General features: G+C 37.0%; 2 protein-coding genes, 1 long non-coding RNA gene and 2 pseudogenes across 3 annotated transcripts; 4 read left to right on the top strand and 1 right to left on the bottom strand.

The window, feature by feature from the left end:
* Nucleotides 1-4,386: 4,386 nt before the first annotated feature.
* LOC115228739 (E3 ubiquitin-protein ligase ZNF598-like) lies at nt 4,387-5,553 on the bottom strand. Its single transcript, XM_029799252.2, has 2 exons — nt 5,107-5,553; nt 4,387-5,038 (listed from the first exon to the last, which is right to left on the bottom strand). Exons 1-2 carry the CDS (start codon nt 5,451-5,453, stop codon nt 4,387-4,389), a joined length of 999 nt encoding a protein of 332 aa, XP_029655112.2. The 5' UTR covers nt 5,454-5,553.
* Nucleotides 5,554-23,378: 17,825 nt separating this feature from the next.
* On the top strand, nt 23,379-28,574 carry LOC115228738 (annotated as a pseudogene).
* Nucleotides 28,575-46,664: 18,090 nt separating this feature from the next.
* LOC115228736 lies at nt 46,665-49,564 on the top strand (annotated as a pseudogene).
* A 1,280-nt stretch (nt 49,565-50,844) lies between these two features.
* Nucleotides 50,845-51,225, top strand: LOC115228735 (protein dj-1beta-like). Its single transcript, XM_029799251.1, has one exon. It carries the CDS (start codon nt 50,845-50,847, stop codon nt 51,223-51,225), a length of 381 nt encoding a protein of 126 aa, XP_029655111.1.
* A 2,302-nt stretch (nt 51,226-53,527) lies between these two features.
* Nucleotides 53,528-53,877, top strand: LOC115228698. The gene is made up of 3 exons (XR_003883244.1): nt 53,528-53,640; nt 53,672-53,784; nt 53,834-53,877. It is a non-coding gene; the product is annotated as an uncharacterized LOC115228698 (long non-coding RNA).
* The last annotated feature ends 18,212 nt before the right edge of the window (nt 53,878-72,089 follow it).

The raw sequence follows: 72,089 nt of genomic DNA, 5'->3' as shown, positions 1-72,089 counted from the left end.
TGGGCATTGCTTTCGCCCATTCAAATTATTTCTTTGTAGGCATCTTTTAATTGTATTTGTGCTTACAATAGAATTTAATTTCATATCAAATTTAATTTGATTTGCCGTTTTTGTGGGGTCTGCTTTCGAAATTCTCACTAATTTGCGTTCAGATCTTGGGGATAACAATCTCGGTCGACCAGATTTGGGTCTGTCGGAATATAGTCCAACGGATGAATATCTGGAAATTGTTCTTTGAACAGCAGTTTTGGATATTTTTAATTTTTCGGCAATTTCTCTTTGTGAAGCTCCATCTTTAAAAAAAGTGATGATAGCGACCCGATCAACCAGTGAAACACGCGGCATTTGTTATTTATTAGTCTTTTGTTTTTATTGAATCAAAAATTATTTAAATTAAAGAGATTTAACTGGTTCGAAACATATGATTGCAACTGGTCCGGAACATATGATCGAGTCAAAAATCAATTATATTCAATTGGCGCCAAACAAAAATATTTAAAGAAATTTTAGAATAGAATAAATGTATTTAAGCTTATCTAATAAGTTTCTCTAAAGAACCGTATAAAAATAATTTAGGATTGACTTGGAAATTGAGAAAAATAGGGTGGTCCGAAACATTTGAGCGGTACTGTACGAGATCTATCCGAAAACATAAAAGAACAAGTTATTTTCTGGTTATTATTATTAGTTCTTAACTGAAATAAAAAGTGCTGCTTTGAAAATTTTCATTCATTGGATGAATCAACAGATGTAGCAAATTGCTCTCAGTTACTCGTTTATGTTGCGATATATTTATATGGAAAATATTAAGGAAGAATTTTTTGTTCAACTATTCCTTACCTTAAACACAAAAGGTTCTGATATTTTCGATGCAGTTAATTGTTTTTTTGAAACAGAAGGTACCTTTTTGATTTTTTACTTATGATAGGCCTATTGTGGCAAAATCTTAGTGCATGCACCACAGATGGAGCACCAGCTATGCTTGATGTAACTCTGGTTTCCGAGGTAGAGTACAATCTGTCAATCCAAATGTAAAACTCTTCACTGTATGTTGCATCGTTATGTTCTTGCTGTGAAGACAATGCCTCTTGAACTTAAAAATGTTCTTGACGATGTTATTAAAATTGTCAATCATATCAAAAAAATCCTTTAAATTCGCGAATTTTTTATTCAATTTGTGAAGAATTTGGTTCAGATGAGAAGGTTTTACTATATCACACAGAAGTTCGATGGTTATCCAAAGGAAATGTTCTTTCCAGAGTGCACAGTTTGAAGAATGAATTTATGAATATTTTCTTCGCGAAAATAAAAATTTATATTTATCAAAGTTATCAATATGTATTGGGGTGTATGCTATCTTATTTAACGGACATTTTTTCGCGAATTAATGCTTTGAATTTATCGGTACAAACTAAGGGAGTTACCATTGTTTACTTTTTAGAAAAAACAAGGTTTTTACGAAATAATGCAATATTGTAGGTCTTTTCGTATGAAGCTCCAACTGTGATAGATAATACAACAAATTCTAATTTTACTATGTTTGATAAGTTGAATGAAAACATTTTCCATCTAAAATTAAATGAAATAGAAAATTTAAAACATCAAATAACTTCCCATTTACTTGGATTGAAGAATGAAATTGAAAAATATATACCTGAAATTAATGAAGTAGATCTTAAGTTTTTTTGTCAATCCTTTTTCCGTAAAAGTTAATGTTTTGCCTTCAAATATTCAAGAAGAAGTTATTGAATTAATAAATTCTTACGAGTCAAAAATCTTATTTGAATCTGCACCATTAATTGAATTTGGTGTAAAATGACATCAAAATATCACAATATTGGATTTTATATAATCGATTTTTTGCTTTTGTTTCCGACTACATATCTCTGCGAACAAGGATTTTCATCGTTGTTTAATTTAAAATCAGTTCATCGTGCGAGGCTGAATGTTGTTCATGATATTCGGGTGTGTCTTTCGTCAAAGGATCCAGAAATCGATAGATTAGTGATTGATAAACAACACCATCCATCTCATTAATTAAATATTTTTTTTTCCTTAATTTTTAAAAATCGATAAGGGGTACGCGAAAAATTATTTAGATGGCAAGGGGTACGCAAGGAAAAAAGTTTGAGAACCACTGCAATAAGGGATGGATGAACCGTGAAATTTTTAACAAGTGACTCAGTGATTTTGATAGTGAACTTGCGAAGAAAAAAAGACAAATTCTACTTGCAATAGATCAATGTCCATCTCATCAAATTATTGTCACGTTAAATTATATTAAAATTTGTTTTTTGCCTCCTAGAACTTCCTCGGTCTTGCAACCAATGGATCAAGGAATTATAAACCAATTTAAAAATAAATGATATAATCGATATAATCGAAAATGTTAAGGCAAGGGAAAATTGTCAGAATGCAATTAATACAATCACCCTTAAAACTGCTGCGACATTAACATTCTTCGCTTAGAATAAAGTTAATCCTACGACCATCAAAAATTATTTCCGTCATGCACAATGGATAAAATGTGAAACAATCACAATCAACAGTGAATCTAAGAACTACGAAAATAATTATGAAGAAATAATTAAGAAATTTCAAATTGACGATCCAATATCTTATAGTGAATTTGTTGATTATGGATATACTGAAAATGAAGAGCTAATGGAATTTTTAGAAAAATCCGAACAAACTGATACATTAGAGTCAGAAAAAGTTCAATCAGTTAGTGATTTTATCTAATAATTATACTTAGGAAACAATTATTGAGGAGGAATCAAATGAGAAGAGTTAATCTTTCAGAGCTCTAGAGATTATTAAAACTTATGCTTCTCAGGTAAATGCAGATATAGATGATAAAGAAAATATTATGAGAATTGGGGAAATGTTAAGAAAATTAATTAAAAAACATAAAATTTCTGATTTTTTTGAATATAAATAATTTTATGTATTTAGTCATTTGTATATAAAAAGAAATATTTAATCTATTTTGTAAGTTCATGTTTCAACTATAAAATATTATTTAAATTGCCGACCATAAAATCGGCGGATTCGAGAGGTTTTACTGTACTACTATTAAACTAATGAAAAAATATATCAATAATTTTCGACGTTAACAAATTGAAATCATTTTTCACGATAAAGTATGATTTTTAGTTTGTACGTGCGAGAAAAAAGGAAGAGAAAAGTCTGGGAATTTGTCTTATTTGACGGTGTCTCAAATAAAAAACAGAAACATACCTGTTTTCCGGGAATGAACAAATATGAAATCATTTTTATGAAATTTTCGATTTTTCCTTACATGAGGAAACTTTTAATCATTGTTTGATCAAACTTAAAAAAAACTTCAATTAAAATTATAATATTCCAAATTCATTATTTATAATAGATAATGCTCGCACACACAATTATAAATTATTAACTGAAATCATGCAAGTTTTAATCTGAATGTTTACTAATCGAATGAAGAAGCTAAAGAAGAAGGAACTGTCCGTGCTGATCAGCAGTAGCCTCCAATTGAGCTAATAAAAACCATCCATTAAATAGTAGTAAGTTTAATTGAATAAATTGAATGAATTATTATTTATTTAAAAGGAGAAGCCGAAAAAAGAGAGAAACAATTAATGAGAAAATATGCCTCTTTTCTTTGTTTCCCTCTTTTTTGGTTTAATTCCGGGTCTTTTATCTCCTGAGGGACGGGTTGGTCCAGCCTGAGCCCATTTGCCAATTTTATGGCATATCGTCTTTTCGAGTTTAGCGATAAAGCCATTCCTTTCAGCAGTAGGGTACCATATCTCGAACCCGTAGGTAAGAACTGGTTCTACACATGTTTTATAAACAAATAAAAATGTTTCTGGGCTAAGGTGGAAGTGAATTATGCTCCCAAGAATTTGAGCGCATTTCCTCCTCCTCGAATCGATGTATCTGAGGTAAGAACCCTTGACTAAAACTTCAACTTCAAGGTATTTTAGGTTCTCGGTTACTGTAAATCCATGGAGGTTTCTCGGTGGTTTTCGTTTTTCTTCCTATTTCACAATCCAAGTGGCGATGCACTTTTCTTTTGTGGGTGTCAATACGTTTGATATGCACCACTCTCCCACTCTTGACACGTACTCTTTCAATTTCGTCCACGAGATGTCTTTTCTCTACGAAGTATCCGTTATTGGTATGTTGTCCGCGTAGGTCATAAAATGACTACTGGAATCGACTGGTCTTGGGATGTTGGCAATGTAGATATTGAATAGAAGTAAGTTTAATTTCCTCCGATAATGTGTCTGAAAGAGGCATTTTAGGCGTCCAAATGCTTTAAAGACAAGTGATTCTAATAATACAAGCCAAATATTCTGAGACAAAGAAAGCTTGAAGTGAGATTAAATTAAGATCAAATCAATTTTTAGGTTTTCGGGTCCACGGTGTAACAGATTTTGGATATATTTTGGGTCCAGTGTATCCCTCACGGTTCCACACCGTCCTGGGCCTACTCTCAGCAGGTGCGTCATCAAGACCAAGAACAGACCGAACATTACTGTCAGTCTCCTTTTCCTCCTTCTTTTCCCCATTAGTCCGCTGCTTTCCCCATACACCTTTGGCAGGTTTTGGTTTAATCACTTCTGGCCACTGAGCCTTCTCGTCTTCTTCCGTTGACGGTGTATTTGCGGAGACACGTGGACGGGGAGGAGGGGGAGTTGGGCCGAAAACATTCGAATAAATATTCTTCTTGGGGATTCTGCCAAGTCGGGAAGCCCAAAACCCACGCGGCATATTCCTTCGAGACACAGTCAGGGGATCGACCCTCAGCTCTGAGAAAAACGCAAATTCGCTAAGATCTTCTGTGTTTTCCCCAGAATTAGGATTTGGTGGGGTTGTGATGAAGTCGACGTAGTTTCGTGTGCAGTCCCCTGAGCAGTGCTGTGATGCAATGTGAAGATTCAGCTCCACTTCAGTGCTAAAGGCATTCAAAGGTCTCTGGTAGTAGCACATATCAATCCGGCACACGAAATGAGTGGAATCCAAATGGTTATCCAAATCAGGCAAATCTCTATATTTAATTAATATACATATATTATAATTGAATTATTTAAATTGTAAATTATTTAAATTAATAACCTGAAAAAAACAAATGTTTCTGGACATAGTGGGCAGTAGTGGTGATCCAATTTTTGATGCGAATAAAGAGCATTTGAGTCAAAAAAGCGCTTGTGGCATATTTTGCACGACGGATGCAGAGGAATATTCTGTTCAGCACAGTCGTAGCCCTCACTCCGGTGTCTGGCCAAATCCTGCCGAGTATAGTTCCTCCTCTCGTGCGTAAAGAGCTTAAATACACACAAAAACCAAACTTTGCAGTTATCAGTGCACAGGTCACAGTAATAGAGACCATGGCACTTCTCCATGTGCACAACGTAGTTGGAAAAGAACCGAAATCGAGCCCTGTGTTGACAGAACTCGCACATGTGGTCGATCAGGTCGCACAAGTCGTAGTACGCGTCCTCGTCCTCTGCATATATAGAAGATTCTTTGATATTTATATATTTTGAGGTATCCACTGTACTGAATTCTGTCCATTCGTTTTTGATTATTAGCTTATGTGAGTTGGATTAATGTAAACCTTGTCATTCTGGTTACGACAGACTGGACAGGCGTTGTCGTTGCATAGGACTCGTAGTCTGGCAGCACAGGTGTAGCAGAGGCAGTGGTTGCATTCGCCGTATGCAAAAAGTTCGATGTTGTCCATGCAAATGGGACATTGTATATCATCAGTGGACATGACACTACAACAGCGTAGTTTGAATTATCTATTTATTTAAAGTAGATATTATAAATTTGCAATTTAAATTGATATTAAATTAAATATTTTATTCTGAATGATTCATTATTCATTCATTAGATCAGAATAATTCATAAAATGTCAATATAATCTAATTTACATATTTTGGGGTTTTAATTACTTATTTGTGGTTTATTGACTCGTCCAACCCAGGAGAGTAGATGTCGTCTCTTTTGTAGTGTTTAAAATATCTTCTCAAGTGAGAACCTAGGAGAAGCTGGTGGAGAATTTTATTCTAAATCTGGAAGCCAAATCGATATTCTTATTTAATCTTTGAAAAACTATTAATTCAGATTAATCAAAAAAATCAATAAAAACAGAATTTAAAAAGAAAACAAGAATTAAAATTTCATTTCAATATGTAATTGATAACATTGAATAAAATTCATGCCAATATTGAAGATCTCCAGAGATTACATTTCCAAGACATCAGAAATTAATGTTGGCAGTCAACCACGAGAATGGTCTTTACACATTTTTAATCCAAAAGAGAGCAACACTCTTGACTTTACTTTTAAACCTGCATGCCGTGCTTATATAAATTGGTCATAAAATGTGTGAATAAAAAATATATGCTGATTATGATTTGAAGAGCAACATCGCAGGTCTATTTAGATTTAAAAATTCTTACTTTGATATGTCGGTGAATTTGTTAATAAATGGAAATTTAATTTATACAAACAAGACAAAAATACAGATAGCTAAGTTAGTTAAAGGCCTCACGACACCCGACCAGCCGCCGCGCGAATGGCGAAGACGTTCCCTCGGATCACAGCAATCGACAGACGTTCCAGGAGCCAAGAAAACTCTCTTGGATCGTGACTAGTCCTTGAAATCCGTCGACCGAGCGAGCGAAGGAAGCGGAGTGTCTTGGGACCGAAGATCCCGGAGGACTCCAAGGCAATTGGAGTAAAGAGCAGCGAGTTGGGCAGGTGGCCGTACTTGAGAATCTTTCGCTCCTCGGCCTGCCTGGAGCGTGCCCAGGATTGGCGGCGGACAGCGCGAGATTTCCCAGCGAGAACGTGTCCGAGCAGGTAGAATCCCAAATAAGGGATTTCCCCTGCTCGTAGGGAAGGTGGACATGCCGTCAGGGCGTTTGCCATCCCCTCTATCCAATCCAACAGGTTCAAGGATAGACGGGATGCCTGCTGAGGCGAGGGCTCTCTGTACGACTGAGTTGAGTTCACTGTGACGGGGGGCACGACCGGCACTCCGCCGGCAAGCGAGGGGATGCAAACCGTACTCGTCAACAGTTCCCCCACAACGGCATTTGTGCGACTGGCAGATTTTCAGCCCGACACGGAGGGAGATTGCAATTCTTAGGCATTCCTTGTCCAACAGGTTCCCGATGGAAGGGAGAGGGAGAGCCTTTAACCAGACACCGCTGCTTTCACAGCGACCTGCACGGAGGCAAGCGACACGGTGTTGATTGGGGACAGGAAGCAGGCCTTCGAAGATTGCCTGACAAGAGATTTCGTCCCATTGGCGCTGTACAGATTGAGAGTTGGGCAGCTTCGAACCAAACCGAGCCTCCCACCGACCACGGGCTGCAGAGTAAACTTCAGACAATTTCCGTTCGGGGAGGTTTCTAAGAACGATGTCTGAGAGAGTACGAGAAGCGTGATGAGCGGATAGGAATGCCGGGAGGGCAAGATCGGAATAGGATCTCAAGCCAAGGCCACCCCAGCGCACAGGCAGGGATGCCTGAATCCAGCCTGGATCGTCGAAAGCCAGATTGCAAAGAGAGCTCGTACCGAGCCTGAGGATATTGTCAAGGTCGGAAAGAAGGTCGCCTCTTTGAAAGCAGGGTGCACATCTTAGGGTGTAAAGGATTTTACGGACGGAGAAGTGTTTCGGAGGAGGAAAAAAGCCACATGAGGTTCGATGACTTTAAGCTTGTCGATCATTTTGGATAAGTGGGAAATTTTTCCAGAGAGTGAGCATTCGAGGGCAGAAGGCCCCATGGGGAATCGTAAGATTTGATTTGTCCGTAATCCGGACGTCTGAGAGAATGCCTCGGTACGTGGAAATTGAAGCAGTGAAGTCACTCGGATTTAAGGCAATGTTCACGATTTCGGATTTATTGGCGTTTATAGATAGGCCGATGTCCGAGAGGGAAGGGAGGATAGAACGAAGGTCGTCGAAAACAGCGTCGGGGGGACCGCAAATGGTTGCGTCATCCAGATACCATATGTTAACTGGGGATCGAACAGAGTGAGCGATACTGTTAACGCCCAAGGCAAAAAGGACAGGACCCAGGGGATCTCCCTGCTGGACCCCGGTGGCCGAAGAGATGGGAACATCGTCGAACATGAGGATACTCGGAAAGCGTATGAGAGATGTACAAGGGGATAAGCGAACGGAACCAGTTCGCGACAGCACTCCAGCAGGTGGTCACGTCTGATGGAGTTGAAAGCGTTTGAGACGTCTAGTTTGACCATGATAGCCGACTGGGAAGATTCGATGAGTTCACGGAGAGAATGAACGGCCGCTTCGCAGCCGTTTGGGACACCGACCCCGAGTTGGGCGGGGAGAAACACTTGAGACAAAAAGGGGACAATTGCGTGGCACAGAAGTTTGGCAGAGAGCCTCCGAAAGATATTCCCAACGGCAATGGGTCTCACGCCGTTGTCCTTTTTCCCAAGGGCAGTAAGGTTGGCGGAAAAGAAAATATCACGAGCAAAATCGGGAGGGAACCGGAGATGAAGCGGTTGCACAGGTTGGTAATTGAGCGTAGGAGTTTTCGACCAGCTCGTCGGCGGTAGTGGGAGACGTCAGGTCTTTCAGATGACCTGGTCTCAGACCATCTACACCACCACTGCTTCCAGGTGAAAAGTCCCTCAGGGCTTTCAGTACAAGAGTTTCCGAGACAGCAAAAGGATTGAGAGCGAGGGTGTCAGGGCGGCTGAGGCCTGAAGTCGTTTGGCTGAGGGGGATGTTTTTCCCTGAGGGAATTCAAAACAGCAGGGTCGTGGGCAAAAGGGGACTTGTCGAGGCAACCAGCCTAACTGCACCACGAACGTCGCCGTCCAAGAGTTTACTATTAATCTTTCTGTTGAGGTAGTCGACGTCATTCGCGTGAGAGGACACATTATGGGATGGTGAACCAGAGGGAAATTCGGAGCTAGCGAGGTGGTCCCGCAGCCAGCGGATGGAAAAAGAGTTCTTATCGTACAAGGCCAATTCTTGTTTGACGGTTGTAGCCAGCGAAATGGAGGAGGTTTTCACACGGGCTCTTAATGGGGCAAAACCGAGACCAAAAGAGGCGAAGCAAAACAGCTTAAGCCAATCGGAATGGCCATCAGATGCAAAGCCTTATCGATTGCGGCGGACAGGGAGGAGGCTGCAAAGATACGCGCAGTTTTTGGGATTCTGGATGGGATTTTCCGGAGACGACGGAAGAGCTTGATAGATTTGAGAACTTCCTCGGCAGACGGGGATGTTGCGAATGGCGGTTTTTCGGGGAGTTCTTGCGGGCTGGAACACTGAACCGCTGGCAAGAGCGGCAGGAAGGACAGTCCCAAATTAAGAGAGAGGCAGAAACGCGCCTGGAAAGACGCACGCAAGAAAGGTGGAAGAATCTGTCGCAACTAGAACAGACTCTCCCTTTCTTGCGGTTGTTACTAACTTCGCAAGTAGAGCATAGAACAGAAGTGGGTTGGAAACAGAAAGACATAGAAAGAGAGCAAGATAGAAACAATGAAAAAATGGATGACAAAGAGAAATGGAAAGAGAGAGATTATTAGATAGATGACAATTACAAAAATGGATTATAGAATAAGAAATGAACAAATGAAAAGAAAGAAATGAACAACAACAACAACGTGCAACAACGTGCAAACAAATGGATTATTCTCAAATTAAATTATTTGTGATTATTATTTGTGATTATTCTCAAATTTATTAATAAAACCTTTGCAATTAACTTTTTTGGAGTTAGCGTTAAAATAAATATATTAAAATAAAGTTTCTTTTAAATAACCCAAAAATCTAATTTCCAGCCAACTGCCAAGAAAATTAAAAATATTTAAAAGATAAAGAATATTTATGTGGAAGACAACTTTGCTCGGCGGAGACATAGAGAGCGAGGAAAGCGAGGGACTAGCAGCAAATTCTCTTAAAAAGAATAGAACGATTTCCAACAATATGGAGTGAAAACCTTAATTAAATAGTGTAGCCTTAGTTAAATTTTGTTATTTTTGTGATTAATATAAATAATTCACACAATTAAGCAAAAACTAGAAAAATCATTAATGTCTCACATTTAAAATTAATTAAAATAACTAACTTATTCATTTTTCTGTTGTTCTCTCTCTTGCTCTTGAAAAAAATTGTGTGATTGTCACAAGTGAAACCTTAAGTACTTACGTGCTTCTGGCTTCGCTGACGTGCTGTTGTTAAAAAATATTTAATCGGAAGAACAAAATTCCAATGAATCAATAATTAATTATGTGATTTTCAAAATTTGACAGTTTGATTTGAATTAATTAAATAATCTCTTTGAAGAAAGAAGCAATTTTATGGACCAAACAAAAAAAACATATATGGCCACAATAATGCTTTTTTGTATTTTAAATATGAAACAAGCATACTTGGAAATAGAGTTATTTTTGATGAATAGGAAAAAGAAAAGGTTTCACTCAAAGCTTGAACCTTTTCGCATTTTAAATTTTTGACTAAAACGATGCAAAGCGACGTAAAATATGCATTCAGTTACACTAGATGGCATTATGAGGTGTATTATGCATTTATATCGGAGATTTAAATTTTAAAAGCCTAAAAGATTGACAAATCACTCCACTTATTATGTCAGATAACTTTGCGGAAATGTAAAAGGTTGCCCATGTCACATAACATGCCTCCTTGACGTCAAAAAGTGAATTTAATATGGATCATTAAAGTGGTGTTTTTATATTGTTCATTAATCTCTTTGAAATCACATAAAAGTTAGACATTTTTTTTAATCTGGGTAAGTATGTTTCTTTTTAGTTTAAAATGGAGTTTATTATTACTAGCATTTTGGAAGAGCAAAAAAGTGATTTATTTAATTGAGGTCCAGTTTGTGTCGTACTTTACTTGAGGTTATTCTTTCTTCCCCAAATCTTTTAACTAACATCCTCTAAGATCCACGGTTTTTTGAAATTTCTCTGAGCATATCCAAATTATCACCCGTTTTCAGCTTTTGTCTTACATTGGTCAGGTAGCACCTCTGGCACACGTAAGTGAGGTCCTCACGATTGAGTTGTTCAGTTTTCGCCAGAAATAGTTCTCCATTGCTATGTTGCCAGGTGTCATCTGATCCATCAAAGGGTTTGACCAAATTGACGCATCTTGATTCGGTGATATCCACCAGGCTCAGTAGTCTTGTATCAAATATTTTGTATATATGCTCGTTTGCTATTTTCTTTGACCAGTTGATGCCAAACAACAGACGGAGTGGTTTACAATAGAAGGACTCTAGTTTATCCATTAAGCCTTAATGATTAAGGCTTGCGAGACTTCCCAAGTTACAGCATTGTACGTTTTACAAAGGCATCGTATAGTCTTACATGTAATTGTGTGCTGATTTGTTTACGATGAACCCAGACTGCTCCCATTTTTTTGAAGGCCGCGACGGCCAATTTGTTGTTAATGATATCTACAGGATCTCCAAGCAGCGACCCCATTTTTTTACAATATCTCCAATTTTCATCAATTTGAGTTAATTCTCGGCGTATTTTGTCGGCACTGTCTTCGCGACATTAATTTGGATGAACCATTTTTCCAACACATCTGGCATCTTTGTCCATATATGGTTTAATGTTTTCTCGTTGCTGGATATATAAGTCTGAAGTTTCTGAGCGCTTCCAGATTTGTCACAAAAAGTACTGGTGACAAGGAATTTAAATAGCCTAGCTACTGAAATAAGCAGATTACTTTTAAAATGTGAATCGACGGATTTTAGAATGAGTTAATTATTTGTGGTTATTCAAAAAGATTTATGAGTCTTATTCAGTATTTAGCATGCTATTTTAGTGTTGATTATTTACGAACTTTCACAAAGTTCAACCATTTTTTAAAGAATTAATTATGTAAATTCTATCTTAAATTATTTAAGAATCCAGATCGTCAGTGATTTCTCTTCTTCGTTTGGAAGAAGAGTTTGCAACAAAATTCTCATCATTTTTCATTTCTGCGTCAAAGTAATTGTTCAACTGAGTGTCCTCGCGACATGCCAGCTCTGCAAGTTGATTGGCGGCAGAGGCGTACTCCTCGTTGTCTACCTTAATCCCATGTCTGTGCTCGATAAAGATACTCTCTAGCGTCCTTTTCAGCACAACAGACTGGATGTATGTCCTCGTTCCTTCTTCAGTGGATAACTTGTCCATATGAGTTTTAAAGAACTTTGAGACAACTCCATCCCATGTCAAGACAATTGGAATAATCTTCACTTTTGCTTCATAGAGAACTGACAGTTCGTTTGCAAAGAGGTCGTATTTGTTAAATTTCTCCACTTCAACTTGCTTTAAACGGTCTTGCGAGGTAACTCCCACTTCGATTAAATGAATTTCTCTTTTCCTCTTGTCATAAACGAAAATATCAGGTTTATTGAATTGGACTTTCGTTTCAGTCATAATTGGCGTGTCAACTCTGATTTCGACATTTTGGGTCGACATTATTGACACAACCGAATGTCCTTTCAATTTCCTGCTTCGTTTAATTCCATACATTCGACACAAGTGGAGATGAATATACTTTACCATTCGTTTTGTCTTCGGAGATAATCACTGTTTAGCATCCTACCACACCGCGTGGCTAGATGGTCAACAGTCTGCCTGCTTTTTTTGGAAAATAAACTTGTTAATTTATAAAAGTAAAAAGATATCTAAGCTAATAAATGGCCTCACGAAACAGCCGGCCTTCGCAGCAGTTTGGGACACCGACCCCGAGTTGGACGGGGAAAAACTCCTGAGACAAAAAGGGGACAATTGCGTGGCACAGAAGTTTGGCAGAGAGCCTCCGAAAGATATTCCCAACGGCAATGAGTCTCACGCCGTTGTCCTTTTTCCCAAGGGCAGTAAGGTTGGCGGAAAAGAAAATTCCACATGCAAAGTCAGGGAGAGAGCCGGAAATAAAACGGTTGCACAAGTTGGTAATTGAGCGTAACAACTTCCGTCCAGTTTCGGCGGTGGTGGGAGAAGTCAGATCTTTTAGGTGACCAGGCCTCAGGCCGTCTACTCCACCGCTGCTTCCTGGGGAAAAATTCCTTTCAGTACGAGGTCTTCCGAGACCATGAAGGGATTGAAAGCGAGAGTGGCAGGAGGCGGCTGAGGTCTGAAGTCGTGGGGCTGAGAGGGATGTTTTTCTCTGAGAGATTTCAGAACTGCGGGTGTCGATGACAAAAGGGAACTCGACGAGGCGACAAGCCTGACAGTACCGCGGACATCGCCGTCCATAAGTTTGCAATTAACTTTTCTGTAGAGGTAGTCGTCATCGTACGGAGGTGCATTCCGATTTGGGGATTAAGGGAGACTCTGAATTGGCGAGATAGGCCTGGAGCCAGCCAGAAGAAAAACAGTTCCCGTCGTACGAGGACAGTTCATGTTTGACGGTCGTAGCAAGCGAGGGGGAGGTTTTGTTACTGGATGGGAGAAAGCCGAGGCCGAAAGAGGCAAAGCAGAACAACCTAAGCCAATAAGATTGCCCGTCGGAGGCCAGCGTCATTAATTGAGGTGGACAAAGAGGAAGCAGCTAGGATACGAGCAGCTTTTGGGATTCTGTACGGGATTTGCCGGAGGCGGCGGAGGAGTTTGATGGATTTGAGAACAAAAGGGCTAGAATGGGTCCCGAATACAGGGTCAGAGAAAGGAAAGGAATCTGCGGAGCAGCGAGTGCCGAGAGTGGCAATGGCGGATGGGGGTGAAAGTAATGGAGTGCCGGAAAGACAAGCGGGACAGACCCAAGCTGGAATACGTTCCGAAGTGCGGCGGGAAAGAAAGACACAAGAAAGATGAAAGAACAGAGAACACGATGAGCAGGGACGGCCCTTCTTTCTTTTGTTAACCATGTTGCAGATTGAGCAGGGGGAAACGGGATTAAAATTGGGATGAGATGAAGGAAATAAAAGAATGAGAACAGAACGAATAATGGATAGAAAGAAATAGACAGAGAAAGATTAGATGGATAGGAAAGGATTAGATAGATCAGAAATATTACATAGAAACAACAGATAATTGAATAACAAATAAACAGAAAAGGTCACCACAACAACAGCGTGCGCAAATTGGAGTGATAATTATCGCATTTTCAAACTGACTAGAGTTGCTGTAACGCCGCTGTATTCAATATAAATAGGACATTATGAGTACAATATTTATTACATAAATATATGTTAAATTGTTTATATAATTGGGAGTGGAGGATATAGAACACACTCTTCCTTAGGGTCTTCCTTGGGCTCATCTTTCTCGGTCAACTCTCCCACCAACTCAGGTGCAAGTTGCCTCAGTCGTTCCACAGTCTCGACCAACAATTCGGAACCCGATTCCTGACGACAGAGCAACCTCATCGACTTGACAACCATCAAAACAGTCTTAAACTGATCTAAAATGCCATTTCTCTGAGAAATAGATAAGCCAAATTAACCAATGACTCGTTCTTGTCTGACGAGGCTGCCATTGCACAAACCAATTCGACAATTTTCTTCCAAAAAACACCAAAGCTGTCACAACTCGCAAAAAAGTTGACATTTCTTATAAAAATCTGAGGATATAAAAAATAAAAATACTTTGCAAAGCATGGAAACAGCCCTTATCCTCACCACGTCCTCCCCTTCCTGACTGCGAGCCAACATTCGACTGAATATAGGGAAAATGATCTGAAATAGCCACACAACAGCACACCATGCTAAAACACTGATTCCACGTCTGACTGCCAATGACGAACAACCGGTCATGCACAAGAGACTTTTGAATGCAGTCGAATGAGTACAATCTGATAACAGGACGATCGTCCTGAGTGTATAGTGCCATTTCTATGTAGTTCATCAGAATATACGGCTTAGGAGAACACGCCACCAGTCAGAACTCTTCACTCTCTCTGAACTAGCCAACTGCACACAAACAGAACTGGTCGCGTCCATAACCTGCAGAATACACATTCAAATCAACTTTCAGTGATAGTTTTGACAAATATTCCGTGGCTACTGAAGGTTCTACGTCCTGTAACGTTTTCTCCTTCTCCGTGTGACCTATTTAGTTCAAATTGTCAAAATAACATTGATAGACGGCCGAACACAGAGCTGCTATGAAATGGACGAATGATTCCAGGTGGGTCACCTCTGCACAAAACCCCCCGTTCACAAGCTGCTCGAGGATATCCACTCCGATAGACAGTTTGGTCATCTGTATTGCCCCGATGGGGATTCGGTCAGTGCTCACATAGTCAAACCACCGACTCAAATCATCGCCGGCGGAACATTGAGTCTCTAAATGGAATTTAAACATTATTGGACAAACTTTGCTGACAGTGACTTATCAAATTATCAGGCAGGACCACACAGGCAGTGAATACTTCAATGACCAGAAAACATATTGGGAGACCGTCGGAACACTCCAGCAGTAAGTAATGATTCTGCAGGAAAGTGGCCACGAAACCCACAAGCAGCAAAGATGTCCGGGAATACTCTATTTTGTCCAAATTCAAAGACAAGAAACAAGTCATTAAGCTCATCACCTCCAGAATTAAATAATCCTTTTACCTCATATGGAATCACCTCCTGGTTTATGAAGGAAGTAAGTATTCGGAGATACCCGTGGATGACTTCCTCCACCAGTAAGGCCGGATAAGCAGAACTGGTAACCAAATGAAGCACACATGTTTTGACTGACTGGAAAAACAGTGACAGTCGATCTCTGTTAATGAATCCAACCACCCAAACCGATTATTGATTGCAACTCGGACAAGAATGTCATAAAAAAGAAGAGAGGGTTCTGACATACTGCAACCGTGCACTCCCACTAGGCAATTTGGATCGAGAATACAATCAGTCAGTATCTAAACAGGTCTGGGAGTTCTTGACTAACCTTAATAAATTCAACAAGGGATTGGCTGTGTAGGGACTTCATATTACTCACAATCATTTCAATCTTCCATTCGGACACAATGCTCTGTGCCTTGCTCAATGATGGACATTCACCCCTCAATGTGTTCTCGTTGTTGTTTGACGAAAAAAAGTTAAACAAAGACGAGAGTGCGCCTGTAGAGTTTTTTGAGGTTTTTTTGAGATCGAGAACTTTATTAAGAGAACGCTTCTTCCCACTTTCAAACAGACTGTCCACCTGGAGTATATAAACAACGACCAACTTCAATCAAAGTTGATGGGAGGAGTCTGGCTGTGTATAAACTGAGGAGAGCCTCCAAAACATTCTTCCATCCATCACGCATGAGATCCCCGTGCTGTGCCACCAAATCAAAAGCAGTTTTCCCAGCCAATTGCGCCTTCTCATTATTTGCAAAAATTTCGACAAAAGACGTTTTCCCGCCATTCTATTAAAAAATTGGTCAACCATTAAAAACGTGAGAATCATTAAGGAGATGCGACATTCTAAACAAGGCGATTGTGATCGAGTCAAAAATGGCAATCAAGTTAAAGTGGACTGCAATCGAAGCACATTTCCTAATCAATTAATGATATTTAATTAACTTGTAGGACTCGAGGATATCCTGTACTGACATTGCAGTTATTTCCTTATCAAAAACGTAAGATAGAGCAGCCACAGAAGAACTCCAGAAGAGAAGAAATATTTCAGAGTCACACAAACTCCCTTCAGCCTGGATATAACTGTCGTTGGTACAAGTTTCGTGTTTTTTCTACAAATAACAGCGACCAATACATTCCAGAGATATTTGTCTCTACTACTTCCACTCTTGGTGGCAGTTATTACAATCTCAGACATCCTAGACTACAAGCAGGTGACTAACTTGACAGAATTATATATCTGTTTGAGCATTTCTGTGCATTCGTTCAGGTTTTTAGTCCCTCCGACACTCTCAATAAATTCCTGAGGAAATGAGCAATCAGGGAATACGTGACATGTCATTGGTTTGTTAGTGGCTTGTAGTAATTTGTTGTGCTGGTCCACGTTGAGGACCATTATTCCATTGGCCAGGAGAAATGCCTCGTCGTAACTCCCAAACACTCCCTCATTACACTTCTACCAATATCCACTCACCATCACCATAAAACGCCTCACGAAAACCTCCAAAATATTCGCAATGACCGGGGCCTCGCCTGGCAAATGAAAGTCGTCGAGGAACTTCCGAATCGCAGAGTCCATTCTCAGACCAGCAAAGTCATACGACCTACCATCACTGACAAACAACACAACTCCAAGAAAGCTGTCAATACATCTCTGTTGCTCTGCTTGCCAAAGAATATTCCGAGGGCAGTAATGTCGATATATTCGTAGTATTCTGATATAAAAGAGACCAAATCCGCGGGATCACAGCTCGGAACTGCCCCCAACTCCACAAGTCGTTGAAAACACCGGCTTGGACTGTCCCCAAACATTTTTATACACTCATGCACTCTCTGCAAATATTTTTGTGAAATAACCTTCTTGTGCTCCATTTTGTGACTTATATCAACGGGGCTGAGTTTTTGTGGGGTTTGTAGAACACTGCAGTGGTTCCCGTGTCGATGTATCGTTCGGAATGTGTCTAAAACGTGGTTAGACATTCCTACCTGACATGGGAGAGGACATTTGGTTCCGTTTGTAAATATGTTCGAGAGGAGACAACAGACTGCGGAGTGAAGACATGCAGCTGGCAGAAAAGACACCATTCGAGGAAGATGTCCCAATAAATGACACTTGCTGCAATAAGTTACTCCCTCACCTTAAAAAGGGCCGAGATTATAAGTTCGAGGACATTGGCGGACGAGGGGTGGCAATCATAGTTAACGTACAACTGGAGGGGCACATCTTCTTGACTCAGGAAGCCACACAACAGTTCACAGGCGAGGTCATTGGCCGCAGACACACACGTCCCACTCCCCAGCCGGCCGACCAGTTTGACAATATATAACTGACCATTAATTTGAACACTACTTCGAATGGAATTCTCAAAAATGGCAGTAACTTTGAAAACATGTTGAAGGACAGAATCAAAGACCGACTGAACAGATTGAATGAATTAGTCCCCGCCAACTAAATTAATTCATTGGTTAACCAATATACAATAAATAGCTTTTTCGACATTTCTGTTCGAATGAGAGGAGTGAGGTGTGTCTGGGATGACAAATTAGGAGTTGAGAGGACAATCGAAAGCAATTCCAGACCAAAAACAACTCGAATCTCGTCATTGTGTTTGTCTTCCACGTCAATCAGAGATACGAGAAATCTCAGAATCTCCCTCGTGCATTTGTTGGAGACTCGACTATCCACTGAGGCATTAAGTAGCCCGTCAATACTCTCGGTGGTGTGGGAGTCCAAGGAAGAGGTGTCCTCGGCAGATGGTTTGTCTGGTTGAATCGAAACTGAGGGCATATTTGTGAATATCAAATAAATTGAATCGGTTATTATTCCTTCTAATCTTTTACGAATCCACTCTTAAATAGTTAAGTATTAAATAAATATTGTAATTAAATAAAATTAATACTAACTGTTGAGGTGGAGGTCGAAATAAAACGAGAAGCACCACCGCAGAGAGTCGCAAATGAGACCACAAGACAGACAAGTAACCAAACTAGAAGTCAAAATTGCTCCAAAAATCTTTAAAAAAAACTTTCAGTGACCAACCTCCACAATATTGGCAACTAAAAATTCCCCATTTTCCCCATCAGTGACACTTTTGATGCCAACAATCGAATTAACTGTGATGAAAGCGACATTCGACTTTACAGATCGGTCAATTTGGGCTAAAAATAGTCATTTCGAATGTACAGTTGGACAGAAAATACAAAATCTTTTTTAGCGTTTTCAGGTTTAGGAGGGAGAATTCGATCGAGCATTCTGCAGAGCGGGATAGGGCGTCAACAAATGTCTTGATGACGGGAATAATGTCAAATTCTGTTTAAATTTAAATAAATTACTTTCGGTGCTGATATTTGTCTGTAAGGAATCGAATTCCTCGATTATTTTGAGCATTGACTCTGTAATCTGGAATATGTATAAAATAGGTATTAAAGTACCATTTTTTGAAAAAAATTACATTTTAATAAATAAATGTGTGATTTGGTTAAGTCGAGAATATGGTTTGCCATATCAAATTTATATTCGTATTGTTTTAGGGTTCTATAACGTTGGTAAAAATTGCCACACAAGATAGTTCTATATTTAAATAAATTCTATATTTAAATATAGTTCTATATTAAAATAAATTTTTAAAAATTAATTTAATACAAACAATTTTTTTTATTATTAATAAAATAAAGTGAACATTAATTAATTTTATATGTGTAAAAATGGAACTGATTGTATTTCCTTCCTCGTTATGTCCGATTTTTTTAATTAGACATTTATTTATTAACTCCAAGATCACCGAGAAAGATAGGTCAAAACTAACTAATTAGGTGATCCCTTCCTCCAACAACAGCTGGACTCTCCTTAAATGATCTTCTGATGACCCAACCGTAACCCCGAGACGGCCGCCTTCTGAGTAAGTTCAAACGTTCCGCTTTCGAACAAGCAATTGCAAACGTCCAGGCTGAGCAGGCATACCCAACCGTCGGGGCAATCAATTGTTGGTAGACCTTGCTGACACAATCTTTCAAGGGGAAGGGACTCTTTTTTAACAGCGCTTTCAAGACGTTCCACTTCCGAAGACCTTTAGCTAGAGCCTCCTCCACGTGACATGAGAACGTCATTAAGGAGTCGAAAACCACGCCAAGGATCTTCTGGGTACGCGAAGAGGGAATAGGATTGTCTCCAATGAATGATTCCGGTCCATTCTTGAATTTTCTATCAGTAGTGAAAAGGGTGAATTTGGATTTAGATGCAGACACACACAACATGTTAGCAGATAGCCAATCACATACACGGTTAAGGTGTGACTGGACCATTGCAACAGACACAGAAGGAGATTTATCTCTTGCAGCGATAATCAGGTCGTCCGCATAGGATAAGAACATAATGTCTGGGTCATTAGTTTTCATGCTGAAACCGTCAGTAATAAACTGGGAGACAGAACACAAATGGGTCGTTGTAGAACGATCTGGTCTAAAACCGTGCTGAAATTCTGGCAATTGTAGGACAGGAGAGATTCGCGTTAATACAAGTTTTTTCAATACTTTCGATAAAATACAAGTTATTGAGATCGGGCGGTATGAAGAAGGAACATCCTTTGGTTTCCCAGGCTTTAGAATTGGCGTAATTAGGGAGTTTTTCCATATATTAGGTATCGTACGTAAGTTGATGGAGTCGTTATATAGTACGGTCCGTGCCGGGGTCCCAGGTGTTTGAGGTGAACAGCACAAATCCCGTCGGGGCCACAAGCACGGGTGGGACGTAGAGATTTAATAGCCTTGTCAACATCATCCGGTGTTAAGAAGGTGGAATACGGTTCTGGTCGCGGTCCGAGTCGTTCAATATGTGGAGTGCGAGAAAAGTCTTTATGGCTGATCGATACGTAGTACTTCATAATCTTGTTTGCAAGTTTGCGAGCAGGTTCCGAGGAATTGTGGGCAACGACCTCAGTTCCTCCGTCCTGCTCACCGATAAGACAATTGATCCTTCTTAGCGTTTTTTAGAAGGTGGCACAGGAATTTCTGTGACATAATCGTCCAACGAGACGACTCCACTTGAATCCATTATTAGTCCGAATCAGTTGGCCGTCCTTTCCACCGAGCAATTTTCCATAGAGAGATCGAGCAGGCAGTTGTCCACATACAGCCCGAAACCATGCCAGTTAGCCTTCGAGTAATTTTTGAACTTCGTAGGACGGCGCGTTGGACAGAAAGGCCTTCTAAGTGTCAGTACAATGGGGTTATGGTCGCTCGAGAAACCATAACGAACATTCCACAAGATGTATCCAGCCAAGGATGGAGTGCAGAGGGACAGGTCCGGAGATGATGGGCTGTCTCTTCTGCGGGTTGGTGTCCTTGTATGAGCGTATGGGTCGTTTAGGATAGTCAACTTATTGAATACGGAAAGGATGTACTCGCCGCGAAGACTTAATGCCTACCGAAAAAAAGACTTCTAGAACTCTGACCCTGGGACATCGTCGTCTCAGGCCGATCATGTGGGCAGGATCGAACCTTTCAGAAAGATCTCCCTCGCTTGAATCGGGGATCACGGGGATTATAATAATTAACTGGCTTACCCGTCATTGGTCTATAAATAAATAAAAAAATCATATTGGAGTGTTTTCGGGTGATGGTTTGATTAAAACGTTCTATAATCCCCTGTGTAAGGGGATTGTTTGGTTTTCCATGTATCTGAACTACATTGAACTCTTTGCATAGATTTCTTAGAGACACATTCTTGAATTCTGAACCATTATCTGATTGCAAAATTTTGCAAGGTAGAAAAAGTGATCTTAAGTTGTTGCATACTTCTTTTGAAGATTTATGAAAAAGTGGTCTGACAAATGCAAATCTGAATAAATTGTTGAAAGACCTACTATAAACATCGATGACTGTTAAAATCCATCTGTAATTATTATTTGAGACTGAAAACTTTTTTAGATCTACAAGATCTAGCCGAAACCTTTCATTCGGAGAAGAAGCAAAAATATGATGATTCATATCACCAACCTACATTAAAAATTAAAAAGAATTAAAACTCTTAATGGACAGGCAAATTTACATACTTCACAATTTCGAATGACTTTTCTGATTATGTCATTTTGAACAATGAAGTATCTTTGTCGACACTCATATTCAATCTTGTTTTGCCCATGTCACATATTTTCGATTTTTTTAAAACATTTGTTATGTTTTCAAAGTTCAGCTTTTGCTTTTATACAAAATATAAAATCGTAAAATTTTTTGTATTTAAGATATGTAGCAAACACATTTCAAACAAATAAAGGACATTTAGATTTGAATTATGGTTTATATACGTAAATAATCAAGCCGACTGACCAATTATGAATATGTCTTCCATGTCAAATGCTTATAGTGATATCTCATCTGATGTATCTAAATAGTTGGGAAATTCGCTCAAGATTTATGAATACTGTTTTTGAATAGATATTTTTTTATTTCTATTATTTTTTTAAAAATCTGGCAAAATAATAATTTTTATTCCTTATTAAAATTTTCAATCTTTTCATTCATTTTTCCAGGTTTAACCAAAAGTATAAACAATTTTGTTGTTTTTAATTTTTTGTATTAAATTAATTTTTTGCGAAAGAATTGCTTGACTGTTTACGCAAAGGATGGAAATCAAGATTTTTCCCCAAAACCATGAAGACTCGGGTGACTCAAAAAATGATTTTCTGTTATAATTCTTATTATGCAGAACAGCTAACGAAACAGCTCACAATATCATAGCACGTTTAATTCGGGAACCACTAACATATAAGTACAACGCTCCTCTTTGCTTTCAATTCAGTTTCTTGAATAAAGTGCGAAATAGTATAAAGTGCGAAAAACAAATTAATTAATTACAGGTAGAAACGATAAATCACTTAATCGAGAAATAAGTAGAATATATAAAATTGACCGAATTAACAAACTGTAGCTAACCTCTCAAAAAGTAATTAATTAAATTCTGAATTCTTTTTCATTGTCAGTCTTCCCCTGAGATGTATTATTGGTCATATTTGTCATTTTAAATCAAAATGGAGTGAATCTTTTGTATTAAATCTAACTCATAAAAACTTCAAAAATCCCTTATTTGTCAGGCAACTTTAAATCAAAACAAAAAATTAAATTTAGAGAAACATTTTAGCACAACGCTGCAAAAAATTCAATTGGTGACTCACGAAAGAAACCTGTGTGAAAAACTTGATCAAAATATTGAGATTAAAAATTCAGTTTTTAAATATTGGCAACAGTCCAGGAATACAAATATTGCTAGTTTTTTGATAAGTCATGAGATCGAAAAAAGGGAAAAAGGGAATCCTGGGAAGATCAAGTCATATTTTATTGAAACCTGTGGAAAAGTATTTCACTATTTTTTTAAATAAAACAGAAATCATGAAAAGATAATAAATATATTTTTATCTGCAAAAATAGTTTCCGAAGGACATTTAAGATGTCTTCGAATGTATCTATTCAACAAGTTATTGACATAAAATTAAATAATTCGATTTTTATATCAATAGATGAATCAAATACTCGGAGTTCTCTTCTGGACTCTTTTTATGAATTAAAAAAATTGCACATGAAGTTTGCTAACAAATTGAGATTAAGAAAAAAAATTACAGTCTTAAAATCAAACCTCAGATTAAAATTAACTAGTTTCGACTCAGACATTAAACAACTCTCCAAAGAAATGAGGAATCAAATTTCTCATTTTTGAGACTAAATAATTTTATTCTTTAAAATGAATTCTTAATTATTATTAAATTTTTGCTTTGGACAAGCGGTTAAAGATGGCTCTTAAATTTTTCAATATTTCCGAGAATGTCAAGAATTTGCTTTCGAAATATTTTCCGACCCCTGGAGAGTATGATGGACAAAGACAGCCACGGGATCAAAATCTTTGAAAAAATAAATTTAGTCAGTAACCTCATAATTGGAGCAATTCATTTGAATGAAGAATATTTAGAAATTGAAGAAAAGAGTCGTAACAAATTTGATGACAGACAATTAAAAAGTGATGTTGCCTATTTCCTTATTAAAAAAGGAAATTAATTTCCAGCTGTTACGAGTGGATTAATAAGTCTTTATCACATAAATTTGTTGTAAATTTTTAATCTTTATTGAGGAAAAAATACACGGTTAAAAGGCACTTGAAATTGCATGTATGATAGACTGCAAAATTATAATCAAATTAGGTCAAGAGAAAAATCGTCATTAGCAGATAGCCAGAGTATTGCCTCTGACTATGGCTACTGCAAAATTAAAAATACAAATCCTGAAATAATAAATGACACAATATTTTCAAATAACACAATCTTAATAAATAAAATTCAAAAATAAGTCAAAATAAATCGTGATCCGAAGCAATAACATCGACCGTATTCCACGTAAGTTTACCTTCTGCGTCCTCAAAACATATCGGCATCTTCCCAGACTGAGTTTCACGAAATTTCGACTTTTCATTCAAGAACTATCAACTCTCAGACATCAGCAAATGCCTTTAACAGAAATTGGAGTATGTCCTTCTTATCTTTCCCAGCCGCAATATCAAATACTGATCTCCTGAACTACCAATACAGCCAATTGGAGTAGACTTTGTCCGCCATAAGCAAATCCTCCGTCTTTTTGGCCAACGACATGACTATTTCAATGTTTCCAGACTCAACAGCCCAATGTAGAGGAGTCATTTCCAACTTTCGAGTCAGGGACTACCCTATACCATATCTACTATATTGACATCCACTTCAGCGGACAGGAGTAATTGAACTGCGTCCAAGTGACCCATTTGACAGGCAATATGAAGAGCAGTTCGGTTTATTTTATTTTAATGTTCTTTTCGATACCCGCCACTAGAAGGGATTTGAGCATTCGCAGTTCCCAGCATAAGCAGCGTGATGGAATGTTGTATTTCCCAACTGTAGAATAATAATAGATTTATTGGTTACATTGTCGGTGTAAAAAACATATTGTTGGTTCTAATATTGATTTGGGAGAGGAGATCTTGGAATTTTTTACAGAATCAATAATGAACCACAAGATTTATTCATTTCAATTGACATCTTTATTTATTATTGAAAAAAAATAATTATAAATAAGAATATTAATGTTTAATTAACTAAAAGTTTTAGCCTATTAATTTCATAGCTAATAAATAAATAGCTAATTTAGGTCATTCACTAGAATCTGAACTCATTATCATTAGAACCAAGCTCCCCGTCCAAAACATAGAACTAATTAATCAGGTGATCCCCGCTTCTCTGAGGAGGGTCCTCATCTTTGCCCGGTGCTGCTTACTAATCCGGCACAATTTCTATGAGGGCGCGTGTGGTGGAGTTGTAGGGCCTGTAGGCTTATGGTTCCTTCCCAAGATTTCTTAAAATGAGGCGATGGATAGATGGATAGATCTCATTCGTTCCTTGTAGTGCTTTCCGAAATCTTTCTTGAGTTTTTTCGATTTTTTCGTGGTTTGTTTGACTGACAAACCTCCCCACAAGCATAACTAATGGAGGGTTCCATGTATTGCCGGTAGATTGATTGTCGTGTGAAGAAGCTGATCCATTTTTTGCATTTTCAGAGGAACACTTTAGGATGTTCAGTTTCTTCATGCAGTCCCCGCCACGCCTCGTTAAAATGGACGTCGTGGGTAGAGCCCTCAAGGCTGCAGGCTTTCCGTCACAACTTGAGCCTGTCGGATTGGACCGTGGTGACGGCAAACGCCCAGACGGAATGACAATCTTTCCTTTTCGGGGGCAAGTGCTCTGTCTGGGATGCTACGTGCATCGACTCTTTCTCTCCATCGGCAATCATGTCATCTGTCACTTCCCCCCAGGTCCGCTACGGAAAAGGCTGAGACGGCCAAAATCAAAAAATACCAAGAACTTGGACGCCGTTTTATATTCGTACCAATCGCTTTGGAGACATCGGGCGTCGCAGGGCCCTAACCTCGGCTTTCATCAGCGACATCGGGAGGAAATTGGCCCACAGGACGAAAGAGCCACGCGAGGTTTCGTGGCTATTGCAGCGGATATCCATCGCCATTCTCCGTGGCAACACACATGCGGTACTTTCCGCAGGAGGGTGCGAGCTTTAACCCCCCCAGAATTTCCCCTCTGTACATTCCTAACTTAATTTGTTTTCAAAATGAAAAAAACGGATATTCTTTCTGGGATGCACTATATTTTTTTGTTGGACGCGATTAACATAAATGATAATAGTAAATCATTTTTTGAGATAATAGTAAATCATAAGGAACATCGAGTACTCCACGGATATCATAAAGGGACGGATATCGAGGAATACTTTTAACACTCATTAGTCGTAGAGATTAGGGATCCCTTTGGCTGAACCAGTCTCAAACCAGTATCAATAAATCACATATTTTTTAAATATAGTATGTAGGACATTTAGGATCGAAATTAATAAATTTAATTTTTGTTATCTGCTATTTTATTTTTGGAATCTTTAATTAGAAACAAATAAAGATTTTTTGAATTATTAACATTATTAACATTATTTCTGAGTTATATAATCTATTTAAATGCAATATCCATTTTTTGACACTAAAAAACGAGAGGAGAACAGTGGAAGGATATTCAAGACCCAAAGGATGTAAGAGACATTAAACAAAGCTTTAATCGTCATTTGCACAACTCTCGCCTCAAGGACCGCAATATTGCTACCAAACGTGATTATTACATCTCTTTGGCTCACACGGTGTGCGACAAAATGGCTTCCCGGTGGATCAGAACGAGCCAACACCATCACAAACTGGATTCCAAGGTTTTCCTTGATCTTATTTTCCCAGAGAATTTATTATTTGTCCATTGAATTCTACGTCGGTCGTCTTTTGATAAATTCCATGATAAACGTTGGAATAGACGGGCAGTGCGAAGAAGCCGTTTATCAAGTATGTCCAACATGTTCTTATTTAACCAGCTGGGACTAGATTTGGAAGAATTAGAAAACATGGAACCTGAAATTGGTTTAGGAAATGGTGGACTGGGAAGACTGGCTGCCTGTTATCTTGACTCGATGGCTACTTTGGGCATTGCAGGCATGGGTTATGGACTGCGCTATGAATATGGCGTATTTACTCAAGTAATTTACGATACCGACCATGTCTAAATTTTATTTTAAATTAATTAAGAGAGAAGAGCTTGACAATTGGATAAAGTATAGCAATCCCTGGGAGAGGTGCATCCAGGAATATATCGTTCCTGTTAAGTTTTACGGAAAAACAATCAGAGTGGATGGACAAACACAGTGGATTGACACTGAAGTGATCTTTTTCTTAATAAGTAGGTTGTGTATGCAATTCCCTACGACACACCTGTCCCGGGATATGGGAATAACCACGTCATAACTATGCGTTTGTGGGCTGCCAAACCCTCAGCCGTATTATTTCTGGATTGCTGTAAGTTATTAGTTTTCGTCACTGTCTAGTCCACTCAGGAGATTACGGCAAAGCTATGAGAGACCCATACCTTTCTGAAAGCATAACACGTGTCCTCTATCCAAATGACGAGGTATTAATGTCCTTTATTTCAAGAGATTTAAAGATAAGGAACTCCGTCTCAAACAAGAGTACTTCCTGGCCTCAGCGACTCTCCAGGATATTATTCGGCGGTACAAGGACTCGAAAGAACCTAGGACTTCATTCGACCAGTTTCCAGAAAAGGCAATTGGTTATTATAAATTAGTAGGTGGCCATTCAAATGAACGATACGAGTCCATCCTTGGCTGTTCCTGAATTGATGAGACTGTTGGTGGACGTCGAAGGCCTTGATTGGTCTATTCTTGGGATATCTGCAAAAGAACGTTCGGATATACCAACCACACTATCCTTCCCGAGGCACTCGAGCGATGGCCACTAAAAATGTTGACTAAATTGTTGCCAGAATAATGCAGATAATCCATAAAATAAATCGCAAGCATTTACAGGTTGAATGTGCAGTGATTTTGCAAGGCGGTCTCTGAGTTTTTGGCCCAATGACGAGGATGTCTTGGAGAGAATGAGTCTGATTGAGGAGGATCGTAACAAACGTGTCAACATGGCCAATCTTTGCATAGTGGGGTCACATTCCGTCAACGGAGTCGCCAAACTTCATTCAAATTAGTAAAAACTGACGTGTATAATATTTTGTATAATCACAAGATTTCCTGATTTTATAAAATGACTCCTGCCAGTTTCAAAACAAAACCAACGGAATCACTCCCAGGAGATGGCTAGTCTACTGCAATCCATCTTTGACAGATTTTATTCGCCGTGTACGTTTTAAGTATTACTTTTAGCAAATTGGCGACGGATTCATAACAGATTTGCGTGAGTTGAACAAACTGAGGCCACTTGTGTCAGATCGACAGATTATTGACGAGATTTGTTTGATAAAACAGGTTGTGGTTTCAGTATGTCATAGAGTAATAAAAAAATTCGCTTTGTATGTTAAAAAAGTGTTTGGATTCTTGATTGACCCCTCGACCATGTTTGGATTGCATATCAAACCAGTTCAAGAAAGTAAACGACACCTTCTGAGCTGCCTTCATATAATAACGCTCTACAACCGCCTCAAACGGGTCAAGGCTGGTTTGGATGACTACACTGTCGTCCCAGGACGTCATAATTGGGGGGAAGGCTCCTCCCGGCTACAGAATTGCAAAACTCATCATAAAATTGATATGCATGTGGCTGCTGTGGTGAACAGTGATCCGGAGACCAATAAAGACCTGAGGGTGTTTGTCCTCCGGATTATAAAATGTCGTTTGCAGAGAAAATGGTCCCTGCAGCTGATTTGAGTGAACAACTCTCACTCGCAGGAACTGAAGCGTCTGGAACTGGAAACATGAAATTTATGGTTGGTCAGTTGATTTATTGCCAGTTGAACGGGGCTGTCACTCTGGGACGTTTGATGGGCCTAATGTAGAAATGGCCGAACAGGTTGGGATGGAAAATATTTTATATTCGGAATGACAATCCACGAAGTTAAGGAAAATTACACTTCTGGGTATATTTGTAAGTAAAGAAGTGTAGATACAATCGTCGTTTTTATTATCCAAGGAGTCCTCATTAATGAATGTATTGAACAAATAAGAGGCGGATTTTTCAGCAGGGAGGAGCCTAATTTATTCTGCGAAATATGTCAAACTATGCTCTCTGATGATCCTTTCATGGTCATGAGGAACTATGATGATTATATTCAGATTTCTAGTTATCTTTATGGGTCGTGTTCAAAAAAAGTCAGAATGTATAAAGATGAATATATTGCTCTGGATTTATTAAAGATCCTCAAGATCCTAATAAACCACTTTGTCTTCAATGTGGTACAATTTTTTCGAATGAGGCAATGAAACCGTCTCGTTTGATTGAACATTTAAAGCGAAAAACATCATAATTCAATTGGAAAAAAGCCAGACTTTTTTTAGAATTAAAAAAGAATTTGAAAATAAAAACACCTTACCGTCAATCTTTAATAAAAATATATCTCAAAATGTCTCTGGATTATCTTATTCATATAAAGTTGCAGAGATTAATCGCAAAAAATGGTATATTATTTAATTTATAGGTAATGCCCATTCGATTGCAGAAAATGTTCATCCGTCCTTGTTTTTAAATTTATTTATAACGATATCTTACAAAAAGATTCTTCAAATATTATGAAGACTATTCCATTAAGCAACGACACTATACGAAGAAAATGATGAAATTTCTAATGAAATTGAACAATCTTTAATTTTATTTCTCAGAGAACGCAAGTTTTCAGTCCAACTTGACGAATCAGTTGTCGTTGATAATCATTCAATTTTGATGACATATGTAAGGTATTACTTTTTATAAATACTTTTTATAAAGATATTTCGATGATGATTCTATTTTGCAAGAAGAGTTATTATTTGCAAAATCTTTAGTCACGGATACTACAGGATTGTCAATATTCAAAATGTTTGAATCTTATTTATTCTTAAATGATGTCACCGGTTTTATAGCCCACTGGGTTGGATAACCCACCTACTGCCATATTTTATAATAATAATATTTGTCATATATTTAATTTCATTGGAAAAAATGACTTTCTTAATTATTTTAATAATTTATTGTTCTTTTTGTTTTAAATATTTAGCGTGAAAACTATAACTTTTATTCATAAAGCTTAAAAACCGTGAAAATAAGTAGGGTTGTTCAATAAAATTCAATTAGAAATGGTTTCTTTGAAATTAACGACAACCAACTTAATGAAATAAAAAATTTTGATGACACCACTACTATATACGATAAAGAGAAAAGGAGAAGGCTCAGGACGCTTAAAATCGTTTTTGCTTCAAAGTTCCTGAAAAAACGTATATAAAAGTCGGAAATAAAAAACTGCGTTTTTTTACTCTAGAAGAAAGTGAGCTAAAGTTAAAAATTATTGAGGTATCCATTTCAAAACAATTGAAGATCGAGCATATGAATACTCATTTTGATAGAGACAGAATGCTCTCGTTACTAAGAACCAAATTTATTCAGTAACAAGGAAGAAATTTGTAGTGTGATAGCAAAATGTGTCTATTGCCAAGTAATTGTTAATCAGTGTTAGTCGAAAAATTTCATGACAATAAAACCAACTATCACCCCCATAATTGCAAGAGGACCTAGAGATCGGTATATTGCAGATTTAGTGGATCTAAGGAGATATTCAAACCTTAACAGCAATTATGGATGGGTCTTTTTTGAATAAGCCTTAGTTGGTTGTTGTAATCGACTCCTTTTCCAAATTTGCAGTGTAAAACTTGCAAAAACGAAATCAGCTGAAGAATAACAAGAAAGTTAAAAAAGATTTTTTCTCAATCCGACCCCCGTTTATCTTGCAAACAGACAATGGGAAAGAGTTCAAGAATAAATGCATGGAATTAATGTGCTCCGAATTAACACACTCATATATGTGGACGACCTAGAGCACCCTGCGTTCAGGGGCAAGTGGAGAGGTTCCTTATAGTCAATTTATTGTAAGTTTAATCAATCAATAAAAGATAGATTAGCTCTACAAGTGCATACAACGGAATGCTAGGGAAATTCAAGAATTTTATCAAGAAATTGTATACAAATATAACACTACACAACATGAAACTACGAATGGGTGCCCTTTAAAATTTTATGGGGATAAAAGAGATTCGGAGAGAACAGAAGATCAAATAAATGCATTGTTATGTTCGACGGAACAAATCCAAAACCAAGTGATGAGTCAATTCGAATTATTTTGAAAATGACGATAAAAGAACTGAGAAACAAGTGCATGAAAACCTTGTTAAAGCTGAGAGAAAATGAAAAAACGTCGTAAGTGGAAATATGACGCAGAAGACATTGAAATTGGAGATACAGTGCTGCTGAAACACGACAGGGATGATAACCCTGGTAACCGTAGATACCCATTATATGACGATGACGAACTGGAAATAAATAAGTACACAGTTTCAGAAAAATTTGAAACTACGTGTACTATTAATAAAGATAATGGAAAAACAGTATCAAACGTGCATTTAAGTAGATTAAAAAAAATTTGATTAAAATTTTAATTTTTTTTAATGAATTAATTCTTATTTTTTATTGACTCCCATTAAATAAAATTTTATTTATTTTAAAAATGTAAAGCACAAATGAATGATGTGTGATTTATGCAACAGGCAGAAATATAAAAACTAATAAAAAAGATGAAAATCAAAGTTAATTATATTTTCTGATGATTTTTAGATTATATTTATATTTTTTTGGTAGTTTTTTCGATGGTGGGTTATCCAACCCGGTGGGCTATAAAACCGGTGACAAATGATATTCCATTTGAACATATTTTATCGTGCGCAACTGATGGCGCAATGGCTATGGTTGGAAAATATCGTGGTTTTTTAGCTTTTCTAAAACAAAAATCTCCAATGTCCACTTCAATTCATTGTATTTTACATCGGCATCATTTAATTGCAAAAAATTATCTGAAGAATTGAATGCATCAATGCAAATTGTTATCAAAGTCAATAAAATTAAAAGAAACAGCAAGTACGATCGTATTTTTCGTGAATACTGCACTGATCAAAATGAAGATTATGTTAGGTTACTTTTACATACCGAAGTAAGATGGTTATCCAAGGGAAATTGTCTTGAAAGATTTGTGATATTATTTGATGCAATTGTTGATTTTTTAAGATTACAAGAAGAATTTAAATTGTTTAATTCCTGCAAAATTCATAGAAAAAATATTTTTTATTTAAATTGGATGAAGTTTCATTGGCTTTATAAGGAGATTATGTTAATTTAATTGATTGCAAACAAATTATAAATACATTCATTGAAAAAATTCAATTTTACAAATTTAATTTAAGTAATATAAAATTTGGAAAATTCGATTTTTATGACCACACTTTTGATGACAACGATCTGAAAATTTATGAATTTCATTTAGAATCTTTGGAACAAAATTTGAAAAAAAGATTTGAAGATTTAATTAATTTAAACTTTTCTGATTGGATGATTAATCCTTGGTTGCCCATTCATTATGATTCTGATGATGAATGTCAAGAAGAATTAATAGAACTAAAAAACGACGAAGAACTGAAAATAAAATTTAAAAATGAAAACCTGACACAATTCTGGGGAGAAAAATCTATAAAAATGAAATTCCCGAGATATGGGAAAAAATGATGCCAATAATATTATGTTTTCCTACGTCATACTGCGTAGAGAGAGGATTCAGCACTCTGAATAGTATGATCGGAAAAAAGAAACAAACTAAATATAGAAGAAAGAGGCGACATTAGAATTACACTTACGAAAGAAGTACAAATTTTGAAAAACTTGTCAATCTTCATCAACCACAAGGATCTCATTAAAACTCTTATTTTTTAAATAAAAATTTTTACTAATGAAATAAGGGGGCGATATAAAAATTGGAGGGGCGAAAAAAATTCCAAGGGGGCGATACAAAAATAAAGGTTGAGAACCACTGGTCTAGAGGATCTCAAGCCAAGGCCGCCCCAGCGCACAGGCAGGGATGCCTGAGTCCAGCCTGGATCGTCGAAAGCCAGATTTGCATAGAAAAAAAATTTGATTTGTCCGTGATCCGGACGTGGAAATTGAAGCAGTGAAGTGACAATGTTCACGATTTCGGATTTATCGGCATTTATAGATAGGCCGATGTCCGAGAGGGAAGGAAGGATAAAACGAAGGTCGTCAAAAACAGCATCGGGGGGACCGCAAATGGTCGCGTCATCCAGCTACCATATGTCAACTGGGGATCGAACAGAGTGAGCGATGCTGTTAACGCCCAAGGCAAAAAGGACAGGACCCAGGGGATCGCCCTGTTGGACCCCGGTGGCCGAAGAGATGGGAACATCTTCGAACATAAGGATACTCGGGGAAGCGTATGAAAGATGTACGAGGGGATAAGCAAACGGAACCAGTTCGCGGCAGCACTCCAGAAGGTGGTCACTTCTGATGGTATTAAAGGCGTTTAAGACGTCTAGTTTGCCGACTGAGAAGATTCAATGAGTTCACGGATCGAATGAACGGCCGCTTCGCAGCAGTTTGGGACACCAACCCCGAGTTGGACGGGGAGAAACTCCTGAGACAAAAAGGGGACAATTGCGTGGCACAGAAGTTTGGCAGAGAGCCTCCGAAAGATATTCCCAACGGCAATGGGTCTCACGCCGTTGTCCTTTTTCCCAAGGGCAGTAAGGTTGGCGGAAAAGAAAATTCCACGTGCAAAGTCAGGGAGAGAGCCCGAAATGAAACGGTTGCACAAGTTGGTAATCGAGCGTAGCAACCTCCGTCCAGTTTCGGCGGTGGTGGGAGAAGTTAGATCTTTTAGATGACCAGGCCTCAGGCCGTCTACTCCACCGCTGCTTCCTGGGGAAAAATTCCTCAAGGCTTTCAGTACGAGGTCTTCCGAGACCATGAAGGGATTGACAGCGAGAGTGGCAGGAGGCGGCTGAGGTCTCAAGTCGTGGGGCTGAGAGGGATGTTTTTCTCTGAGAGATTTCAGAACTGCGGGTGTCGATGACAAAAGGGAACTCGACGAGGCGAAAAGCCTGACAGTACCGCGGACATCGCCGTCCATAAGTTTGCAATTAACTTTTCTGTAGAGGTAGTCGTCATCGTACGGAGGTGCATTCCGATTTGGGGATTAAGGGGGACTCTGAATTGGCGAGATAGGCCTGGAGCCAGCCAGGAGAAAAACAGTTCCCGTCGTACGAGGACAGTTCATGTTTGACGGTCGTAGCAAGCGAGGGGGAGGTTTTGTTACTGGATGGGAGAAAGCCGAGGCCGAAAGAGGCAAAGCAGAACAACCTAAGCCAATAAGATTGCCCGTCGGAGGCCAGCGTCATTAATTGAGGTGGACAAAGAGGAAGCAGCTAGGATACGAGCAGCTTTTGGGATTCTGTACGGGATTTGCCGGAGGCGGCGGAGGAGTTTGATGGATTTGAGAACAAAAGGGCTAGAATGGGTCCCGAATACAGGGTCAGAGAAAGGGAAGGAATCTGCGGAGCAGCGAGTGCCGAGAGTGGCAATGGCGGATGGGGGGAGAAAGTAATGGGGTGCCGGAAAGACAAGCGGGACAGACTCAAGATGGAATACGTTCCGAAGTGCGGCGGTAAAGGGAGACACAAGAAAAATGAAAGAACAGAGAACACGATAAGCAGGGACGGCCCTTCTTTCTTTTGTTAAACCATGTTGCAGATTGAGCAGGGGGAAACGGGATTAAAAGTGGGATGAAATGAAGGAAATGAAAGAATGAGAACAGAACAAATAATGGATAGAAAGAAATAGACAGAGAAAGATTAGATGGATAGGAAAGGATTAGATAGATCAGAAATATTACATAGAAACAACAGATAATTGAATAACAAATAAACAGAAAAAGTGCACCACAACAACAACGTGCGCAAATTGGAGTGATAATTATTGCATCTTCATAAAATATACTGGACAAAGATATCATTTTGGATTGATAATTATCGCATTTTCAAACTGAATAGAGTTGCTGTAACGCCGCTGTATTCAATATAAATAGGACATTATGAGTACAATATTTATTACATAAATATATGTTAAATTGTTTATATAATTGGGAGTGGAGGATATAGAACACACTCTTCCTTAGGGTCTTCCTTGGGCTCATCTTTCTCGGTCAACTCTCCCACCAACTCAGGTGCAAGTTGCCTCAGTCGTTCCACAGTCTCAACCAACAATTCGGAACCCGATTCCTGACGACAGAGCAACCTCATCGACTTGACAACCATCAAAACAGTCTTAAACTGATCTAAAATGCCATTTCTCTGAGAAATAGATAAGCCAAATTAACCAATGACTCGTTCTTGTCTGACGAGGCTGCCATTGCACAAACCAATTCGACAATTTTCTTCCAAAAAACACCAAAGCTGTCACAACTCGCAAAAAAGTTGACATTTCTTATAAAAATCTGAGGATATAAAAAATAAAAATACTTTGCAAAGCATGGAAACAGCCCTTATCCTCACCACGTCCTCCCCTTCCTGACTGCGAGCCAACATTCGACTGAATATAGGGAAAATGATCTGAAATAGCCACACAACAGCACACCATGCTAAAACACTGATTCCACGTCTGACTGCCAATGACGAACAACCGGTCATGCACAAGAGACTTTTGAATGCAGTCGAATGAGTACAATCTGATAACAGGACGATCGTCCTGAGTGTATAGTGCCATTTCTATGTAGTTCATCAGAATATACGGCTTAGGAGAACACGCCACCAGTCAGAACTCTTCACTCTCTCTGAACTAGCCAACTGCACACAAACAGAACTGGTCGCGTCCATAACCTGCAGAATACACATTCAAATCAACTTTCAGTGATAGTTTTGACAAATATTCCGTGGCTACTGAAGGTTCTACGTCCTGTAACGTTTTCTCCTTCTCCGTGTGACCTATTTAGTTCAAATTGTCAAAATAACATTGATAGACGGCCGAACACAGAGCTGCTATGAAATGGACGAATGATTCCAGGTGGGTCACCTCTGCACAAAACCCCCCGTTCACAAGCTGCTCGAGGATATCCACTCCGATAGACAGTTTGGTCATCTGTATTGCCCCGATGGGGATTCGGTCAGTGCTCACATAGTCAAACCACCGACTCAAATCATCGCCGGCGGAACATTGAGTCTCTAAATGGAATTTAAACATTATTGGACAAACTTTGCTGACAGTGACTTATCAAATTATCAGGCAGGACCACACAGGCAGTGAATACTTCAATGACCAGAAAACATATTGGGAGACCGTCGGAACACTCCAGCAGTAAGTAATGATTCTGCAGGAAAGTGGCCACGAAACCCACAAGCAGCAAAGATGTCCGGGAATACTCTATTTTGTCCAAATTCAAAGACAAGAAACAAGTCATTAAGCTCATCACCTCCAGAATTAAATAATCCTTTTACCTCATATGGAATCACCTCCTGGTTTATGAAGGAAGTAAGTATTCGGAGATACCCGTGGATGACTTCCTCCACCAGTAAGGCCGGATAAGCAGAACTGGTAACCAAATGAAGCACACATGTTTTGACTGACTGGAAAAACAGTGACAGTCGATCTCTGTTAATGAATCCAACCACCCAAACCGATTATTGATTGCAACTCGGACAAGAATGTCATAAAAAAGAAGAGAGGGTTCTGACATACTGCAACCGTGCACTCCCACTAGGCAATTTGGATCGAGAATACAATCAGTCAGTATCTAAACAGGTCTGGGAGTTCTTGACTAACCTTAATAAATTCAACAAGGGATTGGCTGTGTAGGGACTTCATATTACTCACAATCATTTCAATCTTCCATTCGGACACAATGCTCTGTGCCTTGCTCAATGATGGACATTCACCCCTCAATGTGTTCTCGTTGTTGTTTGACGAAAAAAAGTTAAACAAAGACGAGAGTGCGCCTGTAGAGTTTTTTGAGGTTTTTTTGAGATCGAGAACTTTATTAAGAGAACGCTTCTTCCCACTTTCAAACAGACTGTCCACCTGGAGTATATAAACAACGACCAACTTCAATCAAAGTTGATGGGAGGAGTCTGGCTGTGTATAAACTGAGGAGAGCCTCCAAAACATTCTTCCATCCATCACGCATGAGATCCCCGTGCTGTGCCACCAAATCAAAAGCAGTTTTCCCAGCCAATTGCGCCTTCTCATTATTTGCAAAAATTTCGACAAAAGACGTTTTCCCGCCATTCTATTAAAAAATTGGTCAACCATTAAAAACGTGAGAATCATTAAGGAGATGCGACATTCTAAACAAGGCGATTGTGATCGAGTCAAAAATGGCAATCAAGTTAAAGTGGACTGCAATCGAAGCACATTTCCTAATCAATTAATGATATTTAATTAACTTGTAGGACTCGAGGATATCCTGTACTGACATTGCAGTTATTTCCTTATCAAAAACGTAAGATAGAGCAGCCACAGAAGAACTCCAGAAGAGAAGAAATATTTCAGAGTCACACAAACTCCCTTCAGCCTGGATATAACTGTCGTTGGTACAAGTTTCGTGTTTTTTCTACAAATAACAGCGACCAATACATTCCAGAGATATTTGTCTCTACTACTTCCACTCTTGGTGGCAGTTATTACAATCTCAGACATCCTAGACTACAAGCAGGTGACTAACTTGACAGAATTATATATCTGTTTGAGCATTTCTGTGCATTCGTTCAGGTTTTTAGTCCCTCCGACACTCTCAATAAATTCCTGAGGAAATGAGCAATCAGGGAATACGTGACATGTCATTGGTTTGTTAGTGGCTTGTAGTAATTTGTTGTGCTGGTCCACGTTGAGGACCATTATTCCATTGGCCAGGAGAAATGCCTCGTCGTAACTCCCAAACACTCCCTCATTACACTTCTACCAATATCCACTCACCATCACCATAAAACGCCTCACGAAAACCTCCAAAATATTCGCAATGACCGGGGCCTCGCCTGGCAAATGAAAGTCGTCGAGGAACTTCCGAATCGCAGAGTCCATTCTCAGACCAGCAAAGTCATACGACCTACCATCACTGACAAACAACACAACTCCAAGAAAGCTGTCAATACATCTCTGTTGCTCTGCTTGCCAAAGAATATTCCGAGGGCAGTAATGTCGATATATTCGTAGTATTCTGATATAAAAGAGACCAAATCCGCGGGATCACAGCTCGGAACTGCCCCCAACTCCACAAGTCGTTGAAAACACCGGCTTGGACTGTCCCCAAACATTTTTATACACTCATGCACTCTCTGCAAATATTTTTGTGAAATAACCTTCTTGTGCTCCATTTTGTGACTTATATCAACGGGGCTGAGTTTTTGTGGGGTTTGTAGAACACTGCAGTGGTTCCCGTGTCGATGTATCGTTCGGAATGTGTCTAAAACGTGGTTAGACATTCCTACCTGACATGGGAGAGGACATTTGGTTCCGTTTGTAAATATGTTCGAGAGGAGACAACAGACTGCGGAGTGAAGACATGCAGCTGGCAGAAAAGACACCATTCGAGGAAGATGTCCCAATAAATGACACTTGCTGCAATAAGTTACTCCCTCACCTTAAAAAGGGCCGAGATTATAAGTTCGAGGACATTGGCGGACGAGGGGTGGCAATCATAGTTAACGTACAACTGGAGGGGCACATCTTCTTGACTCAGGAAGCCACACAACAGTTCACAGGCGAGGTCATTGGCCGCAGACACACACGTCCCACTCCCCAGCCGGCCGACCAGTTTGACAATATATAACTGACCATTAATTTGAACACTACTTCGAATGGAATTCTCAAAAATGGCAGTAACTTTGAAAACATGTTGAAGGACAGAATCAAAGACCGACTGAACAGATTGAATGAATTAGTCCCCGCCAACTAAATTAATTCATTGGTTAACCAATATACAATAAATAGCTTTTTCGACATTTCTGTTCGAATGAGAGGAGTGAGGTGTGTCTGGGATGACAAATTAGGAGTTGAGAGGACAATCGAAAGCAATTCCAGACCAAAAACAACTCGAATCTCGTCATTGTGTTTGTCTTCCACGTCAATCAGAGATACGAGAAATCTCAGAATCTCCCTCGTGCATTTGTTGGAGACTCGACTATCCACTGAGGCATTAAGTAGCCCGTCAATACTCTCGGTGGTGTGGGAGTCCAAGGAAGAGGTGTCCTCGGCAGATGGTTTGTCTGGTTGAATCGAAACTGAGGGCATATTTGTGAATATCAAATAAATTGAATCGGTTATTATTCCTTCTAATCTTTTACGAATCCACTCTTAAATAGTTAAGTATTAAATAAATATTGTAATTAAATAAAATTAATACTAACTGTTGAGGTGGAGGTCGAAATAAAACGAGAAGCACCACCGCAGAGAGTCGCAAATGAGACCACAAGACAGACAAGTAACCAAACTAGAAGTCAAAATTGCTCCAAAAATCTTTAAAAAAAACTTTCAGTGACCAACCTCCACAATATTGGCAACTAAAAATTCCCCATTTTCCCCATCAGTGACACTTTTGATGCCAACAATCGAATTAACTGTGATGAAAGCGACATTCGACTTTACAGATCGGTCAATTTGGGCTAAAAATAGTCATTTCGAATGTACAGTTGGACAGAAAATACAAAATCTTTTTTAGCGTTTTCAGGTTTAGGAGGGAGAATTCGATCGAGCATTCTGCAGAGCGGGATAGGGCGTCAACAAATGTCTTGATGACGGGAATAATGTCAAATTCTGTTTAAATTTAAATAAATTACTTTCGGTGCTGATATTTGTCTGTAAGGAATCGAATTCCTCGATTATTTTGAGCATTGACTCTGTAATCTGGAATATGTATAAAATAGGTATTAAAGTACCATTTTTTGAAAAAAATTACATTTTAATAAATAAATGTGTGATTTGGTTAAGTCGAGAATATGGTTTGCCATATCAAATTTATATTCGTATTGTTTTAGGGTTCTATAACGTTGGTAAAAATTGCCACACAAGATAGTTCTATATTTAAATAAATTCTATATTTAAATATAGTTCTATATTAAAATAAATTTTTAAAAATTAATTTAATACAAACAATTTTTTTTATTATTAATAAAATAAAGTGAACATTAATTAATTTTATATGTGTAAAAATGGAACTGATTGTATTTCCTTCCTCGTTATGTCCGATTTTTTTAATTAGACATTTATTTATTAACTCCAAGATCACCGAGAAAGATAGGTCAAAACTAACTAATTAGGTGATCCCTTCCTCCAACAACAGCTGGACTCTCCTTAAATGATCTTCTGATGACCCAACCGTAACCCCGAGACGGCCGCCTTCTGAGTAAGTTCAAACGTTCCGCTTTCGAACAAGCAATTGCAAACGTCCAGGCTGAGCAGGCATACCCAACCGTCGGGGCAATCAATTGTTGGTAGACCTTGCTGACACAATCTTTCAAGGGGAAGGGACTCTTTTTTAACAGCGCTTTCAAGACGTTCCACTTCCGAAGACCTTTAGCTAGAGCCTCCTCCACGTGACATGAGAACGTCATTAAGGAGTCGAAAACCACGCCAAGGATCTTCTGGGTACGCGAAGAGGGAATAGGATTGTCTCCAATGAATGATTCCGGTCCATTCTTGAATTTTCTATCAGTAGTGAAAAGGGTGAATTTGGATTTAGATGCAGACACACACAACATGTTAGCAGATAGCCAATCACATACACGGTTAAGGTGTGACTGGACCATTGCAACAGACACAGAAGGAGATTTATCTCTTGCAGCGATAATCAGGTCGTCCGCATAGGATAAGAACATAATGTCTGGGTCATTAGTTTTCATGCTGAAACCGTCAGTAATAAACTGGGAGACAGAACACAAATGGGTCGTTGTAGAACGATCTGGTCTAAAACCGTGCTGAAATTCTGGCAATTGTAGGACAGGAGAGATTCGCGTTAATACAAGTTTTTTCAATACTTTCGATAAAATACAAGTTATTGAGATCGGGCGGTATGAAGAAGGAACATCCTTTGGTTTCCCAGGCTTTAGAATTGGCGTAATTAGGGAGTTTTTCCATATATTAGGTATCGTACGTAAGTTGATGGAGTCGTTATATAGTACGGTCCGTGCCGGGGTCCCAGGTGTTTGAGGTGAACAGCACAAATCCCGTCGGGGCCACAAGCACGGGTGGGACGTAGAGATTTAATAGCCTTGTCAACATCATCCGGTGTTAAGAAGGTGGAATACGGTTCTGGTCGCGGTCCGAGTCGTTCAATATGTGGAGTGCGAGAAAAGTCTTTATGGCTGATCGATACGTAGTACTTCATAATCTTGTTTGCAAGTTTGCGAGCAGGTTCCGAGGAATTGTGGGCAACGACCTCAGTTCCTCCGTCCTGCTCACCGATAAGACAATTGATCCTTCTTAGCGTTTTTTAGAAGGTGGCACAGGAATTTCTGTGACATAATCGTCCAACGAGACGACTCCACTTGAATCCATTATTAGTCCGAATCAGTTGGCCGTCCTTTCCACCGAGCAATTTTCCATAGAGAGATCGAGCAGGCAGTTGTCCACATACAGCCCGAAACCATGCCAGTTAGCCTTCGAGTAATTTTTGAACTTCGTAGGACGGCGCGTTGGACAGAAAGGCCTTCTAAGTGTCAGTACAATGGGGTTATGGTCGCTCGAGAAACCATAACGAACATTCCACAAGATGTATCCAGCCAAGGATGGAGTGCAGAGGGACAGGTCCGGAGATGATGGGCTGTCTCTTCTGCGGGTTGGTGTCCTTGTATGAGCGTATGGGTCGTTTAGGATAGTCAACTTATTGAATACGGAAAGGATGTACTCGCCGCGAAGACTTAATGCCTACCGAAAAAAAGACTTCTAGAACTCTGACCCTGGGACATCGTCGTCTCAGGCCGATCATGTGGGCAGGATCGAACCTTTCAGAAAGATCTCCCTCGCTTGAATCGGGGATCACGGGGATTATAATAATTAACTGGCTTACCCGTCATTGGTCTATAAATAAATAAAAAAATCATATTGGAGTGTTTTCGGGTGATGGTTTGATTAAAACGTTCTATAATCCCCTGTGTAAGGGGATTGTTTGGTTTTCCATGTATCTGAACTACATTGAACTCTTTGCATAGATTTCTTAGAGACACATTCTTGAATTCTGAACCATTATCTGATTGCAAAATTTTGCAAGGTAGAAAAAGTGATCTTAAGTTGTTGCATACTTCTTTTGAAGATTTATGAAAAAGTGGTCTGACAAATGCAAATCTGAATAAATTGTTGAAAGACCTACTATAAACATCGATGACTGTTAAAATCCATCTGTAATTATTATTTGAGACTGAAAACTTTTTTAAATCTACAAGATCTAGCCGAAACCTTTCATTCGGAGTAGAAGCAAAAATATGATGATTCATATCACCAACCTACATTAAAAATTAAAAAGAATTAAAACTCTTAATGGACAGGCAAATTTACATACTTCACAATTTCGAATGACTTTTCTGATTATGTCATTTTGAACAATGAAGTATCTTTGTCGACACTCATATTCAATCTTGTTTTGCCCATGTCACATATTTTCCATTTTTTAAAAACATTTGTTAAGTTTTCAAAGTTCAGCTTTTGATTTTATACAAAATATAAAATCGTAAAATTTTTTGTATTTAAGATATGTAGCAAACACCTTTCAAACAAATAAAGGATATTTAGATTTGAATTACGGTTTATATACGTAAATAATCAAGCCGACTGACCAATTATTAATATATCTTCCATGTCAAATGCTTATAGTGATATCTCACCTGATGTATCTAAATAGTGGGGAAATTCGCACAAGATTTAGGAATACTGTTTTTGAATAGATATTTTTTTATTTCTATTATTTTTTTAAAAATCTGGCAAAATAATAATTTTTATTCCTTATTAAAATTTTCAATCTTTTCAATTGATTTTTCCTGGTTTAACCAAAAGTATAAACAATTTTGTTGTTTTTAATTTTTTGTATTAAATTAATTTTTTGCGAAAGAATTGCTTGACTGTTTACGCAAAGGATGGAAATCAAGATTTTTCCCCAAAACCATGAAGACTCGGGTGACTCAAAAAATGATTTTCTGTTATAATTCTTATTATGCAGAACAGCTAACGAAACAGCTCACAATATCATAGCACGTTTAATTCGGGAACCACTAACATATAAGTACAACGCTCCTCTTTGCTTTCAATTCAGTTTCTTGAATAAAGTGCGAAATAGTATAAAGTGCGAAAAACAAATTAATTAATTACAGGTAGAAACGATAAATCACTTAATCGAGAAATAAGTAGAATATATAAAATTGACCGAATTAACAAACTGTAGCTAACCTCTCAAAAAGTAATTAATTAAATTCTGAATTCTTTTTCATTGTCAGTCTTCCCCTGAGATGTATTATTGGTCATATTTGTCATTTTAAATCAAAATGGAGTGAATCTTTTGTATTAAATCTAACTCATAAAAACTTCAAAAATCCCTTATTTGTCAGGCAACTTTAAATCAAAACAAAAAATTAAATTTAGAGAAACATTTTAGCACAACGCTGCAAAAAATTCAATTGGTGACTCACGAAAGAAACCTGTGTGAAAAACTTGATCAAAATATTGAGATTAAAAATTCAGTTTTTAAATATTGGCAACAGTCCAGGAATACAAATATTGCTAGTTTTTTGATAAGTCATGAGATCGAAAAAAGGGAAAAAGGGAATCCTGGGAAGATCAAGTCATATTTTATTGAAACCTGTGGAAAAGTATTTCACTATTTTTTTAAATAAAACAGAAATCATGAAAAGATAATAAATATATTTTTATCTGCAAAAATAGTTTCCGAAGGACATTTAAGATGTCTTCGAATGTATCTATTCAACAAGTTATTGACATAAAATTAAATAATTCGATTTTTATATCAATAGATGAATCAAATACTCGGAGTTCTCTTCTGGACTCTTTTTATGAATTAAAAAAATTGCACATGAAGTTTGCTAACAAATTGAGATTAAGAAAAAAAATTACAGTCTTAAAATCAAACCTCAGATTAAAATTAACTAGTTTCGACTCAGACATTAAACAACTCTCCAAAGAAATGAGGAATCAAATTTCTCATTTTTGAGACTAAATAATTTTATTCTTTAAAATGAATTCTTAATTATTATTAAATTTTTGCTTTGGACAAGCGGTTAAAGATGGCTCTTAAATTTTTCAATATTTCCGAGAATGTCAAGAATTTGCTTTCGAAATATTTTCCGACCCCTGGAGAGTATGATGGACAAAGACAGCCACGGGATCAAAATCTTTGAAAAAATAAATTTAGTCAGTAACCTCATAATTGGAGCAATTCATTTGAATGAAGAATATTTAGAAATTGAAGAAAAGAGTCGTAACAAATTTGATGACAGACAATTAAAAAGTGATGTTGCCTATTTCCTTATTAAAAAAGGAAATTAATTTCCAGCTGTTACGAGTGGATTAATAAGTCTTTATCACATAAATTTGTTGTAAATTTTTAATCTTTATTGAGGAAAAAATACACGGTTAAAAGGCACTTGAAATTGCATGTATGATAGACTGCAAAATTATAATCAAATTAGGTCAAGAGAAAAATCGTCATTAGCAGATAGCCAGAGTATTGCCTCTGACTATGGCTACTGCAAAATTAAAAATACAAATCCTGAAATAATAAATGACACAATATTTTCAAATAACACAATCTTAATAAATAAAATTCAAAAATAAGTCAAAATAAATCGTGATCCGAAGCAATAACATCGACCGTATTCCACGTAAGTTTACCTTCTGCGTCCTCAAAACATATCGGCATCTTCCCAGACTGAGTTTCACGAAATTTCGACTTTTCATTCAAGAACTATCAACTCTCAGACATCAGCAAATGCCTTTAACAGAAATTGGAGTATGTCCTTCTTATCTTTCCCAGCCGCAATATCAAATACTGATCTCCTGAACTACCAATACAGCCAATTGGAGTAGACTTTGTCCGCCATAAGCAAATCCTCCGTCTTTTTGGCCAACGACATGACTATTTCAATGTTTCCAGACTCAACAGCCCAATGTAGAGGAGTCATTCCCAACTTTCGGGTCAGTTGACTACCCTATACCATATCTACGATATTGACATCCACTTCAGCGGACAGGAGTAATTGAACTGCGTCCAAGTGACCCATTTGACAGGCAATATGAAGAGCAGTTCGGTTTATTTTATTTTTAATGTTCTTTTCGATACCCGCCACTAGAAGGGATTTGAGCATTTCGCAGTTCCCAGCATAAGCAGCGTGATGGAATTTGTGTTTCCCAACTGTAGGAATAATAATAGATTTATTGGTTACATTGTCGGTAGAAAAACATATTGTTGGTTCTAATATTGATTTGGGAGAGGAGATCTTGGAATTTTTTACAGAATCAATAAATGAACCACAAGATTTATTCATTTCAATTGACATCTTTATTTATTATTGAAAAAAAATTAATTATAAATAAGAATATTATATGTTTAATTAACTAAAAGTTTTAGCCTAATTAATTTCATAGCTAATAAATAAATAGCTAATTTAGGTCATTCACTAGAATCTGAACTCATTATCATTAGAACCAAGCTCCCCGTCCAAAACATAGAACTAATTAATCAGGTGATCCCCGCTTCTCTGAGGAGGGTCCTCATCTTTGCCCGGTGCTGCTTACTAATCCCGGCACAATTTATATGAGGGCGCGGTGGTGGAGTTGTAGGGCATGTAGGCCTATGGTTTCTTCTCAAGATTTCTTAAAATGAGGCGATGGATAGATGGATAGATCTTCATTCGTTCCTTGTAGTGCTTTCCGAAATCTTTCTTGAGTTTTTTCGATTTTTTCGTGGTTTGTTTGACTGACAAACCCTCCCCACAAGCATAACTAATGGAGGGTTCCATGTATTGCCGGTAGATTGATTGTCGTGTGAAGAAGCTGATCCATTTTTTGCATTTTCAGAGAAACACTTTTAAGATGTTCAGTTTCTTCATGCAGCTGGTAGTAACATTTTCAACTTGTTGGGAGAAACACATATGACTATCGTAAGTCACGCCGAGGATTTTCTGGGATTTTTTAAAAGGGATTTCCATGTTGTTTAGATATAAGTTCGTGCCGGTCGAAGTCCCCGCCACGCCTCGTTAAATGACGTCGTGGTTAGAGCCCTCAAGGCTGCAGGCTTTCCGTCACAACTTGAGCCTGTCGGATTGGACCGTGGTGACGGCAAACGCCCAGACGGAATGACAATCTTTCCTTTTCGGGGGGCAAGTGCTCTGTCTGGGATGCTACGTGCATCGACTCTTTCTCTCCATCGGCAATCATGTCATCTGTCACTTCCCCCCAGGTCCGCTACGGAAAAGGCTGAGACGGCCAAAATCAAAAAATACCAAGAACTTGGACGCCGTTTTATATTCGTACCAATCGCTTTGGAGACATCGGGCGTCGCAGGGCCTCTAACCTCGGCTTTCATCAGCGACATCGGGAGGAAATTGGCCCACAGGACGAAAGAGCCACGCGAGGTTTCGTGGCTATTGCAGCGGATATCCATCGCCATTCTCCGTGGCAACACACATGCGGTACTTTCCGCAGGAGGGTGCGAGCTTTAACCCCCCCAGAATTTCCCCTCTGTACATTCCTAACTTAATTTGTTTTCAAAATGAAAAAACGGATATTCTTTCTGGGATGCACTATATTTTTTTGTTGGACGCGATTAACATAAATGATAATAGTAAATCATTTTTTGAGATAATAGTAAATCATAAGGAACATCGAGTACTCCCACGGATATCATAAAGGGACGGATATCGAGGAATACTTTTAACACTCATTAGTCGTAAGAGATTAGGGATCCCTTTGGCTGAACCAGTCTCAAACCAGTATCAATAAATCACATATTTTTTTAAATATAGTATGTAGGACATTTAGGATCGAAATTAATAAATTTAATTTTTTGTTATCTGCTATTTTATTTTTAGGGAATCTTTAATTAGAAACAAATAAAAGATTTTTTGAATTATTAACATTATTAACATTATTTCTGAGTTATATAATCTATTTAAATGCAATATCCATTTTTTGACACTAAAAAACGAGAGGAGAACAGTGGAAGGAATATTCAAGACCCAAAGGATGTAAGAGACATTAAACAAAGCTTTAATCGTCATTTGCACAACTCTCGCCTCAAGGACCGCAATATTGCTACCAAACGTGATTATTACATCTCTTTGGCTCACACGGTGTGCGACAAAATGGCTTCCCGGTGGATCAGAACGAGCCAACACCATCACAAACTGGATTCCAAGGTTTTCCTTGATCTTATTTTCCCAGAGAATTTATTATTTGTCCATTGAATTCTACGTCGGTCGTCTTTTGATAAATTCCATGATAAACGTTGGAATAGACGGGCAGTGCGAAGAAGCCGTTTATCAAGTATGTCCAACATGTTCTTATTTAACCAGCTGGGACTAGATTTGGAAGAATTAGAAAACATGGAACCTGAAATTGGTTTAGGAAATGGTGGACTGGGAAGACTGGCTGCCTGTTATCTTGACTCGATGGCTACTTTGGGCATTGCAGGCATGGGTTATGGACTGCGCTATGAATATGGCGTATTTACTCAAGTAATTTACGATACCGACCATGTCTAAATTTTATTTAAATTAATTAAGAGAGAAGAGCTTGACAATTGGATAAAGTATAGCAATCCCTGGGAGAGGTGCATCCAGGAATATATCGTTCCTGTTAAGTTTTACGGAAAAACAATCAGAGTGGATGGACAAACACAGTGGATTGACACTGAAGTGATCTTTTTCTTAATAAGTAGGTTGTGTATGCAATTCCCTACGACACACCTGTCCCCGGATATGGGAATAACCACGTCATAACTATGCGTTTGTGGGCTGCCAAACCCTCAGCCGTATTATTTCTGGATTGCTGTAAGTTATTAGTTTTCGTCACTGTCTAGTCCACTCAGGAAATTACGGCAAAGCTATGAGAGACCCATACCTTGCTGAAAGCATAACACGTGTTCTCTACCCAAATGACGAGGTATTCATGCCCTTTATTTCAAGAGATTTGAAGGTAAGGAACTCCGTCTCAAACAAGAGTACTTCCTGGCCTCAGCGACTCTCCAGGATATTATTCGGCGGTACAAGGACTCGAAAGAACCTAGGACTTCATTCGACCAGTTTCCAGAAAAGGCAATTGGTTATTATAAATTAGTAGGTGGCCATTCAAATGAACGATACGAGTCCATCCTTGGCTGTTCCTGAATTGATGAGACTGTTGGTGGACGTCGAAGGCCTTGATTGGTCTTATTCTTGGGATATCTGCACAAGAACGTTCGGATATACCAACCACACTCTCCTTCCCGAGGCACTCGAGCGATGGCCACTAAAAATGTTGACTAAATTGTTGCCCAGAATAATGCAGATAATCCATAAAATAAATCGCAAGCATTTACAGGTTGAATGTGCAGTGATTTTGCAAGGCGGTCTCTGAGTTTTGGCCCAATGACGAGGATGTCTTGGAGAGAATGAGTCTGATTGAGGAGGATCGTAATAAACGTGTCAACATGGCCAATCTTTGCATAGTGGGGTCACATTCCGTCAACGGAGTCGCCAAACTTCATTCAAAATTAGTAAAAACTGACGTGTATATATATTTTGTATAAATCACAAGATTTCCTGATTTTTATAAAATGACTCCTGCCAAGTTTCAAAACAAAACCAACGGAATCACTCCCAGGAGATGGCTAGTCTACTGCAATCCATCTTTGACAGATTTTATTCGCCGTGTACGTTTAAAGTATTACTTTTAGCAAATTGGCGACGGATTCATAACAGATTTGCGTGAGTTGAACAAACTGAGGCCACTTGTGTCAGATCGACAGATTATTGACGAGATTTGTTTGATAAAACAGGTTGTGTGTTTCAGTATGTCATAGAGTAATAAAAATAAATTCGCTTTGTATGTTAAAAAGTTGTTTGGATTCTTGATTGACCCCTCGACCATGTTTGATGTGCATATCAAACCAGTTCAAGAAAGTAAACGACACCTTCTGAGCTGCCTTCATATAATAACGCTCTACAACCGCCTCAAACGGGTCAAGGCTGGTTTGGATGACTACACTGTCGTCCCCAGGACTGTCATAATTGGGGGGAAGGCTCCTCCCGGCTACAGAATTGCAAAACTCATCATCAAATTGATATGCAATGTGGCTGCTGTGGTGAACAGTGATCCGGAGACCAATAAAGACCTGAGGGTGTTTGTCCTTCCGGATTATAAAATGTCGTTTGCAGAGAAAATGGTCCCTGCAGCTGATTTGAGTGAACAACTCTCACTCGCAGGAACTGAAGCGTCTGGAACTGGAAACATGAAATTTATGGTTGGTCAGTTGATTTATTGCCAGTTGAACGGGGCTGTCACTCTGGGGACGTTTGATGGGCCCAATGTAGAAATGGCCGAACAGGTTGGGATGGAAAATATATTTATATTCGGAATGACAATCCACGAAGTTAAGGAAAATTACACTTCTGGGTATTTTGTAAGTAAAGAAGTGTAGATACAATCGTCGTTTTTATTATCCAAGGAGTCCTCAATTAATTGAATGTATTGAACAAATAAGAGGCGGATTTTTCAGCAGGGAGGAGCCTAATTTATTCTGCGAAATATGTCAAACTATGCTGTCTGATGATCCTTTCATGGTCATGAGTGACTATGATGATTATATTCAGAAACAGCTTTTGGTAGAGGCTGCTTACTTGGTATGTTGTGTGCCGTATTTTGATAGAATTCTAATGTGTGGAATACAATGTGCTTGAACAACATCGTTGCTGCTGGGTTCTTCTCTAGTGACCGTGCTGTGGCTCAGTATGCTTCCGATATTTGGAACGTTCCCTTGTCCAGGGATATACTGCCTGTCTTAGATGAATCTCAAGAATTCTCTGGTTTGAATTAGAGATACATTTTCACGATAATCCGTTTATTTCCATTTATATTTTTTGGTTACATTACGCAATTTGAGGGTCCCTAGAAGTATAGCCTTAATAATAATTTAAGGGTAGTGACCAATACTAGTATGGCGACAAAATAATAACCGAGAATCGGCAAATTGTAAAAATTTAATTATCCATAAATAGTTCGAATTCTAGAAAGAAAATTTTTGGTGTTTAAACAAAATACGTATCATATTCAAACCGATGTCTCCTGTGTGATGGCTCATCGTATCCGACCAGGCGCATCGCGACAGCATTTTTAGCTGAACATTTTTTCTGTATACTGAAAAAAACATAGAGTTGGTCGCCAAAAATGACCACTTGCTTTATTTTCCAGTAAGAATAAATATGTAGATTTATCCATATCATTATTGGTCCATTCTTTGGAAACGTGTTGACAAAAATCTATTTTGAAATAAAAAAGTTAAAACGTTTTCTTGTTAAACTACAAATAGAAAAATACAGAATATTTAGTATCTTAAAATCCAAAACTTATCCGTGTTTTAGACATCATTTTTGATATAGAGCTGATTTTGTCTGATTCAAACGTTCAACAATGACAGGACTCTAGATACTAGTCATGCAAGTATTTAGTTAATTTGAATTCTTTACATAATTTTCGAATATATGAATTTGGAAATTCTAATATACTGATGAGTGGAGATAGTTACTGGCACCGTGTTGACAAGGTTAACTATAACCAGATTACGTGTATCAGTACATATTATATTTACACCTAAAACCTTTAAAAAATCAGCTTTATCGTGTTTCTTAATTCCTCAAAATTTATTTAACTAATTTTTGATTAAAATAATGTTTTTTTTTGGAAGAAGAAAACAAATTAAGTTAGGAATGTACAGAGGGGAAATTCTGGGGGGGCTAAAGCTCGCACCCTCCTGCGGAAAGTACCGCATGTGTGTTGCCACGGAGAATAGCGATGAATATACGAAATCAATTCAAAATTATTTTAATTAATTTATAAAAACAATTTAATTCATATAAAATAGTTTAAATTATTCAAACAGTATAAAATAGTATGCCTGTAACCGCTCTTGTTCTCCTTGCTGATGGTTGTGAGGATATTGAATCAGTCTCTGTGATCGACATTCTCACACGTGCTGAGGTTTTACTACCTCAATAGTTAAAGGTACAAGTCACAACCGCAGGCCTCACAACTCCAATAACCTGTGCTAACGGAACAACCATACTTCCCAGTGTCTGCCTCACAAATGACATGTCCGATATGCTATTCGACGCTGTGGTTTGTCCCGGAGGAATGGGTGGGGTCCAGAACCTCATAGAGAGTCCCATCGTGGGCAAAATATTAAAGAACCACCAAGTCTCTGGAATGGTGGTCTCTGCCATATGTGCTGCCCCCATGTGTTTGGCTGCCCACAAGGTTGGGGAGGGGAGGACTGTCACCTGCTATCCTGCCTTGAAAAAGACTATAGAGGATTATGGCCATTTTAAGAATGTCACTACTGGAAATGACGTTGAAATTGATGGGAATTTTCTCACAAGTCGAGGACCAGGTACTGCAATGAAGTTTGCTGTTCAGTTGGTGGCTCTTTTGAGAGGACAGTCAATTGCCGACAAATTGGCCAATGATTTGCTTCTTAATTAACTTGTCATTTAATCTGATTTTTGTTTTTAAGGTTTTGATTTAATATTATAAATTTTTAATTAAATAATTGTTTGTTTGTTGTGCTTGTTATAACCATGATATCTACGGATAGTGACACAACAGTTAGCAATCTAATAAAAATATTAGGACGGAGACCCTTTAATAGTAAGCCTGAATTCTCTAAGTAACGAACAACTAATAAATATGTAATTATTATATATAAACATATAAGACTATCCTCTGTAGACACAAATGCTATTCATGGTTGACAAACTAATTTATGCCCAGATCAATTGCTCTACCAATTGGGACAAGTTTCCGCAGAACTGACTCTTCGAAAATTGGACGAAGGGCGGTTGAAGGCCAAGGTGGAGGAAATATGTGGACGAGCTCATCACCCGAGTACTCTCATGCACCCGTCCTTGTCTTTAATATTCCGTAAACTTCGTAAGAAACGAAATATGTCCTTGGAGAGACTCCAGTGCCTGCAGGATGATTTAGTTGGGAGGTCGGCTACTGGTGAAAATTGGTTCGAGATTTGTTTAATTTTAGGGATAAATTGGTCTCCAGGTGTAAATATCTCCTCCACGAAAACGAGAAATTGGGAGATGCGCTTGAACGTGCAGTCCACATGGACACTGAAATTGGGTTTCATAAGCAATTGTTTAAATAATTTATAATTTTTGTAATAAAATTAAAAACTGGCCTCAATGTTTATTTCGTGTAGCATTTTAGCCTCACTTCTACTTTTATATTGGAGCAGACTCGAACCTGAGACCTATGTCGCTCTAGCCGACGCCTAGTCATCAGTTTGCACGATTTATAAAAACAAAACGATCAGTTATGTCGGGAATCAAAGTAGAAATATCAGAACTACTCAGATTGAGATGATGTGAATGGAGATATTGTAAAAGTGGAGATATGTCAAAAGAGCTTAAAAGTATTTTCTTTTAAGGATCTTAATTTTATTAAACAAGTAGATATATTTCTAGGATTTAAGCTATCCATTTTATATAGCAAAAAACTGTCATTTTTGACTTAAATAAATACAAAAACAAAAAATCATTCCGACTAATTAAATAAAATAATTAATTTAAAGATTTATCAAAAAGAATCAAAGTAAGTTTTTCAATCAAGTAGCAACATAAGAGAGATAAAATGTAACCACACAAACTTTCGAGAAAAGTATGATATACCACAAAAGTAGACATCAAAGTGACCTATACATATACAAACAAGTAGTAATTACTGCCCAGACTAAAGAAAGAATATTATATGCCAAAGTCAGAACTCTCATGGCCACAGAAAGACTACAAAACCAAACAAAATTAACAAACCTGTCAGAAACCGAGCTAAACCCAATTTTTATGAGAATTGAACTCAAAAAAATCAAAAAAGTGTGGCCGGAAATGTTAAATAAAGGAATCCACGTTCCCCCTTTGGTCTGACAGCTAAACTTGTCTGACCACACTCCATGTAAATCACAATTCCCGAAATTACTCTCGAAATAAACCATAGATTTGACCACAAAGTACCAACAAATGGAAGAACTCACAATTCTAGCCAATTTAGACAAATTTAGACTTGAATAACCGCCCTTTCCTGTTGGTCTGAGTGCTCTTGAGTGATGCCAAGAATACGAGGAAGACCACAGTAATCAGCCAACCAATTGGGGACCAAAAAGTTTGGAAAATGATTAAATAAAATGATCAGTCTCCTCCATTTGGTTAGTTGATTTTGCAGTGGGGGACAGTATAGTATGAATAATAGTAATAAGGGTAGAGATTTATGTAATAAACGTATCAACATGGAGAAGAATAATTTTATTAATTTATATTATTAATTAATTTAATATTTTCAATAATATTAAGTGTGCAATATGTTCACTGTGGGTCGTTTTCGAACCGCATCTTTTTATGCTGTATTTCGACAGGATTTTAAATATTAGGATTTTTCTTGGCTCATTCGTCGAGAAATGAGCGGGGAAAACTTCATTTCTCGTCTTATTCGCAACACTAAGGAAGAGTTCGCCAAAAACAAAGAATTGAAAGTCTTTTTAAACCCCAGACAAACAATTATTTAGGAAAACCTGAAAAAATTCCGTCAAGAAGCTCACAAACTAGACAATTCTGAAGCTTTAAAAAAAGCCCGGGAAAAATACGTTTAAAAAATTTTTAAAAATTTTAGAAATCAATCGAGCAGAGTGAACATGTGACTCGGTTTGTGGGACAAATCCAGAACACAATATCAAACGTTAGTGAGCCATTGACCCTCCTTTAGTCCTTCAGGAAGATCCAGGACAGCAAATTCGTGCAGAAAGGAAAAGACAACATTGATTTGGAAAAGGCCTCTGAGTATATAGGCCGACATAAGCAAAATATAGAAAAAACTCGTCCTTATCAGTCATTGGCCAAGGTTGAGTCAAATATGTGCTTTAACCAGACAGACTGCACGGGGAATTGACATGGAAATCACCAAGAAGCACTCCATCTACAGGCCCCCATCTAAACTCACCAAACGGTCAGAATTACTACGGACGGAGGGGATTAAACCCGACGAGTATGGCAGTTTATTTTATAATCATAAACATTGATCAATTCATATTTAGTAAAACATCGGGAGTTGTTGTGTCGAAGGAGTCCCAGTGGAGTCAGAGTTGGCAGAATATGAAAGAGAATAACACATATATAAACAGTACTCTAATCTAATATATTCGTCCAGAAATGTTCAGTCTTAAGGCTCGTTATGACGAAAGTGACCATGTGGCTGCCCGCTTGTCTAGATTTGTCACAAACAAGGTCTCCGATGTCTTGGGTATTTGGAAATGGTTGTATTTAAGGTGGGATGTTCTCCACATCTGCAATGTCTCTTGTCCTCACTGAAATCTCCAAATATGATCCCACTTTTGAAAAAGAAAAGTTTATTGATTTTTGTGAGCATGTGTTAATTCCAAATATTCTGGAGGTTTATGATTGTTGTGTTAAAGAAGGCATTGGTTAAAGGAGACAAGGAAATTCTTATGGATTGGTGTTATCAAGCAGTTATGTCTTGTTTGTGAGTTTTTAGTCGTTCAGTGTGCTTTCTCAGCTCGTGGGGACGGAAAAAGGCAACACTCTCCGTGGAAGAATTTTGGATATCAGCAACGTCGATGTTTGGAGTCGTTTTGTATGTTGTAGTTGGTGGATGCGAAAATGGTGGAGCAAGGACCTGTTCTTGTGATTTCGTTTAATGCGCAACAAGTGATGGCTGTGGTGGACAAATCGAATAAATTGGTGGAGGGAGATATGGTCGTGTGTGATGTATTAAAGAGAATAGGAACAAATACATAGCTATATGCATGTTTGGGCTTTATGTAGGAATCAGAGTTCCCTCGATCCTATGACTGCCTGGAAGTTGATTGACGTTTCGTTTATGCCTACCGAACAGTGGATTTGATTGATAAGTTATATTATATTATTTCTTAATTCGAGTCTAATTAGCTTTTCTTATTTTTTGATAATATTTATGCTGATTTTTCAAAAATTATTGTGAAATCCGCCACCCTTTTATGGGCTAAATTATTATTGCACTCATATTTTGAACAGCCATAATCGAAAGTGGAATTCAACAAGGCGGCCCTCTGGGTTTACTCCTAATCTCTCTCGTAATTCAAAAAACCCTAAGATCCTGTAAAACTGATCTTAAAGTATGATATCTGGATGATTGTGCAATTGGAGGAACCCCTGAAACCATTCTGAGAAAGCTAGAATAACTGTGCCGAATTTTTAAGCTTTTGCATTCAACTGTGGAAAGTGCAAAATCCTGAATATCATTTTTTCTTTAAGCTATCGGTCTGGCCACCGCAGCTGAGAAATGATCTTCTTGTCAAGAGAAATGATTGGCACGGTTCTATCTCAAACAATAGCAGCGAATATAGTTTAGTATAGATGATTGCCTTGCTCTTGAGCAGGGGTTCTCAACCTTTTTAGCTCAAGGGCCAAATCGATAATTTAAGATTAGCTTCGCGGGCCGCACAAAAAAATATTTTATATATTTTTATATTTTCCAGCCGGTAACTCGCTTGCAATCCGAAGTGCAGCCATGAGGATGCGTAATGAAGTTTTTTGGACTCTTTTTCCTTTTTTAATTCATTTCCTTTATAAAGAAATAAAGTATAAAAAATCTACAAAGCGTTGTAACTAAAGAGTATTATTTGTTATTAAGTTTTTGAAATCGGAATAAGTAAATCGAAGAGTTCGTAAAAACTGACTCGAGTGATATCCGTGAGTTGTTACGATATTTATTTTTTATTCGAATTTTTACTAATATTGATTCCATAAATATTTAGATCCAAACATTGATGTAATATATGCATTGTGTGTTATATTTTTGAATTTTCTTGAGGAATTAATCGTAAAAATTAATAATGGACGCATTTTTGAACAATGCCGCCAGTAAATAATGAGTTCTAGTTGTAATTAATGAGTTTAGTTGAAAATTTGCAGGGCATCACTTAATGTTCACCGCTGATAGAGTTGCGAATATTTTCATTAAAGGAAGGAATTCTTTAAATTCTAAAAATAAAATTTATATAAAGTACCCAAAACGTGCTTAAATTGATTAATTAAATCACCAATTATAGATATGTTTAACCTAAGAATAAACATTATTAAAAATTAAAAAAAGTTAGTTACTCTAGAGGGGCCGCAAAAAATATCTGGGGGCCACATGCGGGCCCCGGGGGCCGCATTGAGAACCGCTGCTCTTGAGTAAACTTGGGTTACCTATATCATCTGATACAACTTGCCAATTAACAATAAATTTGTAGTAATATAATTGGAAGTCACGTTTGTAAACTCCTTTCTGCCCAGAACACAAGAACATCACTCAAAAACCCTGAAGTCTCATTCAAACGGGCCAAAGGAAGAAATGAGAAAAATGTGCTATGTCGAAATGGTTTTTATTCCCCTGGCAGTCTAGATGTCAGGAAAATTCTACAAAAAGCTTGTTTCGAGGATCTGGTCATTTTTTGAGCGAGTTGCCGACGACCCATCTGAACACAGGTATATGGCCAAAAAAATCTTCCCAGATATAGTCTGGGGTAATTTCTTTGCTATCCGTCAATAAGAATTTTTCTTTCTGGTGGAACTAATTAATAGGACAATAAATTTCACTGTAAATAATTTGTTTTCAGAGATTTATATTTTAATCCTAACTTTTGAAAAATACAAATACAAAACTATTTAAACCAAACGTTTAAATCAACATTGTATCTATTGGATTCTACATTTTGTTTGATGAAACTGAAAGATGTTTATTTAATGTGGGCCAACAGAAAACTAAATGATATCGGAATTTCGATATCAAAAATCGAAGATTTATTCGTTTATCAGGTTTTTGTAAAATTTGCAATGCTATTCACTAATGTGGACCAAGTTCACAGAGAGTATTATTCTCTAAAATAATTTAAAGATTTGAAGTATCAGATAAATCAAAAGTAAATAAAATACTCAAACAAATACATAAAAAGTAAACAAACAATCTTAGAAATTAGGGATATTTTTCTATCAAGATCTTCATTCGATATTTCCCAGATTATCGAAGGAAATATATCTCAAGTAATAATTAATAATTATTTGTTTTATTGACAATTAGATTCATAGTCTCCTGTCGTGTTTTGTTGTCTATGACGTATATCTGTTACACAAATCAACAAAAAAAGAGTTGAATACGAACCAGCCTTATATACACCAGGACTGGGTCAAAAACCATACAACGTGTCTGGTTAAGATACTTCGTGACTACATTCGAGTAAGATTAATTATCATATTTAAGTATAAAACGCGTGATAACAATTTCTCCTTAAAAGTTATGAACATTTTGTTAAAAGTAGAGTTTTGATGAGCTGTGCAATACTCAAAAACTGTCAAAGTTTATAAACTGTATAATTCCTTTTTTGTTCTCTGCAGATGTGTTTCCAGACTGCATGTATACTGTTTAAAATCTTTACGTAGATGGACGGTTGATTTGGCATTATTCCAGTTGTCGGAACTTGTACAGTCGTCATTTTATATGACAGCTTCAGATCTTGTTAATAATATGGAATACTATTTTAGAGTAATGTGTCAATCTCAACAATATATTTTTTGTCTATTTTTGATTTTATTAAAGAACTGGAAAATCATAATAAAATAATGCCGACGCCGGTAATTAAAACATTTTTTATAAATAGTACCGCTATCGTTTATTGGAAAATCAAAAAAATGACTTTTTCGACGTGAACATGGACTGTAAAAAGGATTATTTTAAAAATATTGATGAAGTAGTTCATAATGTAATAACATGATTGCTTATATATTTAGATATACCAAAAATTGAAGCGTATTTTTTCTATTCGATTTATCAAATTGACATTACCTTCATCTTTTGAAAGTAGTCAGTTATACTCATACTTTGGAGTATAATTCCGTTTTAATCAAAAATAGATTGAACGTGAGTTAAAAATATATTTCATGTCCCAAGATATTAAAACTTTTAATAAAACATGTATTTTGGAAGATAAGATTACTGCTAAAATCTTAACATTTAAGAATCGCCAATTTATGAGTAATTCTAAAATTAACTTTATAGATTTAATTAACACAAATATAGAGGAAATAATGCAAAAATATAATGTAATGATATTATTTTAATATCGAGAAAGATTTACAACGTCCTAAATGTTGGCAAAATTAAACTTTCTGAAGGATGCCAAGTTATAGCACACGTATTCCCAATTTGTAAGGAATATTTTGTAAACGTTTTATTGAAACTCATTCTAAAAAACGATTTCAAATCCGTCAAGTTTATGAGAAATGTATTTGGAGTTGATTTTAAAACTCTTTGTAATAAAAAATCCAGTAAACCGCTCCTGAATGTTGCTGCGAGTAAAGGATTAAAAGTATTTTGACTATAAAGTTATTATTTTTGGATATAATCAGAATACTCCTCGAAGGAGGGGCTTTAGTCGATTTGTATGACTGTAATGGAAACAGTCCTCTTCACTGTGCTCTCAATGCAAAACAATACTCAGCAGCAGAGGTTGAAAATGTACCTATTTTCAGATATTAGTAGAATGGGGGGCATCACTAAGTATTCCAGATCGGCACGGGCGTACTCCTTTAGAACTGTTTCCTTCATCAGTTTTAGCAGAAAGTTAGGAAATTTACATACATTTTTAATTCAGAACAAATCATAGCCAAATCGACAATTGACTTGAAAAAATTATATTCACCTGATTCCCTGATTGAAATTGTTAGGAAAATGATAACAAATTTGAACACGAGGTTTTTTAATTAAAATAAACTTTGAATAGAATTCAAGGAATTACGACATTACTACATCTGGCTGTGTCGATTGATTCTGAGGACTGCGTCAAAACTTTGCTAAATCTTGGTGCTAATGTTGACATGGTTGATAAAAACGGACAAAGTGTTCTTTATGAAGTTAAATCTACAGCAGTCCTAAAGGTATTTTAAAAGAACTTGATAAACCAGATAATTTTAAGCAACCAAATCAATAGAAATGAAAGAGACTACGATGGAAATACACCTCTTCATTGTTTTGCTAGTCGAAAGGGAGAAAATACGTCTAAGCTTGTCAATCTTCTATTAAAAGACGGTTATGATATTGCTGCAAGAAATGCTGAGGTTTGATTAGGGTGTAATTCAAGTCAATGTTACCGATCCATGTTTCTGCATTAAACGGACGTGAGGCTCTGTGCTTGACGTTTTTGGATCACGACAAAAACTCAATCTTTAAGGCAATATTAAACGAGGATCAAAGAAACCCAAAGAGTCTTTTATTTTATTCAATAATTGGAGGTCACATTTCTTGTGCAAAAATGTACTCGAACAGACTATTATGCGATAGGTTACAAGAACATGGTTTTTGTTTTAAGGAAGACGAGCTAAGAATACTTCTTTGTATGGCTTCGGCAAACGAAATAAAATGGCTGATTTGTCTAAATTTACATTTCAGTGATGATATATTTGAAGTTATGGAATATCTATTGGGAGAAGGGGCGGATCCAAATAGTTGCATTGTGGACACAAATAACACGTTTTATTTATAATAATGAATTAAAGTGTTCTTCATTATTCCACAGCATTATTTGGAGAGAGTTCTATAATTCGCCTCCTTGTAAACAACGGAGCAGATCATACAATTCGAAACATAAATGGAGAAACTCCATTGGCAGTTGCGGCTAAATTTGGTTCTATGAATGCGGCACGTGTTTTGCTTGATTATGAGTTGGAGAAGGGACTTAATCCTGGTATTCCGTGGTTCATCTATTTGGGAGACTACAATGATTTTAAGCAGGTCGTGGATATTCAAGATTGGATTTCTTCAGGTTTATTTTCGTCGGAAGAATTAAAAATGATCAAATGTATTTTTTTTAATAAAATAGATGCGAGCATGTCTTCCAAAATTGAAAAAATTATTGAAATTGAAAGTAAAATAAAACTAATCAATCTACATCAAAAACCCTAACCATGACATAATAGACAATTCAATTAATTAACTTTCTTCTTAAACAATCTCTGCTGCTCAGAAGCCCCAGATAAGTCTACTCCTGTAGTTTTTTTCCAACTATTTGTTAACATTTTGGGAATTGTTTCTTTCTCCGGCTTCAATCATTAAATCTTTTTGTTTCTTGATTGATTTGCATTTCTTCCTAAATGTGTTATCAGATTGAAATATTTTTAAACCACACTTGTAATCTTTGTTAATACTAGACAGCCATACTTTTATCTTAAGTCATATAGTGATTTGGTAATTTTCTTTGTTTCATATTTACAGTCAAGAGATACTAGTTTTGTAGATACAGTTTACCCTCTATTGCTCGCCAATTCTATTGCTCGCCATTTCTATAACTCGCCACTTTTTTGAAAAAATGCCATTTTACTAAGGAAATTCCATTGCTCGCGCCAATTCTCTTACTCGCCACGTTTTTGTATTAAACAATTAAATTTAATATTAAAAAAATAATTTTTTCAAATATTTATACCGCGTGTTTTTTATCTTATGATCAAAAAAATAGAAATTATAATTATCTATTGATAATTCTTCTCTAAGTTAAAGGCGTGTTTCAGAAATTTTTTCGTCGCGTTTCAAAAAATCATTTCGAGACGTGCAATTAACGATCTTAAATTGAACAAACAGATGTTCTTGGAATTAATCCAATTTATGGGAGAAGTTCTCGTTTTTCGAAACTTAGATATTCAGCAATTGATTCTGAAATCATTGCTTGATAGATTACATGGAATCTATTGGAGTTTGCCTCAATGATGAGATAATTTTGTCGAAAGCAACTGAAATTGCTGCGTTAAACGGTCTCTTCGAATTTAAAGCCAGTAAAGATGGCTTGAAAAGTTCAAAAAAGGCACAATGTAAAACTAAGATTTTTCATGGTGAATTGGGATATACTGCGGATGTCTGCAGGAAACGCCGCCACCAGGACAAAAATTACTTAAAGATAGGTTTAACATTTTTAGCCAATTTTCAGATTTTCATTAATGCTTTGTGCAAATATGACTGGATCCGATAAAATAACCCCTTTGATGATCGGGCAGTTTAAGAACCAAGGTGTTTTAAAAACTTGAACGTTGATGAATATTTACAATACCGAAATTCTTCAAAGGCTTGGATGAACATGGAATATTTAACGAATGGTTGTATATGGAACAAGACTCTCAAACAAAAACAAAAAAAGATACTTTTGGTTGTAGACCATTGTCCTTCGCATAGAATAACAATCGAATTAAGTATGATAGAAGTTTTATATTTACCAAAAAACACGACTACTGTGCTTAAACCGATGGATCAGGAATCATTAGATCATTCAAATCTCATTTCAACAAATTTAAATTTAAACATATAATTGAACAAATAACTACGGTGACGCAACTATTGAATGCTATAAAAATTAACCTGAAAGATGCAGTCTTATTTTCTTATCTACCTGGAAAGATGTGTCAGTGGATACAATATCAAATGTTTTCAGCACGCCAAATGGGAAAAACGAATTGAAGAACCTATTATGGGAGACCATAAAATAAAAAATTTCGAAAAATTATAGAAAATTAATGATCACAAGATCCCATAAAGAGGAGGAGTTTATAGACTTTACGTACTCTGAAAATGACGAACTTCATGATTTGTTCAAAACAATACTATGAAAATAACGATGAAATGCAATTTTAGACAGTTCAATTACTGAAGATTGTGAAAGAAACAACTGTATTACACATCGAGATGCGATAAAATGTATTTCGGACCTCAAAAATATTTTTCACATGACGATAATTTGATGTGAATATGCTAGAAAGTTTATTAAAAATGCAAAAAAATATAGAGAAAAGAATCATACAAAAAACTATAAATGATTACTTTACTTAAAATTTTGGTTTTTAAATAAATGTTTCGGCTATTTATTTAAATGTTTAGATAGTTAAAAATTATAGAAATTTTTTGTTGATAGAAAATAAGATTTGATTATTTCTCTACTCGCCAATTCTCTTAGTCGCCAATTTTGGCTTGGTCCCAAAAATTGCGATCAATAGAGGGAAGACTGTATTTGTAATTTTAAAATTTATAAATCCAATGCTTAGTAATAATGTAAATAATTTAATAAACTTGGAAATTGTCAGAGTATCAATCGGAAAAATGAAAATCAGTTATGTTTATCGATTACGATTTCGTAGTCCAGATACTGCAAAACTCTGGTCTTCCGTGTCGGATGATAGTGTTTACCGAGAAACTTATTCGGGATAACGTTAGAAAATAAAACATCGTGACAAGTTATAATCAACAGGAGTATACTGCATAGATTAATCGATTATTTGAAGCAAATACTCAGTGGAAAATTCCAGAAACTAATGATGGGAAACCGAGAGAGAAGGGAAATCGTCCTAACCACCTCCTATTTATGTGCGACATAAAGCTATTTCCTCATAATTCATTAACCATTTGGATGTGCTCGGAGTGGAAAATATGATAAAGGCATATCAGTCACTGGTGCTGCGGAAAACCTTAGAGAGCATGCAAGCTGAGACGAGAAACGGGTTATTAATGCCTGTTGAGGGGATACTCCTTAAATCTGGACTGCGCATCGACATACCTCCCCATCTTTGCGGTATGTCTTAAGAGAGTAATTAACTAATTTTGATATTCGATTATTAGATATCTTTCCCTCAGTTTTAGCAATAAAAAATAATTAGTCAAAATGGTTAGTCAAAATGAATGGCTTTAAAATTAATTAAAAAAATAAATTGAAAAAATTAAGATTTTCAAAAAAAAATTAGTCAAAATTTTGTTTAGTGAATAGTAAATTTGTAATGATGTCTAGTAAAATTCCGTTCTAGGAAATTTGAGATATAATTTTTGGACTTTTTTGAAACTTCCGAAAGATTCTAAACTGATTGGACTAGAATTTTTTTCTGCAATATAAATCAGAAGTAATTCAACTTGTAGAATATAAATATTCCAAATGAAATATCCATAAACGCAGCAACCGCACAAGAAAACCCGACTCCTAATCCGCTCCTCCAGCCGCGCCCTTTTTTGGTAATACAAATTTTAAAATACTGCGAATCTCTTAAGCTGATTTTTTGTCAGAGCACACAGGTAGTTTATATTCTCCACAATAATCTATTCTCCATGATTCATTGCGATCTATGCTAATGCAAACTAACAATTCATTGATGTCACCAGGTAATTTCAATTCCAATTCGGTTCCATCTAATCACGACTACATGCGAATTCATACAAATAATGGACTGTGCATATATTTCGTAAAAGAAAACTTAAAAAAACTAAGATTTTTTTTTGAAAAACTAGAATCAATGACTGAGACGACAGTTCAAAGCATCAATTTCATTAAGAATTTCGGCTTCAGTCCAAAGACCGATTATATTCTGAATATCATTCGAGCTCATTTTCACGCAATCACCCCCTTCGGTGCGTCTCCAATACACATAATTCAGATCACAAAACAACGTCCTCAAATAACGCGAATCAATTGTAATGACTACCAAATAAGCCATGAATCACAAACTGGCAACAAACGACGTGTCGCCCTTAACCGAGACAAACTCAGCATTAATACAACGTTGGACCAAATTAGGCCTGATTCGAACATTAATTCTATCCACTGTCAATCTGTAGGAGTCTCTGCGGGGACGACTATTGCAGTTCGTCCCTTTTACGAGACCGTCTTTGTCCACTCCAAAATATATTTTACAAACACATCCGGAATTCAAAAATGCTACAAAAATGCTATCAAGAATGGAAAAATCAAAGGATAGAATGTCTTCGACGTCAACTAAATGTGTACATCCATCATTTCTCAGATCAGATCGAAGCCCTGATCACATTATCCTAATTACACAACCCAGTTTCATGTTAATCGGCGAGCTAGCCACAGGTTGGGAAGATTTTAGGGAAGTCCTGGAATATCCACAAATTCTTCTCAAAGTTGAAAGAATTGACGTCTTCCTCTCGTCATTTCCAGTCATCTGCTTTTTACATACAGCCTCTATGAACTCGGCTGCCTCCCTCTTCGTCCCTTCATCACTTTTACGCAGAAAACCTAAGAATAATAAATATACACAACCTGAAATAGCTGGAAAAAGAGGAATAATCGACGCGGGTTCGAAATAGCTTTCATCTTCGACCAACAACTTAAGAACGGAAAGGAAAGAACATCCCAACGATTGAAAGTTTGCGATGAGATTTGTAGACAGGAAACCAATAAAAGTATCCAATGAACCAACAGGCCATTCTGCTAATTTAACTGCAGTGTGAACACAATCAACAAGGGAAGCAAATATTTCACAAGTAATCGGCTTACTATGAACTCCTATAGGCAATTAATGAATATTCCAAGCCATATAATCTATAATCTCCCATTAGGAGGGGATGATCTCTAATCTCCTGAGGACATTCGAATAGAGAAGACACAGGGACAGTCAATCTCTCTCCGTAATCTATTTTCAACACTTTGGCATTATTTGATTTAATTTCATTTAACTGTAAAAAATAAATAAAAATGTCTAACCCTGACACGAAATAGTTTATTTTTGGCGGTAATTAAAATGTAAATACAATTACGTTGTAATGATTGACGGGAAACATGGTTTAGACATGTTGCTGCCTCTAAAAGTCTCTCCAATTCAATTTCTCGTCCATCCTGAACTTCACAGACAACACAAGTGCTGGACTTGATGTCCAAAATCCTCATCGAAACAGGCTGAGGACACAACTCAACCCCACCCTCCTTAATAGCCCACAAATCCCCCCTTTCAACCAAGGCCGCAGGAATAGACAATCCATCAATCTCACGAATATCTACCCAAATAGTAAGAAATCCAAACCAATGACATCTTCACTGGAGGTATGGACACTATAAACTCCCCCAACATCGAATACCCCCTGAATGGGAGAGGTGTCATATATAACCGGGTTATTTGGCAGACATAGACAAATAAGGACACTTACCCCTCCCAAGTCAACAAATGCCTTTGAACAAATTTTACAACTTTGAATATTTTTTGATAGATATTTCAAAATAAAAGAAATATATTCGACGGACGGCGTACGATTAATCAACATTAATTTAGTATAGCGTAGAAAAGTGTTTATTATGTGAGTACATAAACCATTGACATGCCCACGTACTGCTATCAAATTCTTCAACTCCACAACTATTTCCTCCTTAATTAATTAACACTAATTAACACAACCAAATATTCCCTATTCGTCACATCTCTCTTTCTATTGGGAACAAGCATATCCAGAACTGTAGTCTGCGGGTCGGGCATTGTGGAGAGTGGCAAATCCACAAAACTCTGGAGAGAGGAATATCCCAAATTATCTAAATAAAATACAACCAGAGAATACTGTGGACTATTTGTTCTAAATCCTTAAAGAAAGTTGTAATCCGGACATTATGAGGATAGGAGGCATGGAGTGACCCAACCAGTCGACTCAATGCCTGCAAAAATAGAGATGGCTTGGTCATGTGGTAAGCCACTGAAATAAAATGTTCCATAAACCTCATATCAGCAACAAACTAATATTATTTAAAATCAACACAAACTTGGTTAGAATTGAGACCCGCTAAGCAATCAAGACAGTCTTCTAGGAGACCAAACCCGACAGGAGTGGGGGACACACCTAATATAAACAACCACTCCAAGACCATATAATCTACACATTCTTGAACATGTCGGAAACTCGATACGACTGGGGTCAATCTCATAACACTCGGAAACAGTCACCGTTCTTATCTCTCCACTGTCAACCAACCAAATTTTTAATAAGGTCTCCACAATTCCCAAAATCTTATACTCAAAAAACAAAAAAAACCACAGCCCGAGCCTGCTGATCTTTTCCAATGTAGAGAACTCCCTGCCCAATACTCGGAGACTGGGAGGAATACTCCAATGGTTGAAGAGAGGAGACATCGAGGGTCGAAATGAGGTGTCTGATGCAGTCATGGATTGATTTTTTGGAACGGTCACTGTCCAGGAATATAATTTGCTCCAAATTTTCAATCGCAGTTATTTTCCCGCGCAAAGGCTCTCCCTTTTGTTTAAAATAACTGTTTAAATCTGGCCACATGAGTCCATTTTCAATAAGTAATTCATTCACGTATTTTCCATTGAAATGCACTAAAGTGTGACCATTTGCTATACAAATTAGTTCAGCCGGGTTTTCTACATTAGAATGGACATCAAGTGAACATTCATTGTTCAATATTCTTACAATGTCGGGAGAAGGATAGTCAAAAAGAACAGAATAGTCGTAGTCACATAACATCATTACAGTCTCTGGTCCATTGAAACGAAGAAAATTGGATCCACATGAATTACACCTTAATTTATTATGGCACCACAAGAAAATATTTGATTAATAAATTATTACTCTTTGATCGAAGTTTTGAGAAATTTGAGATAGTCTGACACTAATTTGGTGTCCTTGGGGTCTGAAAATTGTCCAATAAGTAAGTTGTGCTTTAAATAGCGAAGAATAAATTGAATAATTAATTCACACATATCAGCTTCGTGTTGAAAGGATTGTTTAATGAGATTCGAGACTCCTTTTAAAATGGAATTTTGAAAAATGGGAGTTGAAGGCATCACCACAAATGTATACTTTATAATCTTTTATTTGATTTCATTTGTTATAATATTTAATTGTTTTTTATAAAGAACAAAGTTTTTATATTTAGTTTTTTAATTAAATCTGGAAATCCGAAAATTTTCCCAAATGGAGTGGGATGCCGTTATGTCGCGCAAACGAGCGCTAGACGCGACCAATCAAATTCACTCAATGTCAATCAGTGTCAAATTAACTTTTATATTAATAGATCAAGACAATTATTTCTAACTGTTATCTAACTTCTTGAGTTGTTTGATCTGTAATTTCATTACTGATCGGTCATTATTTTCCACATTGACCAGATTGTTAGACAATTTTGCAACAATAGTGACTGCATTCAGATATGGATATTCAAACCTAAATAATCTCCAGGAATGATTCGTCTCATAATTCTTTTGAATGCGAACCTTTTAACTAATTTTAAAATAACACCAAACGAGCTAGGACTGATGCACCAGTACAAAGTCCATGTCATTCCGTATGTGATGACATGGGATGGACTTGTCACCAAATACCACAAGCGGTACTTAAGACAGTTGGGTGTAGATAAGTCTCTACAGGCTTATATACAGTCAACTGTTCTTAAGAGGACTCTGGAGAGTGTCTCGTTTGATGGTTGCCGACCCAGTTCTTTCCTGACGTTTAGTCAGTGAGAGGCGCTGGACTGCACCTTCTCGGAGGTCTACAGTGCCAGAGAAGAGGAGGAGGTGCTTGGAGTGTCATCCTCTGTTCACTTCGAAGGCCCTGGACTTGGAAAAATTACTTAGTTAATTAGTTTCTTTTTATTAATAAACACTATGTCTCCGATGTTTTATTCATATTTTGACACATCAACTCCCATTTCCTGTTCATTTTTCTCTTATAATTCGGAAAATCGAAATTAACCTTTGAGAAATTAAATTCGAATTTATACTTCTTTTATAAAAAAATCCGTTCGGACCAACATAATTTAGCTAGTTTGAACACTGCCGGCCAGATCCATTCCGGCGATTGAGTTAGTGCTGTCCCTTTGACCTCCCGGGATTGCTCTTAAATGACGAATTCGTACGAATCGAGATTTACCTCTGTTTAGATCTTAAAGTTAATCAGCTTCATGGTCGTCTCGAGGACTTCAAAACTAGCTGGCTGTTTTAACACTTCTTTTTGGCAATTTTAGACGGGAATTTTTTTTAATTTCATTGGTTTTCAAAGGTCATTGGTTTTCTTTTTTAACTGCCTTTATGGCATTAATTTTTTTATTAGAAGAAAGCATATATTCTTTGATGAGCTTATTTCTGTTTAAATTTTTTTGAATTTAAAATCGCTGAATTCTTAATTTTGTTTACTTTTTAGAATGATTGCGAAACACGTGATAATTCCTTAAAATCTTAGTCGAGGTAGTTAGATCAATAAAAGTCACGCAATATAAAAATATATAAGAAATATTGAAAAGGCCCCTTTAAATAAATTTTTTATATAACTTTTCATTCAATTATAGTTAAATAGAGGAAATAGTATCAATATATTGACAAAAATATATTGACAACAGCGAATTTAGTTTGTTGCATAAATAATTTACGAACATCGAAGAACGATGGACATCTATAAATGTTATATTTTATTATATGTATATTTTTTCCCAAATATACTACATTCGAAGTTTTTGATAGTGAAATCATTATAGACAAGAATATAGTCAATGATTTCGAGGTCGCAGTTACTCATTTGGCAGAGACTGTTCTTCTTATTGGTTACAAATATAAATTATATTCTAGAAATGAATAATGGGGTGGGTACATATACAATAATCACCAATAAATATTACCAGATATGTTCATCGAGATGCACTCTGAAATCACAAAACAAGAAAAATATTACAATTTTATGTACAAAAAATTTAAATTTGGAAAAAATAACAATTAAAATTTCTACTATTTCACAAGAAATAACCATCGGTGAACAGTTTATAAATAATATTAATTTTCAATGCAAAATCACAAATCATGAGATTCCCAAAATTTCAAAAAATGTCAAATCAAAAAGGAGTGCCGATACTAACCTGAGGTGTCAGACTCGTTGGAAGATAATCAGACCCAGCGAATATTCAATTGATTGGATTGTTCTGCCTTTAATAAATTTCACATATTGTTTTGGTCACTGCAGTCTGGCTGGGAATGAGTGGGCAGGAATGACAAATCATGCGATTCTCCAGTTCCTAGTTGGACAACGTTTTTTTGGTTCAGTTCCCGAACTGTGTTGTGCTCCGGTGGAGATGGATTATCAGCATGTATTCATATCACATAGACATAGTCGAGGACATAAATATCACCAAACACTTTTTCATGATTTTCGAGTGAGAAAATGTGGTTGTATATAGCTAAATTATTTTTAAATGATTGTATGTATATAATTTATTTCTCAAACGGTTTGCAATAGTAAGCATATTTTTTTATTTACATTAAGTTAATCTCTCGAAAAAACTTAATTATGAAATGTTCTAAACAACCAAAAACCAATAAACTGATTGCTGAATATTCAATTAATGGAAAATCTAACAAAGAAATAAGTCACTATCTGAATATGCCTCCATAAGCAGAATACGTTTTGAATGGAAAAAATTCGGAGATATTGAGAGCAAACCTCGTAGTGGAAATTATTCTTCCAAATTGAATGATTTGCACAAACATTAAATTCTTGGTTTGGTCGATGATAATCCATTATTGACAGTATTAAAGTTGAAATCCTTCGACACTAATGTTGATGCATTAACACTAATGTTTGAAGAGTCAGCACAAATGGTTGCGCTTTCAACGTTAAAGCTCAAAAAACCCTATAATAACCCAAGGAGGGAGATAAACTTAGTTAGAATGGAAAATGTAGTTATTGGCATAGCGGAAGGGACAAAGTACACGATACGACCTTTTTATAGTCAAAGGAATTAGGGTATTTATTGTAAAAGTAAAGCGATGACAACTTAGCTACGAATAATCAGGAGAATGGTTCATCATGGTTCTACATACAGGCATAACGAGGTAGTGAAACCCTTACCATTTTTTTCTTTGCGACAAGTATAGCTTGTGACAGTCTAGAAAGTTGTGAACACATCAAGTTCAATAGGTTCTGAGAATTCGAATGCATGCATTAATGTGATACCGCAATACTCACGCCGATTATTGTCTAGTTCAATAAAACTCATAAAATAAGGTCACCGGAAAGATTGTTATTTTAGAGATGAGTATCATATGTCTAAGACAGGGGTTCTCAACCTTTTTAGCTCAAGGGCCAAATCGATAATTAAGATTAGCTTCACGGGCCGCAAAAAAATATTTTATATATTTTTATATTTTCCAATCCAGTAACTCGTTTGCAATCCGAAGTGCAGCCACTGCTGATGCGTAATGAGTTTTTTTACTCTTTTAATTTCCATTTCCTTTATAAAAAATAAAAGCTAAAAAATCTACAAAAGGCGTTGTAACTAAAAAGAAAGTATTATTTCTTTATTAAGTTTTTGAAATCGGAATAAGTAAAGTCGAAGAAGTTCGTAAAAGCTGACTCAAGTGATTATCCGTGAGCTTGTTACGATATTTATTTTTTATTCGAATCATTTTACTAAATATTGATTCGCATAAATATGTAGATTTAACATTGATATATTCATATATGCATTGTGTGTTATATTTTTGAATTTGTCTTGAGGAATTAATTCGTAAAAATTAATAATAGACGCATTTTTGAACAATTCCGCCAGTTCTATATCATGTTGTAAATTAATGAGTTCTAGTTGAATTTTGCAGGCGCATCCTTAATTTCCACGCTGAATGGAGTTGCAAATATTTTCATTAAAGGAAGGAATTCTTTGAAATTCTAAAAATTAAATTTATATAAATGTACCCCAAAACGTGCTTCAAATTGATTAATTAAATCACCAATTATGGATATGTTTAACCTTAAGAATGAATAATTAAATTTAGACATTATTAAAAAATTAAAAAAGTTAGTTACTCTAGAGGGGCCGCAAAAAAAATCCTGGGGGCCACATGCGGCCCCGGGGGCCGCATTTGAGAACCGCTGGTCTAAGACACCGAAAAAAAGTGGGAAGGACTTGAAAACATGGAAGAACTGATTCACTATTCCAGGGGTAAGAGAAATTTTTACCCTTAGTTAATTAGTTTATTTATTTATGCTCGTTATGAATATTCTAAATGTATAATCCATCCTGTTTTAACTTGTGATGACTAATTCTTGTTTTTTTACAATAATTAAAAAGTTAAAATTTTATCATCTACTTTACATTTTGCTCATTAGAAACTAGCAGACCTTAATTCTAGAAATACAATAAGATCGCACGAATAATTTTGAAAAACAAAAATGTGGACATTATCTTAGTTATGTGATTCATCCATTTCTGCCAATGCCTTTCTCGTAAACTCTATTTAGTATAATATACAAAACAAACCATCTAGTCTTCGAATTGAAATATGACTGAATCGAAGTTTAATCTGATAAAAGCAATGAACCAAATAATTTAAATTTTTTTGAGGAAAGTGTTCATCTCTGATTTGTTCCCAATCAAGATCAGTCTCAGTAATCACATCAGAATTAAATATTCTAAATTAGAAAGACCAAAGAGCACATTTTTAGTAATTTATTCTGATCTGGCAGCGTAGAGGATAATCGTCGTTTAAACTTTAGTCGCAGTCTGAAACTTTTCTCCCAATGAAACCGACATTGATAGTAATTTCGCCAAGGTACTAATTTTGCAACATTTTCCCATGAGATAGGCCCCGTCTCACGCAGTTCCTCCGATTCGACTGCCTTCAACAAAGCCTCTTCTTCCTCAGAGGACCATCGCCCGTTGACTAATACAAGTTCAATAAACCATCCACCCTTTGGCATTGGCAGGTCAAATTTACGACAGTGGTCATGTACACTCTTTCCCGAACGACCAACAAGTTCACCAATCATTGAAAATTTGTTGCCATGTTCACTTCGGAAAGTCTTGATGAGGCTTTCCTCCTCAGTTGTAAACCTTTCCCCCCTTCGAGGAGCCATGTTGTACAATATCTTCCTGTGTATTGCCCCCAAGGATCTGTTCAATTTCCTTCCTTTTGATTATTTTTAAGTAGGAACCTAATTTTTTATAATACGGGACAGAAATCTCCGTCCAATTCCTACTTCTAGGTTTATTTAGACATAAAAGTTTCATATATTCTGGATGTTTCTACAAAAAGTATATTTTATGAATTAATATTTATTAAAAATAGACGAATACTTTGCAAAACTTGTTAAAATTTTTTACTAGTCGGACTTCCTCTTTTTGATCCCAGGCTCCTGTCTTAACGTATACCCCTTTTGTATGCAAGTATGTCTAACCTTCCGACTTGAGTGAATTTAGAACTGCATTGGACATATTTCTTACATATGGATACAGTAAATGGATTTTCCTCCAGTTTGAAATCTTTTCGTCCTGTATTTCAGAGTTCATACCACACTAGAACAGTTTTTTACAATTAAATATAAATAATTTAGTTAATATTTATTCATTAAACTTATTAATTGATTTAAGTAAACTATGTACGAAGGCTTCATTTCTTAAAGAGATCATTAGTCCGATTCCAATCTTAATAAACGTGATTGTTTTTCTTGTCTTTCATACAAAAAGATGTCTGCCTTGTTGTTTTTCACAGTGAATCAGTTCTGGT

Source organism: Octopus sinensis, unplaced genomic scaffold (genome assembly GCF_006345805.1).
Source record: "Octopus sinensis unplaced genomic scaffold, ASM634580v1 Contig10964, whole genome shotgun sequence".
Classification (NCBI taxonomy): Eukaryota; Metazoa; Mollusca; class Cephalopoda; order Octopoda; family Octopodidae; genus Octopus; species Octopus sinensis.
Note: the sequence above shows the minus strand (reverse complement) of the source record. Positions and strands in the feature narration are given on the sequence as shown.

Excerpts from the sequence above, each read along its gene's own strand:
- LOC115228739 (XM_029799252.2), bottom strand. The coding sequence starts at position 5,453 with ATGTGCGAGTTCTGTCAACACAGGGCTCGATTTCGGTTCTTTTCCAAC. Across the intron at positions 5,039-5,106 it reads GAAACATTTGTTTTTTTCAG|AGATTTGCCTGATTTGGATA; the intron begins GTTATTAATTTA and ends AATTAAATATAG.
- LOC115228735 (XM_029799251.1), top strand. The coding sequence starts at position 50,845 with ATGCTATTCGACGCTGTGGTTTGTCCCGGAGGAATGGGTGGGGTCCAG.